This window comes from Phyllobates terribilis, unplaced genomic scaffold (genome assembly GCF_046119375.1).
Source record: "Phyllobates terribilis strain yellow unplaced genomic scaffold, ASM4611937v1 Scaffold_5__5_contigs__length_657084704, whole genome shotgun sequence".
NCBI classification, from domain to species: domain Eukaryota; kingdom Metazoa; phylum Chordata; class Amphibia; order Anura; family Dendrobatidae; genus Phyllobates; species Phyllobates terribilis.
This window is the reverse complement of record NW_027362765.1, coordinates 38354712-38415659: the sequence shown is the minus strand read 5'-3', so window position 1 is coordinate 38415659 and position 60948 is coordinate 38354712. Positions and strand designations below refer to the sequence as shown.

Sequence of the window (60948 nt, the reverse complement as noted above, 5' to 3'; positions counted from 1 at the left end):
CACACGCGGCTCCGCTCCGTACACATCGTACACGCGCGGCTCCGCTCCGTACACCTCGTACACACACGGCTCCGCTCCGTACACCTCGTACACTCGCGGCTCCGCTCCGTACACCTCGTACACGTGCGGCTCTGCTCCGTACACCTCTTACACACGCGGCTCCGCCCCGTACACCTCGTACACACGCGGCTCCGCTCCGTACACCTCGTACACACACGGCTCCGCTCCGTACACCTCGTACACGCGCGGCTCCGCTCCGTACACCTCGTACACACGCGGCTCCGCTCTGTACACCTCGTACACACGCGGCTCTGCTCCGTACACCTCGTACACACACGGCTCTGCTCCGTACACCTCGTACACACACGGCTCTGCTCCGTACACCTCGTACACACGCGGCTCCGCTCCGTACACCTCGTACACACGCGGCTCTGCTACATCCACACTGTAAACCCCTCCTGACCCCACACATAACCTTCACCTCATCCAGCACCATGACAACCAGCACAGCAGAGTCCTGCATCCACTGAGGCCCCTGATCATGTGACCCCTGACTCCTCCCCTCCTGTGACCTCATCACAGGTCCTGTGCGCACAGAACAGCCATATATGTGGTGGCGGCTCTGCAGGTGGAGGTATGTGGAGATCCCCCATTACTGGGCGCAGGGGGCATTAACCCCCTCAGTTCTGAGACTATTTTGATGCTTTTCTGTTTCCACTTTCTACGAATTACTATTTGTTTGCTCCTTTTCCTCTGATAGATACATACAACCCAACTATGGGAAACAGGAAACATATTTTGTTCACACAGTATAATGTTCCCACAGTACCGCCATCCCCCCACACAGTATAATGTTCCCCCAGTACCGCCATTCCCCCACACAGTATAATGTTCCCACAGTACTGCCATCCCCCCACACAGTATAATGTTCCCCCAGTACCGCCATCCCCCCACACAGTATAATGTTCCCACAGTACTGCCATCCCCCCACACAGTATAATGTTCCCACAGTACCGCCATCCCCCCACACAGTATAATGTTCCCACAGTACCGCCATCCCCCCACACAGTATAATGTTCCCTCAGTACCGCCATCCCCCCACACAGTATAATGTTCCCACAGTACCGCCATCCCCCACACACAGTATAATGTTCCCACAGTACTGCCATCCCCCCACACAGTATAATGTTCCTTCAGTACCGCCATCCTCCCACACAGTATAATGTTCCCACAGTACCGCCATCTCCCCATACACAGTATAATGTTCCCACAGTACCGCCATCCCCCCCCACACAGTATAATGTTCCCACAGTACCGCCATCCCCCCACACAGTATAATGTTCCCACAGTACCGCCATCTCCCCATACACAGTATAATGTTCCCAAGGTACCGCCATCCCCCCACACAGTATAATGTTCCCCCAGTACTGCCATCCCCCCACACAGTATAATGTTCCCCCAGTACTGCCATCCCCCCACACAGTATAATGTTCCCACAGTACCGCCATCCCCCCACACAGTATAATGTTCCCACAGTACCGCCATCCCCCCACACAGTATAATGTTCCCACAGTACAGCCACCCCCCCCCACACACAGTATAATGTTCCCACAGTACCGCCATCCCCCCACACACAGTATAATGTTCCCACAGTACCGCCATCCCCCCACACAGTATAATGTTCCCACAGTACCGCCATCCCCCCACACAGTATAATGTTCTCACAGTACCGCCATCCCCCCACACAGTATAATGTTCCCACAGTACCGCCATCCCCCCACACACAGTATAATGTTCCCACAGTACTGACATCCCCCCACACAGTAAAATATTCCCACAGTACCGCCATCCCCCACACACAGTATAATGTTCCCACAGTACCCCCATCCCCCCACACAGTATAATGTTCCCACAGTACTGCCACCCCCCCGTACACAGTATAATGTTCCCACAGTACCGCCATCCCCCACACACAGTATAATGTTCCCACAGTACCGCCATCCCCCCACACACAGTATAATGTTCCCACAGTACCGCCATCCCCCCCCACACAGTATAATGTTCCCACAGTACCGCCATCCCCCCACACACAGTAGAATGTTCCCACAGTACCGCCATCCCCCCACACACAGTAGAATGTTCCCCCAGTACCGCCATCCCCCTCACACAGTAGAATGTTCCCCCAGTACTGCCATCCCCCCACACACAGTAGAATGTTACCCCAGTACCGCCATCCCCCCATACACAGTATAATGTTCCCACAGTACTGCCATCCCCCCACACACAGTATAATGTTCCCCCAGTACTGCCATCCCCCCATACACAGTATAATGTTCCCACAGTACTGCCATCCCCCCACACACAGTATAATGTTCCCACAGTACCGCCACCCCCCTACACACAGTATAATGTTCCCACAGTGCCACCACCCCCCCCCCACACACCGTATAATGTTCCCACAGTACCGCCATCCCCCCCACACACAGTATAATGTTCCCACAGTGCCACCCCCCCCACACACAGTATAATGTTCCCACAGTACCGCCATCCCCCACACACAGTATGATGTTCCCACAGTACCGCCATCCCCCCACACAGTATAATGTTCCCACAGTACCGCCATCCCCCCACACAGTATAATGTTCTCACAGTACCGCCATCCCCCCACACACAGTGTTATGTTCCCCCAGTACCGCCATTCACTCCACACACAGTATAATACTACATGGCGCCCCCCCACAGTCTGGTACCACCCACCCCGCTGGCTAATAAATACTCAAGATATAAGAGATAATCACCACACGATAGCTGTATAGGATAATAGAGTATAAGAAAGTTATTATGGATGTAATATCACCAACACTGTGAAGGCAAATTGTTTTCCTTACAGTGATGTTTAGGCACATCAGGGGCTCTCCAAACGCGACATGATGCCCACTCTCGATTGTTGCCAATTTTGCGTTCAAAAAGTCAAGTGGTGCTCCTTCCTTCCGAGCTCTGCCGTGCGCCCAAACAGTAGTTTACCCCCACATATAGGGTATCTACTTACTCAGGAGAAATAGTGCAACAATTGTTGGGGTCCATTTTCTCCTGTTACCTTTGTGAAAATAAAACAATTGGGGTTAAAAGATAATTTTTGTGGAAAAAAATAGATTTTCTATTTTCACGGCTCTACATTATAAACTTCTGTGAAGCACCTGGGGGTTCAATATGCTCCCCACACATCTAGATAAGTTCCTTGAGGGGTCTAGTTTCCAAATTGGCATAACTTGTGGGGGATTTCCACTGTTTAGTCACATCAGGGCTCCTCAAACGCGACATGATGACTGCAGACTGCACTCCAAAAGGTCACTCCTACCCTTCCGAGCCCTGCCGTGCTCCAAAACAGTAGTTTTTTACCCACGTATCAGGTATCTACGTACTCAGGAGAAACGGCACAACAAATTTTCGGGTGCATTTTCTTCTGTTACCCTTGTAAAAAATAAAAAATTTGGGTCTAAAAAATAATTTTTGTGGAAAAAAATGTATTTTTTATTTTCACGTCTCTATGTTATAAGCTTCTGTGAAGCACCTGGGGTTCAAGGTGCTCCTCACACATCTAGATACATTCCTTGAGCGGTCACTTGTGGGTGGTTTCCACTGTTTAGGCACATAAGGGGCTCCCCAAATGCAACATTGTGTCCGGTCTCGATTCTAGACAATTTTGCGTTAGTCAAACAGTGCTCCTTCCCTTCCAAGCCTTGCCATGCGCCAACAATAGTTTTTCCCCAATTGTTTGGTATCGGCGTATTCCGGAAAAATTGCACAACAATTTTTGGGCTTCATTTTTTCCTGTTAACCTTCTGAAAACAAAATTGGGTCTAAAGTGAAAAAAAAGTTAAATGTTAATTTTTTCCTTCCACATTGCTTCAGTTTCATGCAGACCTCTCAGAGTCACTTCAACTGTTATGTGGTCCCTTAAAAAATTTTTTTGTTGGAAAAATTAAAAATCGCTGGTCAACTTTTAACCCTTTAACTTCCTAACCAAAAAAACGAATTCTGTTTAAAAAATTGCGCTGATGTGAAGTAGAAATGTGGGAAATGTTATTTATTAACTATTTTGTGTGACATATCTCTCTGATTTAAGGGCATAAAAATTAAAGGTTGAAAATTGCAAAATTTTCACCAAATTTACAATTTTTTTCACAAGTCATATCGAAGAAATGTTATCCCTGTCGTGAACTACAATATGTAACGAAAAAAAAGTCTCAGAATCAGTGCGATCCGTTGAAGCGTTCCAGAGTAATTACCTCAGAACGTGTCAGTGGTCAGAATTGTAAAGTATGTCCTGAGAACCATAGACAGAAAAAATACCCAATAAAAATTAACTTTTAATAATTATCCTTAAAAGTGTACTCTATAGTACAAGTGAGAAAAAAACTACACATATATCTCAAAAACAGGATACCATGTAAGGAGAATATAATATGAAATTAGCAATTAATTCAGACAAACTTACCCTGGATAGCACCTAATAAGATTGCTCTCCCTACCTAACAGCGCAGTGTTTTTCACCCTAAGGTTCAGATGGTGTCCCCGCTCCTCGGAGGCTGTCCCTCTCCTTTCCCTAGGTATCCCTACACAGTCAAAAGATGCCACACACATACATATAAATGGAAGAATTGTAGACTATTCATGTCATAATTGACATGCTCAATATAAAAAATTACAACAATACCATATCAGTGGGGAGTGGGCAAAAATAGATATAGTTGCACAAATAGAAGGTTTTTGATTTACAGTAGCCCACTAATATAAATAGATAGACATGTGTACCAGTCAGAGCAAGTCCGAAAAAAATATTAAGAATATTTTCATCCCCAATCAAACTAGGATTCAAGCAATGCCATAAATGATATCAATTAGTTGGCCTTTAGTACAATGACTAAATGTAGTCAATCCACAATACAAAATTTCCCAAAGCTATAATAGCAATATTCCAGACATCAATATTATGAGATTCCTCAGACTGGTGTAAAGTCATCCGCAAATAAGGTTATAATTAATCCCTTTGTCCCAACCCACTGGAATAGGTAAAAATGTGTACTAGTCAGACCAAATAAGAAATAGTAATACACTTATCTTAATCTCTAGTCCATCTGAGATTCACACAGTGCCTTGAGTGGTGTCCATTAGATGTCCTTTTTTATATACAGTACAGACCAAAAGTTTGCACACACCTTCTCATTTAAAGATTTGTCTGTATTTTCATGACTTTGAAAATTGTACATTCACACTGAAGGCATCAAAACTATGAATTAACACATGTGGAATTATATACTTAACAAAAAAGTGTGAAACAACTGAAAATATGTCTTATATTCTAGGTTCTTCAAAGTAGCCACCTTTTGCTTTGATGACTGCTTTGCACTCTCTTGGCATTCTCTTGATGAGCTTCAAGAGGTAGTCACCGGAAATGTTTTTCACTTCACAGGTGTGCCCTGTCAGGTTTAATAAGTAGTATTTCTTGCCTTATAAATGGGGTTGGGACCATCAGTTGTGTTGTGCAGAAGTCTGGTGGATACACAGCTGATAGTCCTACTGAATAGACTGTTAGCTGCTTTTTTCTTGCCATAATACAAATTCTAAGTAAAGAAAAACGAGTGGCCATCATTACTTTAAGAAATGAAGGTCAGTCAGACCGAAAAATTTGGCAAACTTTGAAAGTGTCCCCAAGTGCAGTTGCAAAAACCATCAAGAGCTACAAAGAAACTGGCTCACATGAAGACCGCCCCAGGAAAGGAAGACCAAGAGTCACCTCTGCTTCTGAGGATAAGTTAATCCGAGTCACCAGCCTCAGAAATCGCAGGTTAACAGCAGCTCAGATTAGAGACCAGGTCAATGCCACACAGAGTTCTAGCAGCAGACACATCTCTTCAACAACTGTTAAGAGGAGACTTTGTGCAGCAGGCCTTCATGGTAAAATAGCTGCTAGGAAACCACTGCTAAGGACAGGCAACAAGCAGAAGAGACTTGTTTGAGCTAAAGAACACAAGGAATGGACATTAGGCCAGTGGAAATCTGTGCTTTGGTCTGATGAGTCCAAATTTGAGATCTTTGGTTCCAACCACCGTGTCTTTGTGCGACGCAGAAAAGGTGAACGGATGGACTCTACATGCCTGGTTCCCACCGTGAAGCATGGAGGAGGAGGTGTGATGGTGTGGGGGTGCTTTGCTGGTGACACTGTTGGGGATTTATTCAAAATTGAAGGCATACTGAACCAGCATGGCTACCACAGCATCTTGCAGCGGAATGCTATTCCATCCGGTTTGCGTTTTGTTGGACCATCATTTATTTTTCAACAGGACAATGACCCAAAACACACCTCCAGGCTGTGTAAGGGCTATCTGACCAAGAAGGAGAGTGATGGGGTGCTACGCCAGATGACCTGGCCTCCACAGTCACCAGACCTGAACCCAATCGAGATGGTTTGGGGTGAGCTGGACCGCAGAGTGAAGGCAAAAGGGCCAACAAGTGCTAAGCATCTCTGGGAACTCCTTCAAGATTGTTGTAAGACCATTTCCGGTGACTACCTCTTGAAGCTCATCAAGAGAATGCCAAGAGTGTGCAAAGCAGTCATCAAAGCAAAAGGTGGCTACTTTGAAGAACCTAGAATATAAGACATATTTTCAGTTGTTTCACATTTTTTTGTTAAGTATATAATTCCACATGTGATAATTCATAGTTTTGATGCCTTCAGTGTGAATGTACTATTTTCATAGTCATGAAAATACAGAAAAATCTTTAAATGAGAAGGTGTGTCCAAACTTTTGGTCTGTACTGTACATAACTGAATATAGTCAATCCACAATTCAGAACTCCCCAAAATAGTAACAGCACTCCAGGCATAAATTTTCAAGGTCCCTCAAACTGGTGTAAAATCATCAGCAGTAAAGTTATTCCTTAGGATTAGTCCCTTCGTCCCTACGCGTTTCACCCCCTCCTCAATGTGGGGCTCATCAGGGGACAAGAAATATTAGAGGAGATGAGCCATAATAGATGCCCGCATAATAGCTCCTTGTATACCGGAGTCCAACCGCATGTTCAATGGTGGGATTCATCCCTATATATCTGTGGAATGCCATGTGCCACGAGATTAATTTCACCTGTGATCAATCCCAGCGTTACCCTGACTACGAGACGCAAGCTTTAAGAAACTAGCGTACCACCGTGTTTAACATCACTTCCGGTCCCAACGTAATACGTCATTTCCGATTGCGTAGCCCAGGGTATTAGCTAAGGGATCGTACGAAGAATGCGTGAGCAAAGTACGTATCCTCCTGCTTTTTACGTCACTTCCTGGAACCACCAGGTGGAACGCAGACTGCGTTTCACTATCTGCATGGAGGATACCGCTACTCTCAATTCAACGGGAACATGCAAGAGACAATCACTACCACAAAACAATAGACCCGGAAAATCACAAGATGAGCTGAATATTCCACCGTAATTAAAAAGATGTGCATCCATCCCCAAAGAAAATGGGGGGGGGGGGGAATAGGTAGCATATTATCCACTTATGTGTGAGTAACTATGCCAGTATTACAGTCCACCAGTATGGTGAATACACACACCGGGACTATCTGTAGATATATAAAAAAGGCTGATCAGGATTTTTATCCGTAAGGCTAATTGAAACAACAGTAAGGCTATACAAAGCTAGAAAAGCTTAACTGTTCATTAATACCCCCGGGATTCAGAGATTCGAGCCAGAAAATCCATCTGGACTCCCGCTGCAGAATTCTTTTATCCCATTCCCCCTGTCGCACTGAGGGACTCACCACTTCAATAGAACGAAATGTAATAGAATTTAAATCACCTCCATGGTGTGTATTGACGTGTTTTGCTAGAGGAGTATCTCGCTTGTTTCGGATGTCACCTAAGTGTTCACCAATACGTACTTTAAATTGTCTTCTGGTTTTTCCCACATAGTCTTTTGGGCAAGTGCACGTACATACATAGACGACACCTATTGTTTTACAATTAGCAAAATGTTTGTTCCTATAGGTGCGTCCAGTTACAGAGCTCACAAATGTATCTGAGATGGAGACATAACGACAATAAGTGCACTGTCCACATCTAAAAGTACCAGTAGACCTCCTATCCAACCAGGTCCCCTCCTTCTTGGGGGGCACAAAGTGACTATGTACTAGGTGATCTTTGACAGATCTGCCTCTCCTAAAGGTGACAGAGGGATAGTCTGCAATCCATTTGGAAACATCCGGATCTGTCCTCAAGATACCCCAATATTTTCTCAGGATTGTCATAATCCTAGGATGTTGATCATCATATGTTCCAATTAGCCTAGTAAGGGAGGTCTGTTCGGGCCTGGAGTGAGACACCAGTAATTTAGATCTATCCTGTTTAAAGGCATGATTAAATGCTCTATTGATCACCCTTGTTGGATAGTCCCGATCAGAAAAACGGTCCTTAAGGTCCCTAGCCTTATGAAAATAGTCAGAGGTAGAGGAGCAATTTCTCCTTAATCTTAAGAACTGGCCTTTAGGGATCCCTTGTTTCAAAGGAACCGGATGATAACTATCCCATTTTAATAGGCTATTTGCTGCTGATGGTTTTCTAAAGATAGATGATCTCAATGAGCCAGATTCATCAATTGATATTATAACATCCAAAAAGACAATCTTTTTACCTCCTATCTCATAAGTAAATTTAAGGCCCAAATCATTTTCATTGAGGCGCTGTATGAACCCAATGAAGGACTCCTCATCTCCAGTCCAGGGGACGAGGATGTCGTCAATGTATCGGCCCCAAAATTGAATGTGGGGGCCCCTGACGACATCCTCGTCCCCAAAAACTATGTTGTCCTCCCACCAGCCAAGGAGCAAATTAGCATAAGTGGGGGCACAGGGGCTCCCCATCGCTGTGCCCCTAAGCTGGTGGTAGAATCTCCCATGAAAAAGAAAAAAATTATGCGTAAGAACATAAGCAACCGAAGACTGAATTCCTTGTGTGGGATCAAGTGGTTTCCCCTTGTTTTCAAAAAGGACTCCACTGCCATCAGACCAGCCGTATGGTGGATACTAGAATACAATGCCTCTTAGCTGAACTTGAAAACGAGGGCACTCATGGATTGGGAGAGGGCCCTTTCTCGGATTTAAAACCTAAAAGTAGTAAAATGCCACCTGTAGGAGATATTGGTAGTATAGATATTTTTTCGTCGTTAGTCACGGAGGAAATCAGGAGAATAAATCCAAGGGCACATAGGGTGAACCCCAATTTTACATTTGATGAACGGAGAGCATTACAGGATTTGAGTGGTGACACTTCCCTTATCATAAAACCCTCCGATAAGGGAGGGAACATAGTGCTTCTAGATTGTGATCAATATGTTTCTATGTGTATGAATATTCTTTCAGATACCATGACATATCAGGTATTACAGGGTGATCCTACATCTGCTTTTATGAGGACCTTATCTGACATTCTGCAACAAGCTAGACAAAATAATCTGATTTCATTGAGTGAACTGAATTTTCTGCTTCCAAAATTTCCTGTGATTGCAACTTTTTATGCCCTTCCTAAGGTTCATAAGGGCTATCAACCATTGAAAGGGAGGCCAATAGTTTCAGGTGTGGATGCATTGAGTCAAAACTCAAGCATCTATCTTGATCAGATGCTTAGATCTTTTGTTACAGCTCTCCCATCCTATCTGAGAGACACAACAGATTTATTAACAAAATTGGATGACATTACAGTTGATCCTGGCACTATTTTGGTTTCCATAGACGTGGAGGCATTGTATTCTAGTATCCACCATACGGCTGGTGTGATGGCAGTGGAGTCCTTTTTGAAAACAAGGGGAAACCACTTGATCCCACACAAGGAATTCAGTCTTCGGTTGCTTGATTATGTTCTTACGCATAATTTTTTTCTTTTTCATGGGAGATTCTACCACCAGCTTAGGGGCACAGCGATGGGGAGCCCCTGTGCCCCCACTTATGCTAATTTGCTCCTTGGATGGTGGGAGGACAACATAGTCTTTGGGGACGAGGATGTCGTCGGGGGCCCCCACATTCAATTTTGGGGCCGATACATTGACGACATCCTCGTCCTCTGGACTGGAGATGAGGAGTCCTTGATTGGGTTCATACAGCGCCTCAATGAAAATGATTTGGGCCTTAAATTTACTTATGAGTTAGGAGGTAAAAAGATTGCCTTTTTGGATGTTATAATATCAATTGATGAATCTGGCTCATTGAGATCATCTATCTTTAGAAAACCATCAGCAGCAAATAGCCTATTAAAATGGGATAGTTATCATCCGGTTCCTTTGAAACAAGGGATCCCTAAAGGCCAGTTCTTAAGATTAAGGAGAAATTGCTCCTCTACCTCTGACTATTTTCATAAGGCTAGGGACCTTAAGGACCGTTTTTCTGATCGGGACTATCAAACAAGGGTGATCAATAGAGCATTTAATCATGCCTTTAAACAGGATAGATCTAAATTACTGGTCTCTCACTCCAGGCCCGAACAGACCTCCCTTACTAGGCTAATTGGAACATATGATGATCAACATCCTAGGATTATGACAATCCTGAGAAAATATTGGGGTATCTTGAGGACAGATCCGGATGTTTCCAAATGGATTGCAGACTATCCCTCTGTCACCTTTAGGAGAGGCAGATCTGTCAAAGATCACCTAGTACATAGTCACTTTGTGCCCCCCAAGAAGGAGGGGACCTGGTTGGATAGGAGGTCTACTGGTACTTTTAGATGTGGACAGTGCACTTATTGTCGTTATGTCTCCATCTCAGATACATTTGTGAGCTCTGTAACTGGACGCACCTATAGGAACAAACATTTTGCTAATTGTAAAACAATAGGTGTCGTCTATGTATGTACGTGCACTTGCCCAAAAGACTATGTGGGAAAAACCAGAAGACAATTTAAAGTACCTATTGGTGAACACTTAGGTGACATCCGAAACAAGCGAGATACTCCTCTAGCGAAACACGTCAATACACACCATGGAGGTGATTTAAATTCTATTACATTTCGTTCTATTGAAGTGGTGAGTCCCTCAGTGCGACAGGTGGAATGGGATAAAAGAATTCTGCAGCGGGAGTCCAGATGGATTTTCTGGCTCGAATCTCTGAATCCCGGGGGTATTAATGAACAGTTAAGCTTTTCTAGCTTTGTATAGCCTTACTGTTGTTTCAATTAGCCTTACGGATAAAAATCCTGATCAGCCTTTATTATATATCTACAGATAGTCCCGGTGTGTGTATTCACCATACTGGTGGACTGTAATACTGGCTTAGTTACTCACACATAAGTGGATAATATGCTACCTATTCCCCCCCCCCTTTTCTTTGGGGATGGATGCACATCTTTTTAATTATGGTGGAATATTCAGCTCATCTTGTGATTTTCCGGGTCTATTGTTTTGTGGTAGTGATTGTCTCTTGCATGTTCCCGTTGAATTGAGAGTAGCGGTATCCTCCATGCAGATAGTGAAACGCAGTCTGCGTTCCACCTGGTGGTTCCAGGAAGTGACGTAAAAAGCAGGAGGATACGTACTTTGCTTACGCATTCTTCGTACGATCCCTTAGCTAATACCCTGGGCTACGCAATCGGAAATGACGTATTACGTTGGGACCGGAAGTGATGTTAAACACGGTGGTACGCTAGTTTCTTAAAGCTTGCGTCTCGTAGTCAGGGTAACGCTGGGATTGATCACAGGTGAAATTAATCTCGTGGCACATGGCATTCCACAGATATATAGGGATGAATCCCACCATTGAACATGCGGTTGGACTCCGGTATACAAGGAGCTATTATGCGGGCATCTATTATGGCTCATCTCCTCTAATATTTCTTGTCCCCTGATGAGCCCCACATTGAGGAGAGGGTGAAACGCGTAGGGACGAAGGGACTAATCCTAAGGAATAACTTTACTGCTGATGATTTTACACCAGTTTGAGGGACCTTGAAAATTTATGCCTGGAGTGCTGTTACTATTTTGGGGAGTTCTGAATTGTGGATTGACTATATTCAGTTATGTATATAAAAAAGGACATCTAATGGACACCACTCAAGGCACTGTGTGAATCTCAGATGGACTAGAGATTAAGATAAGTGTATTACTATTTCTTATTTGGTCTGACTAGTACACATTTTTACCTATTCCAGTGGGTTGGGACAAAGGGATTAATTATAACCTTATTTGCGGATGACTTTACACCAGTCTGAGGAATCTCATAATATTGATGTCTGGAATATTGCTATTATAGCTTTGGGAAATTTTGTATTGTGGATTGACTACATTAGTCATTGTACTAAAGGCCAACTAATTGATATCATTTATGGCATTGCTTGAATCCTAGTTTGATTGGGGATGAAAATATTCTTAATATTTTTTTCGGACTTGCTCTGACTGGTACACATGTCTATCTATTTATATTAGTGGGCTACTGTAAATCAAAAACCTTCTATTTGTGCAACTATATCTATTTTTGCCCACTCCCCACTGATATGGTATTGTTGTAATTTTTTATATTGAGCATGTCAATTATGACATGAATAGTCTACAATTCTTCCATTTATATGTATGTATGTGGCATCTTTTGACTGTGTAGGGATACCTAGGGAAAGGAGAGGGACAGCCTCCGAGGAGCGGGGACACCATCTGAACCTTAGGGTGAAAAACACTGCGCTGTTAGGTAGGGAGAGCAATCTTATTAGGTGCTATCCAGGGTAAGTTTGTCTGAATTAATTGCTAATTTCATATTATATTCTCCTTACATGGTATCCTGTTTTTGAGATACAGTGCCTACAAGTAGTATTCAACCCCCTGCAGATTTAGCTGGTTGACACATGCGGAATTAACTTGGCATTGTGACATTTGTACTGTAGATCAGCCTGGAAGTGGGAAATGCACTGCAGCAAATATTGTTTTTTTTTTTTTTTTTTTTTTTTTTAAAAGTTAATTCAGAGTGTCATTTATTATTCAACCCCTCAAACCACAAGAATTCTGTTTGGTCCCCCTAAAGTATTAAGAAGTAGTTCAGGCACCAAGAATAATGAGCTTCACATGTGTGGATTAAAGATCTCTTTTGCCAGCCTTTTCTGACTATTTAAGACCCTCCCCAAACTTGTGAACAGCACTCAGACATGGTCAACATGGGAAAGACAAAGGAGCATTCCAAGGCCATCATAGACAAGATCGTGGAGGGTCACAAGGCTGGCAAGGGGTACAAAACCCTTTCCAAGGAGTTGGGCCTACCTGTCTCCACTGTTGGGAGCATCATCCGTAAGTGGAAGGCTTATGGAACTACTGTTAGCCTTCCACGGCCTGGACAGCCTTTGAAAGTGTCCTCCCGTGCCGAGGCCAGGCTTGTCCGAAGAGTCAAGGCTAACCCAAGGACTACAAGGAAGGAGCTCCGGGAAGATCTCATGGCAGTGGGGACATTGGTTTCAGTCAATACCATAAGTAACGTACTCCACCGCAATGGTCTCCGTTCCAGACGAGCCCGTAAGGTACCTTTACTTTCAAAGCGTCATGTCAAGGCTCGTCTACAGTTTGCTCATGATCACTTGGAGGACTCTGAGACAGACTGGTTCAAGGTTCTACGGTCTGATGAGACCAAGATCGAGATCTTTGGTGCCAACCACACACGTGACGTTTGGAGACTGGATGGCACTGCATACGACCCCAAGAATACCATCCCTACAGTCAAGCATGGTGGTGGCAGCATCATGCTGTGGGGCTGTTTCTCAGCCAAGGGGCCTGGCCATCTGGTCCGCATCCATGGGAAGATGGATAGCACGGCCTACCTGGAGATTTTGGCCAAGAACCTCCGCTCCTCCATCAAGGATCTTAAGATGGGTCGTAATTTCATCTTCCAACAAGACAACGACCCAAAGCACACAGCCAAGAAAACCAAGGCCTGGTTCAAGAGGGAAAAAGTCAAGGTGTTGGAGTGGCCTAGTCAGTCTCCTGACCTTAACCCAATTGAAAACTTGTGGAAGGAGCTCAAGAATAAAGTCCACATGAGACACCCAAAGAACCTAGATAACTTGGAGAAGATCTGCATGGAGGAGTGGGCCAAGATAACTCCACAGACCTGTGCCGGCCTGATCAGGTCTTATAAAAGACGATTATTAGCTGTAATTGCAAACAAGGGTTATTCCACAAAATATTAAACATAGGGGTTGAATAATAATTGACCCACACTTTTATGTTTAAAATTTAATAAAATTCAACTGAGCAACATAACTTTTTGGTTTGTAAGATTTATGCTTCTGTTCATAAAACCTACTCTCGTTTGCAGTTTGAAGGCTCTAACTTATTTGCATCTTATCAAACCAGCTAAATCTGCAGGGGGTTGAATACTACTTGTAGGCACTGTATATGTGTAGTTTTTTTCTCACTTGTACTATAGAGTACACTTTTAAGGATAATTATTAAAAGTAAATTTTTATTGGGTATTTTTTCTGTCTATGGTTCTCTGGTAAATATATATACCCTATTACCAATTTAGTTTGGTGAATATTTTTCTGGTTTTTCATTAAAGTATGTCCTGGTCATGAAGGTGAAAACAGACTTGGGTGGCAAAAAGGTTAATGGGACCCTAAACATAACATTTATCAAACATGCCTCTCTCTGGCTATAAACCTGCAAACTAAAGGGCAGGTAGGATCCAGTATTAATTAAAAACAGCTTTAGGCTGATGGAGGAGTGCTCAGTCAGAAATTGAGACAGTCACAACCTCCAGTAGTAAACTACAAAAAACTGGCCAGCACCTCCGAACAGAATAAAGCAAGTGTGAACAGGTGCAAGGTGTCATAACTGTATAATATGCAAACAAGCGAATACAGCAGCCTTTGTGAGCCCTGGTCACATAATATCTCTACAGCCAGTCAGCAGCTCAACCAGTGACCAAAATATCCAATGAATGGGACAAGCTGACTGGCACCAATTCAACTAATGTTCCAGTGTACATGATCCAAGAATAAAACATCTACCAATTATATCTCCTCATCTATTCCCCTTATTATCTCCAGTATTTGTGTTATTACACAGGATTTTTTATGATGTTACATCATCATCTTCTTCCCATTCAGGTCCCTACAATATCGGATCCTCCCACTGGAGATCTTCTGTATAACAGCATTTTCCTGATTGACCCTACAAGGATGGATAGGGACAGGGACAAGATGGCGGAGAGGATATTACACCTCACCCTAGAGATCCTCTTCCGGATTACTGGAGAGGTGAGAGATTCTGATGACGTCACATTACATCATTCTTATCTATGGGAATAACAGATGGACAGAACTGGAGAGGTGAGGACTCTGGAAATGTCTGTAGTGAGATTTATTAATGTGTCTCTCCATAACCAGGATTACACAGTAGTGAAGAAGACCTCTAGCGAGCGCTGTCAAGCCCCTGTGTCTGAGGGATGGGGAAGACCCCTGAGCCCAATCACAGGGCCTCCACCTCACCCTCTGATACATGAGGACATCAATGACCAAAAGATCCTAGAACTCGCCTACAAGATGATTGAGCTGCTGACTGGAGAGGTGACATTGCTGGGAATTCTGGGACATTATACAGTAACGCTATGAACGGATCAGGTGGATGACGGTATCATTGTATGTGTCAGGTTCCTATAAGATGTCAGGATGTCACCGTCTATTTCTCCATGGAGGAGTGGGAGTATTTAGAAGGACACAAAGATCTGTACCAGGATGTCATGATGGAGGTTCCCCAGGCCCTCACATCACCAGGTAATAGACAGGACTAAATACACAAGGCCTATAATTATCTGTATGTAAAGAATTAATTCAGTCCCCGTATGTGTTTCCTCCAGTTCTATCCAGTAAGAGGACAACACCAGAGAGATGTCCCCGTCCTCTTCTTCCTCAGGACTGTCAGCAAAAAAATGTCAGTGTTCCTCAGGATCATCAGGTAGATGGAGAGAAGGTGTCAAGAGCAGGGCTGTGGAGTCGATAAGCCAAACCACCAACTCCTCAATTTCCCTGACTTCCGACTCCACGACTCTGACTCCACAGCACTGATTCACTACTGAGGATGTACATAAAGTGCAGCACAGATCTTAGCTAAAAGCTTAAATCCTTAGATCAGGAACAGAATAGAAATTTATAGGACATTTCATAACTTTCCCAAATTCTTATGAAAACATTTACAGCACATACTGCATTATACTACTGTACCAATTTATTATACATTTTAGGAGTCTGAGTCGGTCCATCTTATACCAATTCCAACTCCGACTCCACAACTCTGACTCCACAGCCCTGGCATCACTTCTCTCCTATGATGTGTAGACGGCTGTGAAGGTCTTGTGCTCAGTCTTATCCACCAGTATTATATGTTTTATTCTTGTGTAATGAGAACGGTGGAGATGGCAGGATTAGAGCTGATCATAGATGTGACTTCTCCATCTGTCGGTAACTTTTACAATATTTGTTTCAGGATGAAGATCTGACCCATATTAATACTACAGAGACATATGTGAGGGGTGATGAGCTGTGTAAAGAGGAGATTCCTACAGATAATCGTCCAGGTGAGTAGTAACCACTAAATGCAGAGAAGTCACAGATTCTTTTGGCTGTGGTTGCTTTATCTTCTGTGTAATCCAGCCATATTACAATCATGTTGTCACCATTCTCCTGCTAAACCAAAATTGTACCCATTAATTTGGACATTGGAAGTCCTTCAGTTGGAGTGACACCTGTTTCGGCCAGAGCTTACAGCCCGGAGAATCCACCGTACTACCTAGAGTTAGAAGATGCTGACCCTTACCTTCCCAGATCTCTAAACTGCAAATCCAAGTGACAGCGTGCGTAGAATGTGCTGACAACATAGAAAATCATGTGAAGAAAAATATAATCCTTATAGTGGACCTTGCTTTTATGACAAGACACCAGTCCAAGTCCTTTATATTTATATGTTCAAATATAAACAATAGACACACAAACACAAGAAATATAATTATCATTTTTTTTCTCCTTCCTTTTTCTATTTAAACGCTTCCCCGTCACCTCCCATTCAGAAGAGAGAAAAGAAGAGAAAACCCTTCAATCAATAATTCTTGCCCATATTTTCTAAACTCTTTGCTTCTACTTTTCCCAGCTATTAATTTATTTTGATGTGTAACTTGGCGCAAGCTGTTGTTAGAAAAATATATATTTTATAAGTTGTCCAGTCATTAAACATTTTTCCCCTTGCAGATAACAACGGTGAAGTAATTAGATCCTTAGTAGGACAATCCATCTAGACTGCTATAAAAAAAATGAAATGACAAAACAATATTCAGCCTCTCAGCAACAAATGTGATAACTGGTTCTCAAACGTCCCTAATTTCCCGGCAGTCCCAATACATATGAGATAGATCTGCCGCCTCTGAGTTACACATGAGATATTAAGAATATTTAATATATCCGATCTTCTGTATAAAAGCCGGGGACGGTGCAACCTGTGAATAGCCATAGACTAGAACATTCTCTCATATCACGTAGAGAAGAACATTAGCAGAATTTACAATTATTTCCCATTGTTTAAGATAAATCCAAGATCTGATCCCAGAATTTATTCTCCTCTGAAAGTCGATTAATCAAATGTTTTTATAGGGAACTAATTCTGACTTTACAGATTTCACTTGACAATAAATAATCCATGAAAGGATTTGTTCCCCCAAAACGAAAAGCCGAAAGACTGAATAGAACGTCTTATCTGCAGATAAGGAAAGAAATCTGAATCTTCTAATCCTACTTGTATAACAAATCCCTCTTTTAATATCTGTGACAATAATTATTATCTTTTTTATCCAAAGTTCGGCACTGTAAGAAATGAGGGAGATTAGTATTATCCCACAGTGGACATATAGAGGCCGGGCAGCCCCCCATATGAGAATTTATAAATTCCTCACAAAATGTAGTTATCAAAAGAAGACAATAATTAATACATAAAGATCTGATATTTTTTCCTTCAAGAGCCTGAAAGATATTTTCTCTGTTAAGAATTCTACAAATGTCCATTATATAAGAACTTGTACTGGAGTGATCCATGGTTGAGTCTGAGAGGCCAGAAAATAAAAGTTCTTCATTTTCTGTTCAAATTTTCAACAATTGCAAAAATAAAAAGTATTAATGTTTTAATTTTATAAATATATATAATTTGTTTTAATTTAGTAAAATATGATAAATAATTTTAAACAGTTTGATATTTCTATTTGTAAACACTAGGGGGAGCAGCTTCCGAAATTTGCCATGAAAACCTAGTGTGGTGCTAGCTCACATTACAACTGCAGTAAATGTGGGCGGGGTCTGCTTACGTGTGTGACATCACTTCCCTCCTCCCCTTCTGGGCGTTTCCAAAAGGATAAGAAAGGATGAAATTTAGGATCACAGTGTGGAAACATTTTGTTGGTGACTGCAAAGTGATACTGACAAGTAGACGGTGTCACCGAGGCCGGCAGCACTGATTCTGTTAACTGGGGTTAGATACGTGAAGTGTATCACGTGCTGCGATTAGATACAGGGCTCAGTATAGTGTTTTACATGATGGCATTAGATATTGGGCTCAGCGGAATGTATCACACAGGATGGGATTAGATACGCAGCGGATGGAGTGGATGGAGCAGGGGGGGGTCACACATTACACCACTGCTCCCACTTCTCAGGCAGCTTTGGTGTAATGTGTGACCCCTGTGCCATCCACTTCTATTGGAGCAGTGATGTAATGTGTGACACCCTCCGTCCATTTCTATGGGAGCAGTGGCGTAATATGTGACACCACTCTGTCGGCTTTTATGGGAGCAGTGGTGTAGTGTGTGACACCGAACCGTCCACTTCTACGAGAGTAGTGGTTAATGTGAGACATTGTTCAGTCCATTTCTATGGGAGCTGTGGTGCAATGTGTGACTCCATACAGAATAATGGGGCCCATATAGTGTTTTATACAGTATAATGGGCCCATATAGTGCTCCATACAGTATAATGGGCCCCACATAGTACGCCACAGTATAATGGCCCCACATAGTCCTCCATACAGTATAATGGCCCCAGATAGATAGATATCCTGCAGATAAATATTTTCACAAGTCCCCTACATATAATAAACTTGCACCCTTTAGTGCCTTTCATGTGGGACTAAAGGGTGTTTACAAAAAAGCTAAAGAGATGAACTGGAATATAAGTTGGTGTGCATGAAGTGTGTAAGCTCATGTTCACATTGGCCACTAGACAGACAAAACCCAAGCTAAAAACATAATAAGCAAATACCTTGCAGTAAATTAACCACAGTAGTGCATGAAAATAATATAAGGTGCTTGTTAATATCATTTTGATTAAAAAAATGTAAAAGCCATCATACCACGTCACAGTGACCCTATTCGAGATGGTTCTAACCTCTAATATTAAAATCTTACCATTTGTCTCTTTAGATTTTATTGTTTCAGTCTGATTGCACCCTGCATATAAAGGTTTGGCCTACCTTTTCTTTGACCTGGACATTACATTCTTGTGGTTCACCATGGCTGTGTGTCTACTAGCCGGGTCTCAGTCCTATTCAGCCCTTTTCTACATGTATGTCATTTGACAAATGGTAAGGTTTTAATGTTAGAAGTTAGGACCGTCCCAAATAGGTTCACCGTGACGTGGTGGGATGGTTTTTGCATTTTTTTAAATCAAAATTATGTTAACTAAGTACCCTTTATTATTTTCTTGCACGACTGCTGTTTATTTACTGCCGGGTATGTGCTTATTATGTTTTTTATCTTTGTTTTTGTCACTAAAGGGTGTTTTGCCTGGTTTAACCTAACAAATAATTTAAAAAAATGATGTGGGATCCCCCTATTTTTGATAACCAGCAAAGGTAAAGCAGACAGCTGGGGGCTGATATTATCTATCCAGTTAGGTTTTACCATAAGAGGAGGCCTTATTAAAGTGTGAACATAAATCCTCTAAAACTAAATTTTATTAAGCAATATTAAAAACACCAAAAAAAACCTCTTGTGATAGAGAGGATCTATTCCCTTCACAATACCGTGACTGATAAACATGATAAAAAAAACCAGCGTCCCTACGGGATTTGAATAAGCCCAATCAGGCACCGATAGTACATAATACACTTAACTAGCCCTGGTAAAAGCCTGATCAGTTCCTGCCTAATATGTGGGTTGGCACCCTATGACAACGATTTTGGCGCCCCCATTCCTCTGCGGCTGTCCCTACCTTACCATGTTCCGCCCTATGATGGTGAGCTAGACACAGAAAAAGGTGACTGCCTATTCTAGTACATTGTAGTTACTGCACTTAGGTAACACATAAATAGATTAGTCCATGCATAATAGTAGAACTTATCTCATAAATCTGGGAACTGCCTCGACGCGTTTCCCCTTCCCATCGGTTCATCAGGAGGCCAGATAATGAAGCGTCCAGAAAGAGAACATTGATGCTTGATTCAGTAGTGCATAATAGAGTGTGTCAGGCTAGGTGACTGATTGGGCTTATTTAAATCCCGTAGGGACACTGTTTTTTTTATCATTGTTTTTTTTTCCAGTCACGGTATTGTGACGGGAATAGATCCTCTCTATCACAAAAGTTTTTTTTTGGTGTTTTTAATATTGCTTAATAAAATTTAGTTTTAGAGGGCTGATATTATCAGCCTGGGAAGGTCCCTGGTCCTTCCCAGCCTAAAACTACCAGCCCGCAGCCGCCCCAGAAGTGGCGTTTTTCCCTGCTCTTCCCGATTGCCCTGGTGCGGTGGCAATCGGGGTAATGGTAGTTGGGGTTGATGTCAGCTGACATCTAGCTCTGAGGTTAGTAATGAAGAGATTGTCTATCAGAGACCGCTTTACTAAACCAGTAATATAAAAAAACAAACAATACAGACAGAAAAATAATTTATTTGAAAAAACACTCTTTCCACACTTTCCCTGGTTCACCAATTTTATAAAAAGAAAAGCCATGCAGGTCCGACGAAGTCCAGGGACTCCACCGTAGTCAATAAATGGAAACCTGAAGAACATAAAATGAGAGAAATAAAGACAAGACACTCTCCCTTGTTCACCAATTTATTAGAAAACAAAGTTTCCATGCAGGTCCGATGTAGTCTATGGTGTTCCCACGACGATCCCCAAATTTGACGTCATGAGGCTATGGAACCTCGTTTAGAGAAAGAATCTCCGTAGGCTGTAGCAGCAGCCACTCTGGGTCCCACTGACCTCCGAGAAACTCAGTGGCTATTATGAGCAGTGACGTCAGTAACTACACCGCTCATCGGAGTCGCCAAGTCACACTAGCCCCATATAGTGCCCCACAGTATAATGAGCCCCATATAGTGCTCCACAGTATAATGACCCTATATAGTGCTCCATAAAGTATAATGGCCCCACATAGTGCTCCATACAGTATAATGGGCCCCATATAGTGCTTTATACAGTGTAATGGGCCCATATAGTGCTCCATACTGTATAATGGGCTACACATAGTGCTCCACATTATAATAGCCCCACATATTGCTCCACAGTATAATGGCCCCATAAAGTGCTGCACATTATAATAGCCCCACATAGTGCTCCACAGTATAATGCACCCCACATGGTGCTCCATGTTATAATGTGCCCCACATAGTGCTCCATACAGTATAATGCCCCACATAGTGCTCCATATTATAATGTGCCCCACACAGTGCTCCATACAGTATAATGTGCCCCACATAGTGCTCCATACAGTATAATGGCCCCATAAAGTGCTGCACATTATAATAGCCCCACATATTGCTCCACAGTATAATGGCCCCATAAAGTGCTGCACATTATAGTAGCCCCACATAGTGCTCCACAGTATAATGCACTCCACATGGTGCTCCATGTTATAACGTGCCCCACATAGAGCTCCATACAGTATAATGCTTCACAGTATAATGCCCCACATAGTGATTCACAGTATAATGGCCCCACATAGTGCTCCATATTATAATGTGCCCCACATAGTCCCCCATACAGTATAATGTGCCCCACATAGTGCTCCATACAGTATAATGGCCCCACATAGTGTTCCATACAGTATAATGACCCCACATAGTGCTTCACAGTATAATGGCCTCATGTAGTGCTCCATACAGTGCAATGTGCCCACATAGTGCTCCATACAGTATAATGGCCCCACATAGTGTTCCATACAGTATAATGACCCCACATAGTGCTCACAGTATAATGGCCTCATGTAGTGCTCCATACAGTGCAATGTGCCCACATAGTGCTCCATACAGTGCAATGTGCCCACATAGTGCTCCATACAGTATAATGGCCACACATAGTACTCCATACAGTATAATGCCCCACATAGTGCTCCATACAGTATAATGGTCTCATGTAGTGCTCCATACAGTACAATATGCCCACATAGTGCTCCATGCAGTATAATGACCCCACATAGTGCTCCATACAGTATAATGGCCTCATGTAGTGCTCCATACGGTACAATGTGCCCACATAGTGCTCCATACAGTATAATGGCCCCACATAGTGTTCCATACAGTATGACCCCACATAGTGCTTCACAGTATAATGGCCTCATGTAGTGCTCCATACGGTGCAATGTGCCCACATAGTGCTCCATACAGTGCAATGTGCCCACATAATGCTCCATACAGTATAATGGCCCTACATAGTGTTCCATACAGTATAATGACCCCACATACTGCTCCATACAGTATAATGGGCCCCATATAGTGCTTTATACAGTGTAATGGGCCCATATAGTCCTCCATACAGTATAATGGCCCCACATATTGCTCCACAGTATAATGGCCCCATAAAGTGCTGCACATTATAATAGCCCCACATGGTGCTCCATGTTATAATGTGCCCCACATAGTGCTCCATACAGTATAATTCCCCACATAGTGCTCCATACAGTACAATATGCCCACATAGTGCTCCATACAGTATAATGACCCCACATAGTGCTCCATACAGTATAATGACCTCATGTAGTGCTCCATACGGTACAATGTGCCCACATAGTGCTCCATACAGTATAATGGCCCCACATAGTGTTCCATACAGTATAATGACCCCACATAGTGCTTCACAGTATAATGGCCTCATGTAGTGCTCCATACGGTACAATGTGCCCACATAGTGCTCCATACAGTATAATGGCCCCACATAGTGTTCCATACAGTATAATGACCCCACATAGTGCTCACAGTATAATGGCCTCATGTAGTGCTCCATACAGTACAATGTGCCCACATAGTGCTCCATACAGTATAATGGCCACACATAGTGTTCCATACAGTATAATGGCCTCATGTGGTGCTCCATACAGTACAATGTGCCCACATAGTGCTCCATACAGTATAATGACCCCACATAGTGCTCCATACAGTATAATGGCCTCATGTAGTGCTCCATACGGTACAATGTGCCCACATAGTGCTCCACACAGTATAATGGCCCCACATAGTGTTCCATACAGTATAATGACCCCACATAGTGCTCACAGTATAATGGCCTCATGTAGTGCTCCATACAGTACAATGTGCCCACATAGTGCTCCATACAGTATAATGGCCCCACATAGTGTTTCATACAGTATAATGGCCCCATATAATACTCCACATTATAATGTGCCCCCCTCCCATAATGCTCCACAATATAATGGCTCCATATAGCACTCCATACAGTAAAATGTGCCCCACATAGTGCTCCATACATTATAATGGGTCCCCCATAATGCTCCACAGTAAAATGGCCGCACATAGTGCTCCATACAGTATAATGGCCGCACATAGTGCTCCATACAGTATAATGTGCCCTACATAGTGATCCACAGTATAATGGTCCAATATAGTGCTCCACAGTATATTGTGCCCCACATAATGCTCCATACAGTATAATGGCCCCATGTAGTGCTCCACAGTATAATGGCCCCATGTAGTGCTCCACAGTATAATGGCCCCATGTAGTGCTCCACAGTATAATGGCCCCATGTAGTGCTCCACAGTATAATGGCCCCATGTAGTGCTCCACAGTATAATGGCCCCATGTAGTGCTCCACAGTATAATGGCCCCATGTAGTGCTCCACTGTATAATGGCCCCATGTAGTGATCCACAGTATAATGGCCCCATGTAGTGATCCACAGTATAATGGCCCCATGTAGTGATCCACAGTATAATGGCCCCATGTAGTGCTCCACAGTATAATGGCCCCATGTAGTGCTCCACAGTATAATGGCCCCATGTAGTGCTCCACAGTACAATGGCCCCATGTAGTGCTCCACAGTACAATGGCCCCATGTAGTGCTCCACAGTACAATGGCCCCATGTAGTGCTCCACAGTACAATGGCCCCATGTAGTGCTCCACAGTACAATGGCCCCATGTAGTGCTCCACAGTATAATGGCCCCATGTAGTGCTCCACAGTATAATGGCCCCATGTAGTGCTCCACAGTATAATGGCCCCATGTAGTGCTCCACAGTATAATGGCCCCATGTAGTGCTCCACAGTATAATGGCCCCATGTAGTGCTCCACAGTATAGTGGCCCCATGTAGTGCTCCACAGTATAGTGGCCCCATGTAGTGCTCCACAGTATAATGTGCCCCATGTAGTGCTCCACAGTATAATGTGCCCCATGTAGTGCTCCACAGTATAATGTGCCCCATGTAGTGCTCCACAGTATAATGTGCCCCATGTAGTGCTCCACAGTATAATGTGCCCCATGTAGTGCTCCACAGTATAATGTGCCCCATGTAGTGCTCCACAGTATAATGTGCCCCATGTAGTGCTCCACAGTATAATGTGCCCCATGTAGTGCTCCACAGTATAATGGCCCCATGTAGTGCTTCACAGTATAATGTGCCCTTATATAGTTCTCCACAGTATAATGTTCCCTATATGGGCGCAGCGGTATAATGTGTAACACCGCTCCGTCCTCTTCCATGGGTGAAGTGGTGTAACATGTGACCCCACTCCATCCACACTATGGGAGCAGTGGTGTAATGTGTGATACCGCTCCGTCCGCACTATTGGAGCAGTGGTGTAATGTGTGATACCGCTCCGTCCATTTCCATGGCCGCAGCAGTGTAATGTGTGACCCCACTTTTATGGGAGCAGTGGTGTAATGTGTGACATTGCTCTATCCACTTCCAGGGCAGCAGTGGACACTTTTTCGTCCCTTCTAGGGAAGCAGCGGTGAAATATATGACACTGCTCTGTCCAGTCCACTTCCATGGGAGCAGTGTTGTAATGTGTGACCCGCTCCATCCACTTTCATGGGAGCAGCGGTGTAATGTGTGACCCCCGCTCCATCCACTTCTATTGGAGCAGTAGTGTAATGTGTGACCCGCTCTCTACTTTTATGGAAGCAGTAATGTAATGTGTGACACTGCTCCATCCACTTCCATTAGCACAGCAGTGTAATGTGACACCACTCCATTCACTTCCAGGGAGTTGCGGTGTAATGTGTGACACCGCTCCATCCACTTCCATGGGAGCAGCGGTGTAAAGTGATAGGCATTATATACACCTCTCTGGGGTATCACGCATGATGGCATTAGATACCCTTCTCTGCACAGCCCGTCATCATCATCACCACCCTTCTCCGCACAGCCCGTCATCATCATCACCACCCTTCTCCGCACAGCCCGTCCTCATCATCACCCTCCTTCTCCGCACAGCCCCTCATCATCATCACCCCCTTTCTCCGCACAGTCTCTCATCATCATCATCCCTTCTCCGCACAGCCCCTCATCAGCACCCCCTCATCATCATCACCCCCTTCTCTGCGCAGCTCCTCATCATCACCCCCTTTTCCGCACAGGCCTTCATCATCATACCCCCTTTTCTGTACAGCCCATCAGCATCATCACCCTCTTCTAAACACAGCCCTGTTCATCATCATTACCCCCAATAAGTAGCCCCACACAAGTAGCAGGATGCAATTCCCTGTGCAACCCTTCAACATGTAGCCCCATATAGTAACATCATGCATGTTTATTTGCCCCCAAAATACATCCTCAGACCACTCATCATCAGCCTCTTCTCTGCACAGCCCCTCATCATCACTTCCTTCTCTGCACAGCCCCTCATCATCACCCCCTTTCCCGTATAGCCCCTCATCATCACCCCCTCCTCCACATAGCCCCTCATCATCACCCCCTCCCCCGCACAGCCCCATATCATCATCACTCCTTTCTCCGCACAGCCCCTCATCATCACTCCCTCATCATCACCCTCTTTTCCGCACAGCCCCTCATCATCATCCCCCCTTTCTCCACACAGCCCCTCATCATCATCATCCCCTTCTCCACACAGCCCCTCATCATCATCCCCTTCTCCGCACAGACCCTCATCATCATCATCCCCTTCTCCCCACAGCCCCTCATCATCACCCCCTTTATCATCTTCACCTCCCCCAATTAGAAGCCCCATGCAAGTAGCAGCACCCAATTCCCTGTGCAACCCTCAACATGTAGCCCCAAATAGTAGCATCATGCATGTTTCTTTGCTCCCAAAATATATCCTCAGACCAATCACATTTAGTCCTATCTCCTCATTCCTATCTCCACACAGCTCCAATGTGCAGCCCCTTGTTCCTCTCAGGATTTCCCCACACTGCCTCATCTGATCACTGTCAGCCACAGTACACACTGCTTCCTGGTCTATTATTCCAGTATTTGGGAGTCAGAACGAACAAACAGGGTCAAACTCGTTTGTACTCTGAGGTCTAATGTTTGTCAGCTGGTTTTGTCTACATTACTTGAAATTTCTATGTATATTTTAGAAATGTTATACAAATATATTTTTAAGGCTATTTTATTCAAAAATAATAATCTTTATTCTTTGCAGATGACTGTACCCGGAGATCACAGGGACAAGTGACATCAGCAATTTCCAAATCAGATGACTTTGCTATCACACAAGATATAACTGAAGTGATATCTTTTAAACAGGTCGTATCTCCTGATTCATCACAGACTATTAAGAAAAATAAAAGTCACAAAAAAGGCATTCGAAATCAAACTGCTCTTTCAGCAAAGGAGCCATTATCAAGTGCAAAATATAGAAAATTTTATTCCCTCATAACGACTTTTGATACTAAAAAAAATCATGCAAAGGAGAAAAGATTTTCTTGTGCAGAGTGTGGGAAATATTTTAACCACAAATCAGAGCTTGTTAGACATGAGAGAGTTCACACAGGGGAGAAGCCATATTCATGTTCAGAATGTGGGAAATGTTATGCACAAACATCAAATCTTGTGAAACATCAGAGAACTCACACAGGGGACAAACCTTTTTCATGTTCAGAATGTGGGAAATGTTTTAATCAGACATCAGATTTAGTTGTACATCAAAGAACTCACACAGGGCAGAAACCTTTTACATGTTCAGAGTGTGGGAAATGTTTTGCAAAGAAATCAAACCTTGCTATACATCAGAGAACTCACACAGGAGAGAAGCCATATTCATGTTCAGAATGTGGGAAATGTTTTAATCAGAATTCACACTTAGTTGTCCATCAGAGAATTCACACAGGGCAGAAACCTTTTTCATGTTCAGAATGTGGGAAATGTTTTGCAGTTCATGCAAGTCTTGTTAAACATCAGAAACTTCACACAGGGGAGAAGCCATATTCATGTTTAGAATGCGGGAAATGTTTTAAACAGAAATCACTGTTAATTGTTCATCAACAAACTCACACTAGAATAAACCATATATTTTTACAAACTGTACAAGACATCACATAACAGAGACAGTCAAACTAACAACAAATAAGTAGATGAGAAAGAAAAGCAAGTTAGAACTTTTATTAGAATTAAAATATATGTAGTTCCTAATACACTAATCTCTTATCTAAATAGCATTATAACATTAGCATAACATTTTTCATATTGTTATATATTTATATATTCACTATATGGAGAAGAGTATTGCGACCCCCTCCACTGCCCCCCCACCAAAAAATAAATACCCAACATTTCCTCCTTTTTACTTAACTCCCAATCTTAGTGATCTGCCATTCACTACAGTTTCTTTAACTGGTTCAGGACCGCCCACTGTACATAAACGTCGGCGCTGCCTGGGCTCTGTGCAGCGCCGACGTTTAAAAACGGTGGGTGGTCCCACAGCGCTCAGGACCCCCAGGGTTCTGCAAGCGCTGCGGTTCCAGTGCCGAGCGATAGCTCTGACATGTGACATCATGGGGACCTGATTGGATCAGGACCCCATGATGTTAACCTGTTCCTATCTTCTAGATGCCGCGATCCATAGAGATCGCGGCATTTGAAAGATAGTGACAGTCGGTGATCGGGACCCCCACATACCTTAGCAGCGAGGAGATCCCGGTGCTGTAACCTCTGACATCATCGAGACCTGATTGGCTCAGGTCTCGATGATGTCAGCGTCACAACAGCCAATCAGAGAGATCACTAGGGAAGTTTGTTTTAGCAACAAACTTTCCCAGGCGATCTGCCTGATAAATACACTGTTTCCCCTCCGATCTCAGTGAGAGAGCAGAGGAGAAACAGTGTGACAAGAGCTGTGTCAGCCTTGCCACTGTGAAAGTAAAAAAAAAAAAAAGAAGAAAGTAAGGGTTAGGTTAGGGTTAGTCAGTCCTGTCAGGTCAGGTCAGTCAGTCAGTCCTGTCAGGTCAGGTCAGTCAGTCAGTCCTGTCAGGTCAGGTCAGTCAGTCAGTCCTGTCAGGTCAGGTCAGTCAGTCAGTCCTGTCAGGTCAGGTCAGTCAGTCCTGTCAGGTCAGGTCAGTCAGTCCTGTCAGGGCAGGTCAGGTCAGTCCTGTCAGGGCAGGTCAGGTCAGTCCTGTCAGGTCAGGTCAGTCAGTCCTGTCAGGTCAGGTCAGTCAGTCCTGTCAGGTCAGGTCAGTCAGTCAGTCCTGTCAGGTCAGGTCAGTCAGTCCTGTCAGGGCAGGTCAGGTCAGTCCTGTCAGGGCAGGTCAGGTCAGTCCTGTCAGGTCAGGTCAGTCAGTCCTGTCAGGTCAGGTCAGTCAGTCCTGTCAGGTCAGGTCAGTCAGTCAGTCCTGTCAGGTCAGGTCAGTCAGTCCTGTCAGGTCAGGTCAGTCAGTCCTGTCAGGTCAGGTCAGTCAGTCCTGTCAGGTCAGTCAGTCAGTCCTGTCAGGTCAGGTCAGTCAGTCAGTCCTGTCAGGTCAGGTCAGTCAGTCCTGTCAGGGCAGGTCAGGTCAGTCCTGTCAGGGCAGGTCAGGTCAGTCCTGTCAGGTCAGGTCAGTCAGTCCTGTCAGGTCAGGTCAGTCAGTCCTGTCAGGTCAGGTCAGTCAGTCAGTCCTGTCAGGTCAGGTCAGTCAGTCCTGTCAGGTCAGGTCAGTCAGTCCTGTCAGGTCAGGTCAGTCAGTCAGTCCTGTCAGGTCAGGTCAGTCAGTCCTGTCAGGTCAGTCAGTCAGTCCTGTCAGGTCAGGTCAGTCAGTCCTGTCAGGGCAGGTCAGGTCAGTCCTGTCAGGGCAGGTCAGGTCAGTCCTGTCAGGTCAGGTCAGTCAGTCCTGTCAGGTCAGGTCAGTCAGTCCTGTCAGGTCAGGTCAGTCAGTCCTGTCAGGTCAGTCAGTCCTGTCAGGTCAGGTCAGTCAGTCCTGTCAGGTCAGGTCAGTCAGTCCTGTCAGGTCAGGTCAGTCAGTCCTGTCAGGTCAGGTCAGTCAGTCCTGTCAGGTCAGGTCAGTCAGTCCTGTCAGGTCAGTCAGTCCTGTCAGGTCAGGTCAGTCAGTCCTGTCAGGTCAGGTCAGTCAGTCCTGTCAGGTCAGTCAGTCCTGTCAGGTCAGGTCAGTCAGTCCTGTCAGGTCAGGTCAGTCAGTCCTGTCAGGTCAGGTCAGTCAGTCCTGTCAGGTCAGGTCAGTCAGTCCTGTCAGGTCAGGTCAGTCAGTCCTGTCAGGTCAGGTCAGTCAGTCCTGTCAGGTCAGGTCAGTCAGTCCTGTCAGGTCAGTCAGTCCTGTCATGTCAAGTCAGTCAGTCCTGTCAGGTCAGTCAGTCAGTCAGTCAGTCCTGTCAGGTCAGGTCAGTCAGTCAGTCCTGTCAGGTCAGGTCAGTCAGTCAGTCCTGTCAGGTCAGGTCAGTCAGTCCTGTCAGGTCAGGTCAGTCAGTCCTGTCAGGTCAGGTCAGTCCTGTCAGGTCAGGTCAGTCAGTCAGTCCTGTCAGGTCAGGTCAGTCAGTCAGTCCTGTCAGGTCAGGTCAGTCAGTCCTGTCAGGTCAGGTCAGTCAGTCCTGTCAGGTCAGGTCAGTCAGTCCTGTCAGGTCAGGTCAGTCAGTCCTGTCAGGTCAGGTCAGTCAGTCCTGTCAGGTCAGGTCAGTCAGTCCTGTCAGGTCAGGTCAGTCAGTCCTGTCAGGTCAGTCCTGTCAGGTCAGGTCAGTCAGGTCAGGTCAGTCCTGTCCTGTCAGGTCAGTCAGTCCTGTCCTGTCAGGTCAGTCAGTCCTGTCCTGTCAGGTCAGTCAGTCCTGTCAGGTCAGGTCAGTCAGTCCTGTCAGGTCAGGTCAGTCAGTCAGTCCTGTCAGGTCAGGTCAGTCAGTCAGTCCTATCAGGTCAGGTCAGTCAGTCCTGTCAGGTCAGTCCTGTCAGGTCAGGTCAGTCAGGTCAGGTCAGTCCTGTCCTGTCAGGTCAGTCAGTCCTGTCCTGTCAGGTCAGTCAGTCCTGTCAGGTCAGTCAGTCAGTCCTGTCAGGTCAGGTCAGTCAGTCAGTCCTGTCAGGTCAGGTCAGTCAGTCAGTCCTATCAGGTCAGGTCAGGTCAGTCAGTCCTGTCAGATCAGTCAGTCCTGTCAGATCAGTCAGTCCTGTCAGGTCAGGTCAGTCAGTCAGTCCTGTCAGGGCAGGTCAGGTCAGTCCTGTCAGGTCAGGTCAGTCCTGTCAGGTCAGGTCAGGTCAGTCCTGTCAGGTCAGGTCAGTCAGTCCTGTCAGGTCAGGTCAGTCAGTCCTGTCAGGTCAGGTCAGTCAGTCCTGTCAGGTCAGGTCAGTCAGTCCTGTCAGGTCAGGTCAGTCAGTCCTGTCAGGTCAGGTCAGTCAGTCCTGTCAGGTCAGGTCAGTCAGTCCTGTCAGGTCAGTCAGTCCTGTCAGGTCAGGTCAGTCAGTCCTGTCAGGTCAGGTCAGTCAGTCCTGTCAGGTCAGGTCAGTCAGTCCTGTCAGGTCAGGTCAGTCAGTCCTGTCAGGTCAGGTCAGTCAGGTCAGGTCAGTCCTGTCCTGTCAGGTCAGGTCAGTCAGTCCTGTCAGGTCAGTCAGTCAGGTCAGGTCAGTCAGTCCTGTCCTGTCAGGTCAGTCAGTCCTGTCCTGTCAGGTCAGTCAGTCCTGTCAGGTCAGGTCAGTCAGTCCTGTCAGGTCAGGTCAGTCAGTCCTGTCAGGTCAGTCAGTCCTGTCATGTCAAGTCAGTCAGTCCTGTCAGGTCAGGTCAGTCAGTCAGTCCTGTCAGGTCAGGTCAGGTCAGTCAGTCAGTCCTGTCAGGTCAGGTCAGTCAGTCCTGTCCTGTCAGGTCAGGTCAGTCAGTCCTGTCAGGTCAGGTCAGGTCAGTCAGTCCTGTCAGATCAGTCAGTCCTGTCAGGTCAGGTCAGTCAGTCCGGTCAGGTCAGGTCAGTCAGTCCTGTCAGGTCAGGTCAGTCAGTCCTGTCAGGTCAGGTCAGGTCAGTCAGTCAGTCAGTCCTGTCAGGTCAGGTCAGGTCAGTCAGTCAGTCAGTCCTGTCAGGTCAGGTCAGGTCAGTCAGTCCTGTCAGGTCAGGTCAGGTCAGTCAGTCCTGTCAGGTCAGGTCAGTCAGTCCTGTCAGGTCAGGTCAGTCAGTCCTGTCAGGTCAGGTCAGTCAGTCAGTCCTGTCAGGTCAGGTCAGTCAGTCAGTCAGTCCTGTCAGGTCAGGTCAGGTCAGTCAGTCAGTCCTGTCAGGTCAGGTCAGTCAGTCCTGTCCTGTCAGGTCAGGTCAGTCAGTCCTGTCAGGTCAGGTCAGGTCAGTCAGTCCTGTCAGATCAGTCAGTCCTGTCAGGTCAGGTCAGTCAGTCCGGTCAGGTCAGGTCAGTCAGTCCTGTCAGGTCAGGTCAGTCAGTCCTGTCAGGTCAGGTCAGTCAGTCCTGTCAGGTCAGGTCAGGTCAGTCAGTCAGTCAGTCCTGTCAGGTCAGGTCAGGTCAGTCAGTCAGTCAGTCCTGTCAGGTCAGGTCAGGTCAGTCAGTCCTGTCAGGTCAGGTCAGGTCAGTCAGTCCTGTCAGGTCAGGTCAGTCAGTCCTGTCAGGTCAGGTCAGTCAGTCAGTCCTGTCAGGTCAGGTCAGTCAGTCAGTCAGTCCTGTCAGGTCAGGTCAGTCAGTCCTGTCGGGTCAGGTCAGTCAGTCCTGTCAGGTCAGGTCAGGTCAGTCAGTCCTGTCAGATCAGTCAGTCCTGTCAGGTCAGGTCAGTCAGTCCGGTCAGGTCAGGTCAGTCAGTCCTGTCAGGTCAGGTCAGTCAGTCCTGTCAGGTCAGGTCAGGTCAGTCAGTCAGTCAGTCCTGTCAGGTCAGGTCAGGTCAGTCAGTCAGTCAGTCCTGTCAGGTCAGGTCAGGTCAGTCAGTCCTGTCAGGTCAGGTCAGGTCAGTCAGTCCTGTCAGGTCAGGTCAGTCAGTCCTGTCAGGTCAGGTCAGTCAGTCCTGTCAGGTCAGGTCAGTCAGTCCTGTCAGGTCAGGTCAGTCAGTCAGTCCTGTCAGGTCAGGTCAGTCAGTCAGTCAGTCCTGTCAGGTCAGTCAGTCAGTCAGTCCTGTCAGGTCAGGTCAGTCAGTCCTGTCAGGTCAGGTCAGGTCAGTCAGTCCTGTCAGGTCAGGTCAGTCAGTCCTGTCAGGTCAGGTCAGGTCAGTCAGTCCTGTCAGGTCAGGTCAGTCAGTCCTGTCAGGTCAGGTCAGTCAGTCCTGTCAGGTCAGGTCAGTCAGTCCTGTCAGGTCAGTCAGTCAGTCCTGTCAGGTCAGGTCAGTCAGTCCTGTCAGGTCAGGTCAGTCAGTCCTGTCAGGTCAGGTCAGTCAGTCCTGTCAGGTCAGGTCAGTCAGTCAGTCAGTCCTGTCAGGTCAGGTCAGTCAGTCAGTCAGTCCTGTCAGGTCAGGTCAGTCAGTCAGTCCTGTCAGGTCAGGTCAGTCAGTCAGTCCTGTCAGGTCAGGTCAGTCAGTCAGTCCTGTCAGGTCAGGTCAGTCAGTCAGTCCTGTCAGGTCAGGTCAGTCAGTCAGTCCTGTCAGGTCAGGTCAGTCAGTCAGTCCTGTCAGGTCAGGTCAGTCAGTCAGTCCTGTCAGGTCAGGTCAGTCAGTCAGTCCTGTCAGGTCAGGTCAGTCAGTCAGTCCTGTCAGGTCAGGTCAGTCAGTCCTGTCAGGTCAGGTCAGTCAGTCCTGTCAGGTCAGGTCAGTCCAGTCAAAAAATATAAAAACAAATAAAATGGCCCGTCAGACTTATACCGCAGAGGAGGTGTATGCCCTGCTATGTTCTAACACTGATGACAGTGCAATCTCAGATGGAGATGTGGATTTTGAGGGCTTTAGTAGCGGCAACACTGAGAGCTCAGAAATGAGCAGTGATTCTGGTCCATCCTCAAGTCCAAGGACCAGTACAACAATAGGGGCAAATAGCGCTACTGGAGAAACGTCTCCAAATCAGGGAACACTGCCCAGTACAAGCGCTGTCCCTGCTACTAGTGAATTGGCGCATGCCAGTGTACAAGGGGCGTTGCCACATGATCTAGCATTTCCCAGATGGGAGGCTTCGGATTCGGCTGCTCCATTCAGCCCTGATTTCAACGCCATTCCTGGTATAAATGTGGAGGTGGAAGATTTTGGACCAATTCATTTTTTTTAATTTCTTTTTTACAGACAGCTTGCTAGAGCATATTGTCGTGCAAACAAATTTATATGCATCCCAATTCATAAGCCAGAATCCCCGATGTTACTATGCTAGGGCAAATTTATGGACACCAACTAATGTCCCGGAAATAAAAATTTTTTTAGGACTTACATTTGCCATGGGGCTAGTTAAAAAACCGAGCATTCGATCCTACTGGTCCAACCACCCTGTTCAAGCCACCCCTATGTTTTCAGTCATTCTGCCTAGGACCCGTTATGAAATGCTCATGCGGTTTTGGCATTTTAACGACAATAGTCAATGCCTGCCCAGAAATGCCCCAGAACATGACAGGTTATATAAAATTAGACCCATCATTGAAAATTTGTCAGAAAAATTCTTAAGGCTCTACACCCCAACACAAAATATTTCTATAGATGAGTCCCTTGTAAAATTCAAAGGAAGACTGCACCTCAAGCAATTTATCCCATCTAAAAGGGCAAGGTTTGGAATAAAGCTCTATAAAATGTGCGAAAGTTCAACCGGATACGCATCCGCTTTTCGCATATATGAGGGGAAAGATAGCCAACTAAACCCACCAGGATGCCCTACTTATCTGGGGACATCTGGAAAAATTGTTTGGGAGCTGATAAATCCATTTTTTCAAAAAGGCTACAATCTATATGTGGACAATTATTACACCAGCATACCCCTATTTAAAAGTCTGGTTGAACACAACATCGGAGCTTGTGGGACCATTCGTAAAAACCGTCAGGGGTTTCCACAACCATTGGTCAACTAAAAGTTCCAAAAGGGGCAGTCAGGGGCTGTACGCAACGGAGAGCTGCTTGCCCTGAAGTATAGGGATAAGAGGGATATTTTTGTCCTCAGCTTGATCCACACAGATGCCACAAGGGCCACTGTAGAACTAGGATCCACCACTCCGAAGCAAAAACGTGTGTCAGTCATTGACTACAACAAACACATGGGGGGTGTGGACCTTGCAGACCAGGTTCTACAGCCATACCAGGTATCAAGAAAGTCCTATACCTGGTATAAAAAGTTGGTTATTTATTTGTTTCAGGTGGCCACATACAATTCTTTTGTGTTGTACAAAAAAGCAGGAAATTCAGATCCTTTTCTTGATTATCAAGAACTGATAATTGAAAATCTTGTTTTTGAAAGTGTTAGCCCCGCTCATCCATTAGAATCTGAGGATGTGAAAAGACTCACTGAGCGACATTTTATTGCACTTATTCCAGCAACGGAAACGAGAAGGAACCCCCAGAAAAGCTGTTGTGTATGTACTAAGAGAGGAATGAGGCGTGATACCCGCTACTATTGCCCACAATGCCCATCATTGCCAACCTTATGCGTCACTGACTGCTTTAAAATCTTCCACACAGAACCACGTTTTTAAACTGTAAAAATGTATCCCATTTTGTCATTCAATCATTTAGTGAATGACACATTCAAGTAGAGCTCACTTAATTTCCAGGGGTGGATGGGGTTCTCCAGAATTTAAACCTTCCATTGCGTGCTTGTTTCTGGAAATCATCCATTGAGTTAAAATGGTCACTAAACCCATAGATGAATTCACAGAGAGGTGTCATTTCCAAAATGGGGTCACTTCAGGGGGGATTCTTTAGTTCTGGTACTTAGCGACTCTCAAAAGTGCCAGAACAGCAGAATCCCCCCTGAAGTGACCCCATTTTGGAAATGACACCTCTCTGGGAATTCATCTATGGGTTTAGTGACCATTTACCTATCTACTTATTTTCCCACCACTAGATTAATTTATACAGAGTAGTAGATTGTAAAATTCGGTCACTTGTTGGGGGTTTCCTCTGTTTAGGCACCTCAGGGGCTCTCCAAATGCAACATGGCGTCCGCTATCGATTCCAGCCAAATTTCCATTCCAAAAGTCAAATGGCGCTCCTTACCTTCCAAGCCATGCCGTGCGCCCAAACAGTGGTTTTGCACCACATATGGGATATCAGCGTGCTCAGGAGAAATTGCACAGCACATTTTGGAGTCCATTTTTTCCTGTTAACCTTGCGAAAATTAAAAAATATTGGGTCTAAGGTAATAAACGCAAGTGATATCGAAGAAATTTTACCACTATCACGAAGTACAATATGTCACGAAAAAAACAATCTTAGAATCAGGGGAATCCGTTGAAGCGTTCCAGAGTAATTACTTCATAAAGTGACAGTGGTCAGAATTGAAAAAATTGGCCCGGTCACGAAGGCAAAAACAGGCTCTGGCGCGAAGTGGTTAAAAGATTTGTCCACTACTTTCACATTGATGCCCTATCCAAAGGATAGGGCATCAATGTTTGATCGTCCGGGATCCCATACCCAGCACCCCCGCCGATTAGCTGTTAGCCGTCCCTGCAGCGGAGGCCGCTGGCTGGAAGTGCTTACCTGCAGAGCTTGGCCGTCAAGTTGTAGTGGCCGGCGTTTGTCACTGCACATCCGCCTCCTATTCAATTCAATGGGAGGCGGATGTGCAGTACCCCGCGGCGGCCACTACAGATGGACGGTAAAGCACCGTAGGTAAGCACTTCCGACCGGCGGCCTCCGCTGCCGGCACCGATAACAGCTGATCGGAGGTGGATGTGCAGTACCACGCGGCGGCCACTACAGATGGATGGTCAAGCACCGTAGGTAAGCACTTCCGACCCGCAGCCTCCACACCCGGCACCCCAGCCGATCAAACATTGATGCCCTATCCTACTTATAGGGAATCAATGTGAAAGTAGTGGACAACTCCTTTAAATCCACAATCTCCATGTTTGAACAAATGTCTTTAGTCTATGTAAAAAAGGCAGAGGTCACACTTGCATATGGCATCCGATGCGAGAGTATGGTGGCCTAGTGGTTAGCACTGCAGCCTTGCAGCGCTGGGGTCCTGGGTACAAATCCAACCAAGGAGAACATCTGCAAGGAGTTTGTATGTTCTCCCCGTGTTTGCGTGGGTTTCCTCCGAGTACTCCAGTTTCCTCCCACACTCCAAAGACATACTGATAGAGAATTTAGATTGTGAACCCCCAATGGGAACAGTGCCGATAATCTCTGTAAAGCGCTGTGGAATTAATGGCGCTATATAAGTGAGTAAAATAAATAAAATATGCTAATGACCCTCGGCTCCAGCTCTGCTGCGAGCGTCAGCCGAGTGTCAGGCTACTGTGCTCCGATTCTCTCGCATGAGGGAATCGCAGCACTGGTTTGGAGGAGACAGTAATTTCTCCATCTCCTCAATTGTCTTTGCGTATATCAGACTGCACTGGGATGACATCTGAGTGCAGTCCGTTGTTTCACACCCCCCCCATAGACTTGTATGAGTGAGTTTGAGCAGAGTCTCGCTGCCAATCGCGGCATGCTGCAATTGTTTTCTCATGCTGATAAAACATTGGATCGCACTTGGCCATGTTATATGCATGTGTGAGCGAGGCCTTACAGTAATAAACATGTTCATGTTGCAAGTTACTATATACATCTATGTTCCATTCCTTCTTTGTACAAACATATGGAGGGAACAGATTACCTTTTCTATTCCTCAATACACATATTATTGGGTTTAGGAGGATTTGATTTTAAATACTTTCTCATTCGTCTCGACAACCTGATCCCCCCCACCTCCCCCTCAAATTGTAAACTTTATAGCTTAACCTTAACATATGATGGTGTTAAATATTAAATCAAATGATTAATTTCCAGTCTCAACTCTGTATTGGGAACATTGTTTCACCCTAATGGAAGGTTTTGCTGACATTACATGTGTTATTTCTGTACACTTAGCTCAGGGTAGATGGTATCGCCATACATAGAAACAGGTGCTATGTGAGACATATATATATTATACCACGTGACACACAGAGGGGGGCCATTCTTCTCTTTCTCCACTCAGGGGGTCTGTGTTCAGGAGCTGACACTTGCTCTTGGCCCTGTAGCATTTTGGGCTTACACACACAGAGGCTGCCATGTGCTCCTGCTGGATCCGGATCTTGGATTTTCTCACTCATAGATAAGCAGGTGACACATGCTCCTATTCCCGCAACGTCTTGTGCCATGACACTGACAGATTCAAACTTCCATTCAGGATCCAGGGAAAAGATGGGTGCAGACAAACCTCAACTAATCTAACAGACTAAATCTGGACAAATGGACTATTTATTTGTAACCACTTCACATCTTTTGCTACCATAATTCTTTTTGATGGACAATCCAATAACCCAGTACATTTTTTTATAAGCATTATTGTGACATTTTCTTTGGAGTATCACATCTGGTAAGAAGTCCTGAATAAAATGTTTCTTACATGGAAAATGTATATTTAACAAATTGGTTAATCTGACACTTAAGACACACATTTGTTATTTCATCTTTGACAATACCTCTGGTGTTAACTAAATATTGTGTATATGTGAATTTTTGAAAAACAAAGTCTTTAGGACCAGATTTATTAAAGCGCACCTGTCAGCAGGATTGTGCTCAGTAAACTACATACTGTCAGGTGGGCTCCATTACACTGATTAAAATGATAGGTGCTCTGCTTACATATTCACCTGTATGCTCTTATATGACAGCGCACTGTGCCGTCACTGACCTGCCTCCTATTTTACATAATGCATCTAGTAGTGCGGGGCTAGGTAAAGTAGGAGGCAGAAAGGATGAGTGACCTGTTATAACAGCATATAGATGCATATGTAAGCAGAGCACAAGATAGAGCGCCCCCCACAGGCCGCCTCAGAGCACGGGCATATGATTATCTCTAAACTGAAAGTAAAGATTACACAAGAACCACAGGACAGATTTCATCAACCAAGGTATCATTTTAATCAATGTAACGGCACCCACCTGACAGTGTATGTAGTTTACTGAGCACAATCCTGCTGACAGGTGCGCTTTAAGACACGTTTCATACACCAGTCTTAATGAGGAAGGTGCAGCAATAAGATGTGTGAAATTCATTAAGAGATGCCAGTTAATGAATTTGGTGCATCCTATTAGTGGCGTGCACCTCACCAGAAACAGTACCCCAGATAGGCACCAGAGTAACATTTCTGGTGTAAGAAACAAGAAGCAATTGGATATATTTTATTCTTTTTTTCTAACAGAAATAACTATAAAATGCACCCATCTCCTCTCTCCCTTTTCACAATCCAAAATGTTGGGGTAAGATTATATCTACAGAGGTCTCATTTACTGGAAATTTTAGGGCTTCAGCAACATCACATAGCGCTATTCTTCTGTATAAAATATCTCCATAGTTCTCTGTACAATGACAAGGTCCTAATATTTAGGCAGTTTCTATTTTACTCAAACGTTGTGATTATGATTTATAACTCCAAAAAATAATTTATAATCTGGCAGCATGTGTATAAGATCAGCAGGTTCCGCTAAGCACTTCAGATCTTTGGCTTCTGGACGTATGCCGACCTTGTGGAGAAACAGAGGGGTCATTGATTTCCAATGGATAATATATTCTTGTGAGAATTCAGGTTGTTCCACACAGATGTATAGAAAGTGCGGCCTTCAACTCCTCCTAATTGTTTTATTTTAGACAATTTATGGATCAGCCAAACAGTAATCAGTCTGGACCTTTCTTCAGACATGTGAGATGTCCATAGCTACTAAATCTATGCGGTAACACGGACCCACAATATAATGATTTTTATTGTACACCAAAGCAAATAATAAATCTGAAAGATGTCACCACTAAAAGCCATTCCTGGTCCCTCTTAAATTTTGGTTTTGTGCTGTAAGATAACAGAGCCCCAGGACTGGAAGTGCCAGATCTGAATCATCCTTAGCTCTTTGTAGAACTTTTAATTTTAGAAAAAAAAATTAGTTCAGCTCGCCTGCTTAGTGCACGGTCAAAAGAGCTCAAAGCAGAAAGTCCAGGAAGAGACCAGCACTCGCTATGCCATGAAGCATAGAGGGAAACCATAAAAAGATAAGCCAACGCGTTTCTGATCTTTGTGGTCCTTAATCACTCATGGAGTTCTGCTGTGTGAACTGTTCTTGATTTTTTCTTCATTGGAATAAAAGCCATTTTTATGGATGAGGCGAGTGCTGGTCTCTTCCTGGATTTTCTACTTTTAGTTTTAGTCTCTGGTGACCTTTGTTCCAATCAGATCTGTGAAATACACATTTATACGGTGTCACCAACTGACAGGAGAGCAGAGGTGACCTCTTACCGCACAGCCTCTTTCTCTGCTTTCAGCAGCCTGTCTGCTCCGGCCTCTACTCCTCCATCTTCCTCCTCTCTCCACAGTCGTATATGAGCAGCGTCGTTATCTCCTCCCTCAGTAATGATACAATATGTTTTGTATTGACTTTACCTCTGAATTGTAGACCCATGATCAGTCCCAGGGGGGTAAAATAAAAGCGGATTTCTCTGATATATTACAAAGGTTCTTATCTTTGCTCGTACTATTCATTTGTGAAAAGAAATCTGATAGTTTAAAGGGGTATTCCCATCTCCAAGATCCCAATATGTAATAGGTGTAATAATAATATTAGCATAGCAAATATTTCCAATTAGAAATTTAGTATAGTTTTTCTGATTTGCTATGTCTCTTTCCTTATGTGCAGGAATTGCAGGACCTTAGGTGTCCATAGTTTCGACCACTAGCAACTAGCTGTCACTATATCAGTGATCGTAACCATGGATACCTAAGGTCCTACAATCCTTGCACATGAGGAATGAGACAGAGCGAATCAGAACAACTATACTACATTTCTAATTGGAGGTATTTGCTAATATTATTATTAAACTTACTATATATTGGGCTAGGATCTTGGAGATGGGAATATTTCCATCTTTTCTTTTTTCATATCCCAGAGTGCGCTCTAACACCAATGAGCCGCACCTCTTCATCTATCTATTCCACCGCCCAGAGGTGTATCTAGGTTTTCTGACACCCTTCAGTTTATAATTATAATTAAAGGGCTTGTCCAGGTTTGAAATGAAAGTCTATAGACACTCTAGGTGACTCCAGGCTTCTGACTTCTCACAGCGCATGCACTGCACACTTTTAGGATTCTCCCTTGCACAAGTATGCGATTTGTATACTTCTGGCCACATTCTGACTAGGCGTGTCCGGTCTCGCTCAATTCATTGTCATTAAGTGAGGCCACGCATGTCTAGTCAGCACGTGACCGCATGTATGTAAATCACTGGCATGAGAGGATCCTGACAGCGTGCAGTGCACACTGTGAGAAGTCAGCATCTCAACCCTTTTAATGTTCCTAACATAAATAAAAATATGAGAATTAGTCAGTATCACAAATAACATTTACATCCAGGTACCTGATAGATGACGTAGTCTCTGGAGTCATTCTCTTTTTTTCTCCATCTTGTCCAGATTCCATGATGACTTTTCTCATCCACAGTTCATCTTTGCAGACTTCAATCTTCTCAGGTCTTCTGTAGCACATCATGAGTCCTGACACGATGCCCTTAAAGATAGCAGTGTCATTATAATGCTCCTGAATAAAAATATCTGCCCTTTGCTGAGCCCCTGAATAAATAATTGCCCCTCACTATATTCCCTGCACAAAATATGACCCACACCCTGTCCCTCTTATGGTACATCCCCTCCACACTGCCCTCCTTTCCATACTGGGTCCCCTTTTCACAGTGTCCTCTCACACTGGGTCCCCCCTATAGAGCCCAGTCTCTATACCACCCCCTCACCACACTCCCCCTTCCTTGGCTTACGATACCTTCCTGGCTGTGCCCTTACACTGTCATCCCATGTTACCCCCACCCCCACCCACACACACTGCTCAGTCTTTATTTTGTGCCCACTCAGTTTTCTCCCCCCATACTGTCTCCTGGCACTACTCCCCTCAATATTCTCCTCACATGTTTCTCCTTCCCTCCTTGTACATTTACCCTCTCCATACTACCTCCTTACACATACCCCCACTCACCATACTGTGTCTGCACCTACTGTGTCTCCTTGCCCCCCAAACTTGTGTCCTCAAATCTTCCCCCCCCGTTACACTAAATCTCCCCTAGCCCCGTTACACTAAATCTCTCCCACACAGTAAATCTCCCCCAGCCATGTTACACTAAATCTCCGCCACACAGTAAATTCCCCACCACACAGGAAATCTTCCCCAGCCCCTTTACACTAAATCTCCATGCAGTAAATATCCCCATTCAGTGAATACTCCCCCACATACAGTATAAACCCCCCCCACACAGTATATAACCCCCTCCTAGTATATACCACCACACACAGTAAATACCCCCCCACACACAGAAAATCTCTCCCTTCGTTACATGTAATCTTCGGTGTCTTCAGCTCCAGCGTGGAGCACTTGCCACCGATGATCTTCGCGCTTCTGGGCGCCGGCGAGTGACGTCAGCAGCGGGATCACATGACCTGATTACACTGCTGACGTTGCTATTACCCTGCGGTCAGAGCTAAAATTATACTCGCATCTATAAGACGAGAGTACAATCACTGGACTCTGGGAGCCGGCTCACAGAACGGCCGACTCCCAGTCCTAGGGGCAGAATGCAGTCGCTGGATTGGACACTTCGAACCGCCCCCCTGCCGGCTGCGCCCAGGTCAAATGCCCCGGCTTATCTCCCCCAGATGTGCCTCTGCCACCGCCACTTCTCACCAATGACCGGGTCCCTCATAGAGGTAAGTGGCAGGGAGAATAAGTCTCCATTTCACATCACATTTTATTTTAATCCATTAAAAAAGTGAAAAAATATGCATACTATTCAAAAAGTTGAAGCGAATAATCTCCATAAAAAAACAAGGGAAATTGCGCAGCATCAAAAAGTCATCGTGGGCACACAGACTAAGGCACCCTTCACATGTCAGTATCTCCGGTACGTGTGGTGACAGTTTTCACATGCATTAGAGAGACTTACACACGTAGACCCATTCAAATGAATGGTTCTGTGCACATGTCATTGTGTGTCCACACGGACCGTGTTTCCATGTGCAAAACACATAGACAAGTCAGTTTTTTACTGACGACATGGTTCGCAATACGTCCAGCACACGTGCACACTGATGACACACGGATGACATCCGTGTGACACATACCAGTGTCTGGGAAAAGCAGTACAGTTAGCGCTGTTCCCAGGCGCCGGGTGCTGAATCCAAGTTGGAGTCATCACCAGCCGTCTGTGTGTAGTGCGTATTAACTACAACCCCTGGCAAAAATTATGGAATCACCGGGCTCGGAGGATGTTCATTGTTGTTTAGTGCTGTTGAAAAAAAGCAGATCACAGACATGGCACAAAACTAAAGTTATTTCAAATGGCAACTTCAGGGCTTTAAGAAACACTAAAAGAAATCAAGATTAAAAATGTGGTACTCAGTAAGGGTAATTTTTTTCAGACCAAGCAGAGGGAAAAAAATTATGGAATCACTCAATTCTGAGGAAAAAATTATGGAATCACCCTGTAAATTTTCATTTCCAAAACGAACACCTGCATCAAATTAGATCTGCTCATTAGTCTGCATCTAAAAAGGAGTGATCACACCTTGGAGAGCTGTTGCACCAAGTGGACTGACATGAATCATGGCTCCAACATGAGAGATGTCAATTAAAACAAAGGAGAGGATTATCAAACTCTTTAAAGAAGGTAAATCATCACGCAAAGTTGCAAAAGATGTTGGTTGTTCACAGTCAGTTGTATCTAAAATCTGGACCAAATACAAACAACATGGGAAGGTTGTTAAAGGCAAACATACTGGTAGACCAAGGAAGACCTCAAAGTGTCAAGACTGGAAACTTAAAGCAATATGTCTCCAAAACAGGAAATGTACAACAAAACAAATGAGGAACGAATGAGAGGAAACTGGAGTCAATGTCTGTGACCGAACTGTAAGAAACCGCCTAAAGGAAATGGGATTTACATACAGAAAAGCTAAACATAAGCCATCATTAACACCTAAACAGAAAAAAACAAGGTTACAATGGGCTAAGGAAAAGCAATCGTGGACTGTGGATGACTGGATGAAAGTCATATTCAGTGATGAATCGCGAATCTGCATTGGGCAAGGTGATGATGCTGGAACTTTTGTTTGGTGCCGTTCCAATGAGATTATTAAAGACTGCATGAAGAGAACATGCAAATTTCCACAGTCATTGATTATATGGGGCTGCATGTCAGTTAAAGGCACTGGGGAGATGGCTGTCATTACATCTTCAATAAATACCCAAAGTTTACATTGATATTTTGGACAGTTTTCTTATCCCATCAATTGAAAGGATGTTTGGGGATGATGACATTTTTCAAGATGATAATGCGTCCTGCCATAGAGCAAAAACTGTGAAAACATTCCTTGAAAGAAGACACGTAAGGTCAATGTGATGGCCTGCATATAGTCCGGATCTCAATCCAATTGAAAATCTTTGGTGGAAGCTGAAGAAAATGGTCCATGACAAGGCTCCAACCTGCAAAGCTGATCTGGCAACAGTAATCTGAGAAAGTTGGAGCCAGATTGATGAAGAGTACTGTTTGTCACTCATTAAGTCCATGCATCAGAGACTGCAAGCTGTTATTAAAGCCAGAGGTGGTGCAACAAAATACTAGTGATGTATTGGAGTGTTCTTTTATGTGTTTGTTTTTCATGATTCCATAATTTTTTCCCTCTGCTTGGTCTGAAAAAAATTACCCTTACTGAGTACCACATTTTTAATCTTGATATTTTTTTTAGTGTTTCTTAAAGCCTTAAAGTTGCCATTTGAAATTACTTTAGTTTTGTGCCATGTCTGTGATCTGCTTTTTTTCAACAACATTAAACAACTGAATGAACATCCTCTGAGCCCGGTGATGCCATAATTTTTGACAGGGGTTGTATGTAAATTAAAAAACGGCATGGGTTCCCCCTTATTTTTCCCAACCACCTGAGGAAAAGCAGACAGCTGGGGGCTAGTGTTAATATTCTGGGAAGAGGCCAATGGCCATAAAGGTTCCCAGCCTATTAATATCACATCACAGCTGTTTGCTTAGCCTTTACTAGTTATTAAAAAGAGGGGAGCCAAAAAAGAATGACGTGGGGTCCCTCCTATTTTTAATACCCAGCAAAGGCTAAACAGACAGTTGCGGGCTGATATTAATAGGCTGAGAAGGCTATGGCCCCCTCCTAGACTAATAACACCAGCCCTCAGCCACCCCAGAAATGGCGTATCCATTAGATGTCAATTCTGGCGCTTAGCCTCAGATCACACAGGTTATCGCAGTTCACAGGCCAGCTCACACAGACCTCACCATGGGAACCGCTGCCTGTGACCTATGGTAACCTTAATTACATCACCACTCGTCTCTGCAGCCGGAAATTTCTCAAGGTACTCTCACTGTTCCGGCTAGTGTTGTGCTGTGAGGTCACATTACTGATGTCACAGCTGAACATACCATCCGGATGTAGCAGATTTGGAGATAGGACCTCCTTATTATGGAACTACGATGGATGAGTGAGTATAACTTTGATTTCCATGGAAAAATGGCTACAAGAGGCTAGGTGAGTGTTTGTTTTTTTTCAATTAAAGGACTTTTATCAGTGTGTCTTTATTGCTTTTGATTACGGGGTTAGTAATGGGGGTGTCTGATAGACGCCTCTCCAATACTAACCCCTGGGCTTGATATCAGTGGACATAAAACAGCTGACATCAACCTGAAAACTAATACCCCACTTGTCAACACTCCCGGGCAAGTGGGAATAGCTGAGGCTAAGTGCCAGAATTGGCGCATCTAATGTATGCGCTATTTCTGGGGTTGCAGAGAGCTGGTGTTATTAGTCTGGGAAGGGGCCCATATCCATGGCCCCTTCCCAGACTATTAATATCAACCCACAGCTGTCGGTTTAGCCTTTGCTGGTTATTAAAAATAGGGGGGGCCCTATGTCATTTGTTTTGGAATCTATTTTTAATAACCAGTAAAGGCTAAGCAAACAGCTGTGAGCTGTTTTTAATATGCTGGGAACCTTTATGGCTATTTGCCACTTCCCAGAATATTAACACCAGCCCCCAGCTGTCTTCTTTCCCTCAACTGGTTAGGAAAAATAAGGGGGACTCGGCCGTTTTTTAATTTATTCATTTAATATGAGCTATACACAGAAGGCGGGTGCCGACTCCAACTCTTTGTCAGTGTCGCCGGGTCGCGCTGATTGCAGGGAAACTAGGCGGCGATGATGAGGGTTGGATTCAGCACCCTTCGGCTATGTGCCCACGATGCAGAAATGAAGCAGAAAATTTCTGCGGATTCACATGCGTATCCACATGCGTTAACGCATGTGTTTCCGCATGCGGACTGACAAGCACTTTCCAGGCGATAGCATCACTTGGAAAGTGCTTGACAACTAGGTCACACTGTATAAATCCATGCAAACGGCATGGATTTATACAGTGTGACCGTAAAAATAAAGCTATACTTACATCCGATGCCCCGCCGAGTGAGCTGTCGCGCTCCTTCCTGGTTCCTTCCTGGCTTGCCGGCATCTCGCGAGACAGCCTGCGGTCACATGACCGCGACGTCATCTCAGGTCCTGGAAGGAGAAGCGCTGCAGGGGCCGCCGGACAGGTGAATATAAACTTTATTTTTTATTTTATTCTTTTTTTTACAGGTACAATGGTACCCAGGTCTGGATGAGAGTCTTCTCTCCTCCAGACTTGGGTACCATCCGCACATTGAGACGCATGTTATCCGCTTGTACAAATGTACAGACACGGATTCTATGCGTCTCAATTCAAGTCAATGGCGGCGCTTCTGCAAAATTAATGAACATGCTGCGGATTTATGAGCGCTGCAGAAATGCTGCGGAAAAATCCGCATGTGCATTGACATTGCGGAATGCCATGGGGTGCGGATTAACATACGTTTCCGCTGCGGAAATTCCGCAGCGGAAACGCATCGTGTGCACGCAGCCTTCATCTGTGTATAGCGCATATTAAATAAATTAATTAATTAAAAAACGGCTTGGAGTCCCCCTTATTTTTCCCAGCCAGCTGAGAAAAACTGTACTGCTGCTCCCAGACGCCGGTATCACACTGATGGTGCACGCGGATGATACACACGGACACAGGTACTGTTTTTTTCAGTACCGGAAATATCAGGATGTGTGAAGGGGGCCTAAACGCGTATTCTGGCATTGCTCACTTCCACATCAGAGGTGAATGGTGGTGATGACGTTCCGCCTGCACACACCGGCCCACGCTGTGCACCATCAGGAGGTGTCATCACCGGCTCTTGGTCATTAGAATATGACGTCTGCATGATACCGGCCAATCGTGCAGGTGACATCATCGGAGCAGTCACCTCTGCAGCCAGAGCGGCGCCATTAACAATCTTCCTGAACAGATAATGAAAACTTTCATAGATGAAGAAGATAAAATAGGAGAAATTCTGGCCCCTCAATTTCCCCTCATAAATGAGTCATCTCCAAAAAAGAAAGATCCATTCTGGAAATTTACCGCTAAACTTATAAGACTATTAACGTCCTAAACATAACAGAACATTCAGCAATGTAATGCCGCCATATAGTAGAGGTCCGGTCACTGGGGATAATGACCTCAGTTGTGGGGTCTATTTATCTCCAGAGAAATCACACTGTGTAGAATATACAATATACACGTTGTACACAAGTGGCTCCGCTCCGCACACTTGCGGCTCTGCACTTCACATGTCATACACGGCTCCACTCCATACACACATAGCTAGGATCCGTACACCTCGTACACACGCGGCTCCGCTCCGTACACCTCGTACACACGCGGCTCCGCTCCGTACACCTCGTACACACGCGGCTCCGCTCCGTACACCTCGTACACACGCTGCTCCGCTCCGTACTCCTCGTACACACGCTGCTCCGCTCCAAACACCTCGTACACACGCTGCTCCGCTCCATACACCTCGTACACACGCTGCTCCGCTCCGTACTCCTCGTACACACGCTGCTCCGCTCCATACACCTCGTACACGCGCGGCTCCGCTCCGTACACCTCGTACACGCGCTGCTCCGCTCCGCACACATCGCGGCTCCGCTCCATACATTTCGTACACACGGGGCTCTGCTCCGTACACCTCGTACACACGCAGCATGGGCATAGAACTTGCGGATTCTCATTGGGGAGCAGGGGGTGCGGATTACCACGCGTTTTACAAGTGTTTCCGCTGCGGAAATTCCGCATCAAATACGCTTGTAAAACGCTACATGGGCACATATCTTAAGGTTGTGTGCCCACGATGCGTTTTTTAAGCGTTTCCGCAGGGGCAAAAACGCTGCAGAAACGCTTAAAAAACGCATGGTAGAAGGCCTGCCATGTTCCACAATGATAATCCGCATGTGCTGTGCACATGCTGCGGAAATTTCCGCTGCGGATTATCATTGCGGAAAAAAACACAGCACTACCAATTATTTTGCGGAAGCGCTGCGTTTCCGCCACCATTGACTTGCATTGGAACGCATGGATTCCGCTTCACTAGATAAGCACATGCGCATTACATGCGTTCTAATGTGCGGATGGTACCGAGGTCTAGAGGAGAGGAGACTCTCCTCCGGACCCGGGTACCATAGAAACTGTGAAAAAAAGAATAAAATAAAAAATAAAGATTATATTTAACTTCTAGCAGCCCCCTGTGTGCTCGTCCTTTCATGCTGGCAGCTAGCGATGGACTGAAGGACCTGCGCTGACGTTATAGTCATGTGACGGGTCACGCGATGCTGACGTCGGCAGGTCCTTCAGTGTACCGCGATCTGCCGGCAAGGGAGAATGGAGGGAAGCAGGACACCGGGGGCCATCAGAGGGTAAGTATATATTTATTTTTTACCATTCTTTCGGTCACAGTATATAAATCCATGCATTTTGCATGGATTTATATAGTGTGACCAAGTTGTCAAGCACTTTTCAAGTGATGATAAAATCGCTTGGAAAGCGCTTGTCAACCCACATGCGGAAATGCAAGTGAAGAACGCTTCACATCCGCATGTCCCTGGCAGGAAAACGCATGTACAATCCGCATGCGTTTTTTCTGCCAGGTAGATGCAGAAACGCTCAGGAAAATCCGGAGCATTTCTGCATCGTGGGCACATAGCCTTATTGTCTCCAGTAATTGTGTTATTATGTAAACTGACCCCGGCGGTAGTCGTGGGAGTGGTCCACCAATTCTACAACGGGGCCAGCTACAGGAAATTTTGTGTTGTAAGCAGGTGTGTGCGACATTGTACCTGAATGTGCTGCTTCCATCATCAGTTCCATTGCACCTTGTGCAGTCTCGCTCCCGTTAACCATTTCATTCAATAAGTGAGACCAGTCTTTAAAATGAATATCATAAGAAAAATGAACAGTTCATCAGCTCACCGTTGTACAAGATATACTGGCGCAGGGCATAGTGCATGGAGGGATCAAGCTTCCAAACCATGGATGAAATAATGGAAAAATCCAGCAACCGCAAAAAAATATATTTTATATATAAAACATCACATTTATTTACACTGCAGAAGCAGAATTATTAGGCAAGTTGTATTTTAGAGGATTATTTTTATTATTGATCAACAACTATGTTCTCAATCAACCCAAAAGACTCATACATATCCAAGCTTAATATTTTTGGAAGTTGGAGTGTTTTTTTTTTAGATTTGGCTATCTTAGGAGGATATCTGTTTGTGCAGGTAACTACTACTGTGCAGAATTATTAGGCAACTTAATAAAAACCAAACCTAATCCCATCTCACTTGTTTATTTTCACCAGGTAAACCAATAGCAGTGCACAAAATTTAGAAATAAACATTTCTGACATGCAAAAAAAAAAACCAAAAAAATTAGTGATCAATATAGGCACCTTTCTTAATGATGACACTCAACAGCCTTCCATCCATAGATTCTGTCAGTTGCTTGATCTGTTTTCGATCAACATTGCGTGCAGCAGCCACCACAGCCTCCCAGACACTGTTCCGAGAGGTGTACTGTTTTCCCTCCCTGTAGATCTCACATTTTATGATGGACCACAGGTTCTCTATGGGGTTCAGATCAGGTGAACAAGGGGGCCATGTCATTATTTTTTCTTCTTTTAGACCTTTACTGGCCAGCCACGCTGTGGAGTAGTTGGATGCATGTGATGGAGCATTGTCCTGCATGAAAATCATGTTTTTCTTGAACGATACCGACTTCTTCCAGTACCACTGCTTGAAGAAGTTGTCTTCCAGAAACTGGCAGTAGGTCTGGGAGTTGAGCTTCACTCCATCCTCAACCCGAAAAGGTCCCACAAGTTCATCTTTGATGATACCAGCCCATTCCAGTACCCCACCTCCACCTTGCTGGCTTCTGAGTTGGAGTGGAGCTCTCTGCCCTTTGCTGATCCAGCCAATCAGTCTTAAGATATTTCTTGGCCCATTCTTGATGTTTTATCTTATGTTTCTTGTTTATAGGTGGTCGTTTTTAAGCCTTCCTTACCTTGGCCATGTCCCTGAGTATCGCACACCTTGTGCTTTTTGAAACTCCAGTAACGTTGCAGCTCTGAAATATGGCAAAACTGGTGGTGAATGGCATCTTGGCAGCTTTACACTTGATTTTCCTCAATTAATGGGCAGTTATTTTGCGCCTTTTTTGGCCAAAACGCTTCTTGCGACCCTGTTGGCTATTTGCCATGAAACGCTTGATTGTTCAGTGATCACGCTTCAAAAGTTTGGAAATTTCAAGACTGCTGCATCCCTCTGCAAGACATCTCACAATTTTGGACTTTTCAGAGCCCGTCAAATCTCTCTTCTGACCCATTTTGCCAAAGGAAAGGAAGTTGCCTAATAATTAAGCACACCTTATATAGGGTGTTGATGTCATTAGTCAACACCAATCCTCATTACAGAGATGCACATCACCAGATTTACTTAATTGGTAGTTGGCTCTCAAGCCTATGCAGCTTGGAGTAGGACAACATGTATAAAAAGTATCATGTGATCAAAATACTCATTTGCCTAATAATTCTGCACACAGTGTAGATGCAGCTAAACAAAAAGAAAAAAATGAAGATGGTATAAAATAACATGGTGGACACCGGGTCTACTCGTTTCGAGACTTGCAGGCTCTTATTCTAGACTATATTATTTTCATTTTTTCTTTGTTTTTAGCCATAGCCGAATAAATGTGATGTTTTATATCTAAAATATATATTTTTTGCAATTTCTGGATTTTCTCACTATTGCTTAAAAACAATTTCAATTTTATATTAGACTAAACTGGTGAAAAGTGGGTTACCGGTTATACATTCCCAGAGTTACATTCTGCACTTTGTTCCCGTCAACAAGTATCCCAAGGGGCATGTGGAGATGTATGAATTTCCTGCCTTTTCTTAAGGGTAGGGTCATACGGGTCCACGTGTAAAGATATAATTCCGATACCCGGAGTCTTTAGCTATATTAGTCCCAGGGTCCACTCGTTAAGACTAAGCTCTCTGTTTACGTACTCACAGCAGGGCACTACCTATTTCTAAGGTCCTTCTTTTCCGCTGGACCATACTTTTCCCGGACTTGTAAGCTCTCCTTTCCTACAGGGGTCCCCACTTGCCTGAGATGGCCTGCCGCCTTTGTAACTAGCTTTTGGCCTCATCAATGTCATCTTAAACGTGTTCACCTGTGGTGAACACCTATTTAATAGGGATCCATTTAGGATCCAAAACATTGGCTCTCTTTGGTGAGTGGAGCCAACTCACCAAAAAGAGCCGAACTGCCCATCACTATCTTACATCTCTACAGCCTTCCCACTGGTTCTCTCTGTAGGGCCACCCACCCCCTCTTTCTGGGGACGGCCTTGAGCTTAACTCTCCAGGAACCTGACACACACTTCGGCCATAAGGATAAAATACACTCTTTATATAGTATAGGCAGAAATGTAATCACACAACAATTAACTTAACACAACATCTTGAGGAGGGCAGGTCTCCTGTCCACCCTCTCACAATTAAACTGGATACTTTATGATGTTATATCGACTTTATCTTCTTCTCATTCAGGTTCTTAGAATATCACACCCTCTAAGTGGAAATCGTTTATATAAGAGAATTATACTGATTTACCCATCAATAATGGATATGGACAGGAACAAGATGGTGGAGAGGCAGGGGCGTACATATGAATCATGGGGCCCCATAGCAGAAGTTCTAATTGGGCCCCCCACCCCCCAAAAAAATGTATATAATTGTCGGGGTCACCAAAGATCAGATCTCACAACTTTCCATCCTTTACACAGTAGTTTTCCTCCTGTTGTCGTCCTAGGTCCTTCTTTCATTGCCCCGTAAAGTTTGATGCCAATAAAAGTGCCCCCCAAACACAGTATGATACCCTCATGGTGCATTCCTCCACATGCATAGTATAATGACCCTACTGTACCCCACCTCAACTCCCAAGGCAAAGTATGGTGACCCCAACACAGTATGATCCCCCAACTGTGACCCCCTAGAGATAGAGAGGATGATAGGTAATAAAAGAGGGTGTTATACATAATAAAAGAGGAAACTATATAACTAAGGATGGCGCAATACATAAGTGCGTACACTATATACAGTAGTAAGGGTATGCTATACATAATACGGCTACATTCCTGCATCTGTGTGCAATGTCGGTGTGCTGCCCACTTTTACTGACGCATTGAGCATGTCCTATTCTCATCCTCAAAATCGGATCAGAACAGAACATTCTCTGACCCTCAATGATCTCATTCTCAGATCCGTGATTTTCATGGATGTGTGAATGGATCTATAAAACTCTACGAGTTTGAGGACCATCCCATAAAAAAATCTGGCAGCACACGTACAGTACAGACCAAAAGTCTGGACACACCTCATTTAAAGATTTTTCTGTATTTTTATGACTATGAAAATTGTACATTCACACTGAAGGCATCAAAACTATGAATTAACACATGTGGAATTATATACTTAACAAAAAAGTGTGAAACAACTGAAAATATGTCTTATATTCTAGGTTCTTCAAAGTAGCCACCTTTTGCTTTGATGACTGCTTTGCACACTTTAGGCATTCTCTTGATGAGCTTCAAGAGGTAGTCTAAATGAGAAGGTGTGTCCAAACTTTTGGTCTGTACTGTACATCTCACACAAATGTGAGAATGCAGCCTAAGGATTTTTACAGATAACATTATCACTCCAAGTCATACAGTGCAGATATAGAATAATATCTACATCCAGGCACTTACCGCTGATGTCTCATCTGATCAGAGTCGGTTTCTGCTGCTTCTTTTCCATCTGGTCAGACCTTCATGTCCACATCTCCCACCCAGGCTCGGATTGGCCAGGCGGGGTGACGGGAAATTTCCCAGTGGGCCCTAGGCCCCCTGCGAGAAGACAGCGGAGAATTTAAAAAAAGAAAAAGTGGTCGCGGGCCCTTTAAGGGCGCGCGCATGCACTCTCACCGCCGCGATGCCCAGGACAGTAACGGGAGGGGCCTGGGAGCAGGAGAGCCAAAGAGCAGAGCAGGGGCTGCGCTGCAGCGTCACACTTAGCAGACAGGGCCGCACGTCTTCTAAAAGTGACGTCACAGCGCGCCCTGCACTGCATTCTCCCACCTTAGGAGCGCGTCTGTACTGTACAGGTAGTGTAATATTTGTGTGTTTTTATGAATTTTAATGTATATGCTGCCTGCATGTGTGTGTATATGCATGCGTGTGTATATATGCCTGTCTGTGTGTATATTCCTGCATGTGTGTGTATATGCCTGCCTGCATGTGTGTACAGTGTGTGTGTATATGCCTGTGTGTGAACAGTGTGTGTGTATATGCCTGTGTGTGTACAGTGTGTATGTATATGCCTGCCTGCATGTGTGTGTACAGTCATGGCCAAAAGTTTTGAGAATGACACCAAAATTATATTTTCACATGATCTGCTGGCCTCTGGTTTTTATTAGTGTTTGTCTGATGTTTATATCACATACAGAAATATAATTGCAATCATATTATGAGTACCAATAGGTTATATTGACAGTTAGAATGAGTTAATGCAGCAAGTCAATATTTGCAGTGTTGCCCCTTCTTCTTCAAGACCTCTGTAATTCTCCCTGGCATGCTCTCAATCAACTTTTGGACCAAATCCTGACTGATAGCAGTCCATTCTTGCATAATCAATGCTTGCATTTTGCCAGAATTTGTTGGTTTTTGTTTGTCCACCCGTCTCTTGATGATTGACCAAAGTTCTCAATGGGATTAAGATCTGGGGAGTTTCCAGGCCATGGAACCAAAATCTCTATGTTTTGTTCCATGAGCCATTTAGTTATCACCTTTGCTTTATGGCAAGGTGCTCCATTATGCTGGAAAACGCATTGTTGGGCGCCAAACTGCTCTTGGACGGTTGGGAGAAGTTGCTCTTGGAGGACATTCTGGTACCATTCTTTATTCATGGCTGTGTTTTTAGGCAAGACTGTGAGTGAGCCGATTCCCTTGGCTGAGTAGCAACCCCACACATGAATGGTTTCAGGATGCTTTACAGTTGGCATGAGACAAGACTGGTGGTAGTGCTCACCTCTTCTTCTTCGAATAAGCTGTTTTCCAGATGTCCCAAACAATCGAAAAGGGGATTCATCCGAGAAAATCACTTTGCCCCAGTCCTCAGCAGTCCACTCCCTGTACCTTTTGCAGAATATCAGTCGGTCCCTGATGTTTTTTCTGGAGAGAAGTGGCTTCTTTGCTGCCCTCCTTGAAACCAGCCCTTGCTCAAAGAGTCTCCGCCTCACAGTGCGTGCAGAAGCACTCACATCAGCCTGCTGCCATTCCTGAGCAAGCTCGGCACTGCTGGTAGTCCGATCCCGCAGCTGAAACAGTTTTAAGATACGGTCCTGGCGCTTGCTGGTCTTTCTTGGGCGCCCTGGAGCCTTTTTGACAACAATGGAAGCTCTCTCTTGAAGTTCTTGATGATGCGATAGATTGTTGACTGAGGTGCAATCTTTGTAGCTGCGATACTCTTCCCTGTTAGGCCATTTTTGTGCAGTGCAATGATGGCTGCACGTGTTTCTTTAGAGATAACCATGGTTAACTGAAGAGAAACAATGATACCAAGAACCAGCCTCCTTTTAAAGTGTCCAGTGATGTCATTCTTACTTAATCATGACTGATTGATCGCCAGCCCTGTCCTCATCAACACCCACACCTGTGTTAATGGATCAATCACTAAAATGATGTTAGCTGCTCCTTTTAAGGCAGGACTGCAATGATGTTGAAATGTGTTTTGGGGGTTAAACTTCATTTTCTGGGCAAATATTGACTTTGCAAGTACAGTAATTGCTGTTAAGCTGATCACTCTTTGACATTCAGGAGTATATGCAAATTGCCATTACAAAAAATGAAGCAGTAAACTTTGGAAAAATTACTATTTGTCTCATTCTCAATACTTTTGGCCATGACTGTATATGCCTGCCTGCATGTGTTTGTGTGTGTGTGTGTGTGTGTGTGTATATGCCTGCATGTGTGTGTGTATATGCCTGCATGTGTGTGTGTATATGCCTGCATGTGTGTACAGTGTATGTATATATACCTGCATATGTGTGTGTGTAGTGTGTATATGCCTGCATGCGTGTGTGTATTTGAGTGCCTGCATGTCTACGTGTGTATATGTGTCTTCACACTTGTGTGTGTGTGCTTCCCTGCGTGTCTGCATTTTTGTGTGTGATTGTCTGAGTGTGTCTGTGCATGACTGCGAGTGCATTTCTGTGTGTGCTTGCCTGCGTGTGTACGTGTTCCCATTTCTGTGAGTATGTGTATCTGCGTGTGTATATTAGGGCTCTTTCACATGTCCTGATATTTACGGGACTGGAGATATCCGTGTCCACCTGTGTCGTCCGTGTGACACATACCAGCGCTTGGGAGTCAGTGTACAGTTAGCGCTGTTCCCAAGAGCCGGGTGCTGAGCGCTGCCCTCATCCTAGATCCCTGCCGATGCTGCGATCAGCAGCAGCAGGGTCAATGATGAGAGTAGTAGTCTACTCCCGCCGTGTCCAACTGTAAAAATAGGAATAAAATAAAAAAAATCCTTATACTCACCTCTCCTAAGTGTCAGCTGCTGTAATCCATGCGAGCGCTCACGCCGAGGAGAATGACTCCTGCAGCAAGCGGGCCCTGGAGCTGCGCTCAGTGATTCACAGGGCACCGCTTGTTGAGCGCAGCTCCGGGGTCTCATCATTGACCCTGCTGCTGATTGCAGCATCGGCAGGGATCTATGATGAGGGCAGCGTTCAGCACCCGGTGCTTGGGAAGAGCGCTAACTGTCATCAGTGTGCGGGACGTTTTGCGGGAGGTGCAGCAGGTAAAAAATAGATATGTCAGCGTGTTTTGCCCACAGACACCACATGATCTGTGGAAAGTGGAAAGACACTGACATGTGCACATTCATTTGAATGGGTCTACGTGTACCAATGTCTCTGGTACATGTGGAAACTGTCACCGCACATACTGAGGTGTGAAGGAGCCTTTAGTATGTGTCTGTGCGCTCTTGTTTTCGTGTGTGTAAGCGCGCTTCTGCATGTCTGTGTGCTCTTCCGAAGATTCATTATATTTGGGGAGAGATGGGTGAGAAATTTTAGGAGACAGAATGGGGAGATGTGTGAAGAAAGAGTATGGTGAACTAGTGGAGGGGTGGGAATGGGTGCGGGAACAGAATGGGGATGTATGAGGAAACAGTACGGAGAGTGGGGGAATAGTGTGAGGAGACAGTATGGAGAGAGAAAAGTGTGAGGTGACACAGCACAGAGACTAGGTAGTGTGGGGGAAGGTATAGAGATGCTGCAGTATAGGGGAAACTGCGAGGGCACAGAAAGGAGGGAACAGTATGTTGAGGAGGGGGGAGTGTGATGAAGGGGCACAGTATAGAGACTGGGCAGTATAGGGGGGACACAGTGTGAGAGGACAGTGTGAAGAGGGGGCCCCAGTATGGTAAGGAGAGGACAGTGTGGAGAGCAGGTACCATAAGAGGGGTAGAGTGTATGTCATGTTTTGTACAGGGAACATTGTAATAGTTAGGTTTATTCAGATGCTCAGTGTAGATATTTTTATTCAGGAGCATTATAATGACACTGCTATCTTTAAGGGCATCGTGTGGGGATGAGCTGCAGAAGACCGGAGAAGATGGAAGCCTGCAGAGACGGCTGTGGATGAGAAAAGTCATCATGGTGTCTGGACGAGAGGAAGAAAAGAAAGAGAACGACTCTAATCAGAGAAGACGTCTCAGGTAAGATACCTGGATGTAAATGTTCATTTGTGATACTGCCTGTGTCTCATCAGTTCTGTGGTTCCTGTATGGTCCGCAATCTGATGATGACTGATAACAACTCCCAGTATCTCTATTGTTAATTACATACTAGGAGTTGTAGGTTTATGCGATATAAAGATATATGGGTCTGACCTGACATTACAATTGATGGTGGTTCAGATGATGTATTCATGTACTGATGTGTTTGTGCGTGTCTGCGTGTTTGTGCGCATCTGCGTGTTTGTGCGCGTCTGCGTGTTTGTGCGCGTCTGCGTGTTTGTGCGTGTCTGCGTGTTTGTGCGCGTCTGCGTATCTGGAATAATATGTATTTTTGTAACTGGGCATTGTGGTGTGTAATAACATTCATATGCTTGAGGCACCTTTACTAAATCTATTAGGTCTCTTTTGTAACGGGTCTGGGAGGCGGAACCTCTGAGCAACTATACAAGGGGGCGGTCCTTGTAAGGAAGCGGGTGGCTCCCAGGGAAGACGGGCAGGTAGTCACGGCAAGTGACAGGGACAGTCTCTGGGTAGAAGGGCAGGTAGTCACGGCAAGTGACAGGGACAGTCTCTGGGTAGAAGGGCAGGTAGTCACGGCAAGTGACAGGGACAGTCTCTGGGTAGAAGGACGGGTACTAACGGCAAGTGACAGGGACAGTCTCTGGGTAGAAGGACAGCAGGCAGGTGACTGGTGAGCGCTCCCAGGTGAGCGGGCGAGAGTCTCTGGACAGGCAGGTGGTCACGGCAAGTGACGGCAGAGCCTCCAGGTAGGCTAGCAGGCAGGTAGCAGGTGAGCGCTCCTAGGTGAGCAGGCAAGAGTCTCTGGACAGGCAGGTGGTCACGGCAAGTGACGGCGGAGCCTCCAGGTAGGCTAGCAGGCAGGTAGCAGATGAGCGCTCCCAGGTGAGCAGGCAGGCTGGTCCATAGACAGACTGACAGGAGTCGGAAGGCAGACCGTCGGACCGCAGGCTTGCAAGCAGGTAAATGGATATCAGGCAGGTATCAAGCAGGAATCTGGCAGGTGACTGGCAGGTAACAGGCAGGAATCTGGCAGGTAACAGGCAGGAATCTGGCAGGTAACAGGCAGGAATCTGGCAGGTGACTGGCAGGTAACAAGCAGGAATCTGGCAGGTGACTGGCAGGAATCTGGCAGGTGACTGGCAGGTAACAAGCAGGAATCTGGCAGGTGACTGGCAGGTGACTGGCAGGTAACAGGCAGGAATCTGGCAGGTGACTGGCAGGTAACTGGTAACGGGACCTGAGGGCTGAAGCAGAGTGAAGGCTTTGCAACAACATTGCTCGGGCACCTCCATTTTGGAGGAGGTGCCTTATATATGGTGAAGTCCTCCGGCCATTGGCCGGGGACTCCTTAGGACGGCGCGCGCGGCCCCTTTAAGAGAGGGGGAGCGCGCGCGCCTTAAGCACCGTGGCCGGGAAGCAGCGCGTGCTGCCAGCAGAGCGGGAGGAAGACGCCGGGCACAGAGCGGAGAGGTAAGGGGAACAGCGTCCCTGCCTAGCAGGAGGCAGGGACGCCGACGCTACAGTACCTCCCCCTTTAGGCCCCCCCTTTTTTAGGCCAGAGAGAAATTTATCAATAATGAGCGGGGCATGGATGTTCTCCCGGGGCTCCCACGTTCTCTCCTCAGGACCAAACCCCTTCCAATCTACCAGAAAAAAGGTTTTTCCTCTTACCCTTTTGGTGGCCAGAATGTTCTCTACCTCAAACTCGTTCTCAGCGGAAACCGGAGCAGGAGGCGTACCTGTAGACTTGGAAAAAGAGTTAAGTACCACGGGTTTGAGGAGAGATACATGGAAGGAGTTAGGGATCCGTAAGTTGGCCGGGAGTTTTAATTTATAGGCCACCGGGTTGATCTGTTTGATAACTTCCAGTGGGCCGATAAACCGAGGCCCTAACTTGTAGGAAGGAATCTTGAGCCGGACATATTTGGACGAGAGCCAGACTTTATCTCCAGGACGGAATTGTGGAGGATCCAGGCGTTTCTTGTCAGCGTGTTTTTTCATCCGCTCGGACGACTGAAGGAGTGCGGATCGGGTACTCTCCCAAATGGAGGAGAATTCGCTAACGAGAGATTCCGCAGCCGGATTGTCCACCGAGGTGGAGACGGGAAATGGGATCCGAGGATGCTGACCGAAGACTACAAAAAACGGGGATTTGGAGGAGGATTCGCTCTCGTGATTATTGTAAGAGAACTCGGCCCATGGTAGGAGATCCACCCAGTCCGAATGGTGGGCATTAACGAAGTGCCGGAGGTAACTGGTCAGGTTCTGATTGATCCGCTCCACTTGACCATTGGACTGTGGATGGTAAGCGGAGGAGAAGTCCAGAGTGACGTCAAGCAACTTACATGTGGCTCTCCAGAAGCGTGAGGTGAACTGAACCCCACGATCTGACATGATGTGGCGGGGCAGGCCATGGAGACGGAAGATGTGGCGGCTAAAGTCTTTAGCCAGTTCGGGTGCAGACGGGAGACCCGGCAGGGAAATGAAGTGCGCCATCTTGGAGAAGCGATCAGCGACCACCCAAATGACCGTACAACCGGCAGAGACAGGAAGATCCGTTATAAAGTCCATAGCAATATGCTGCCACGGGGCAGCAGGTACTGGAAGAGGAAGAAGGCGACCGGCTGGCAGGTGTCTCGGAACTTTGTTGCGGGCGCAGGACACACAGGCAGAAACAAAGTCTATTACATCCTTGTGCAGGGTAGGCCACCAGTGATGCCGGGTAATGAGCTGGAGGGTCTTTTTCTGACCGGCGTGGCCAGCTAGCTTAGACGAGTGACCCCAGTGTAGGACCTTCTTCCGATCAGGTACAGTTACGAACGTCTTACCGGGAGGGAGATGATTTAGATTCACGGGAGCCACTTGCATTACTCTGGCGGGATCAATGATGTGCTTAGGTTCCTCCTCTAGATCAGATACCAGGAAGGATCGGGACAAGGCGTCAGCTTTGATGTTTTTGTCTGCTGGGCGAAAATGAAGAACAAAATCAAAGCGGGCAAAAAACAAGGACCACGGGGCTTGGCGCGGGTTAAGTCTCTGGGCGCTCTGAAGGTAAGCCAAGTTCTTGTGGTCCGTGTAAATTATTACCGGGTGAAGAGCCCCCTCGAGCAGGTAATGCCACTCCTCCAGTGCCAGCTTAATGGCTAACAATTCTCGGTCTCCAATAAAATAGTTGCGCTCAGAAGAGGAGAAGAGTTTGGAGAAAAAAACGCAGGTTACCATTCTTCCGGAAGATGACTTTTGGGTAAGTACCGCCCCGGCTCCGGAGGAGGAAGCGTCAACTTCTAGGAAGAATTGTTTGTTGCCGTCCGGACGATGCAGCACCGGGGCGGAGGAGAAGGCCTGTTTTAAGGAAAGAAAGGCCTCCTCAGCTTCGGGCGGCCATCTTCTGGGATTAGTACCCTTACGGGTGAGCGCAGAGATAGGGGCAGTCCGGGAAGAGAAGTGCGGTATGAAGAGGCGGTAATAGTTGGCGAAGCCCAGGAACCGCTGAATAGCCTTCAACCCCTCTGGTCGGGGCCACTTCTGGATGGCAGACAGTTTCTCAGGATCCATTTGTAGGCCGGTCTGAGAGATTATGTAGCCCAGAAATGGAAGAGAGGTCTGCTCAAAGATGCACTTCTCATATTTAGCGTAGAGGTGGATCTGCCTGAGCCTGAGCAGGACCTGACGAACATCCCTCCGGTGAGTAGGAAGGTCCGGAGAGAAGACCAAGATGTCGTCCAGGTACACCACCACGCAGGAGTAGAGAAGGTCACGGAAGATGTCATTGACCAACTCTTGAAAGACGTCAGGAGCGTTACAGAGACCGAAGGGCATTACAAGGTACTCATAGTGGCCGTCCCGGGTGTTGAATGCCGTCTTCCACTTATCCCCCTGACGGATACGGACCA

The 60948-nt window shown here is 45.4% G+C and overlaps 1 protein-coding gene across 1 annotated transcript; it reads left to right on the top strand.

Moving 5' to 3' along the window:
* The first annotated feature begins 581 nt into the window (after nucleotides 1-581).
* On the top strand, nucleotides 582-28764 carry LOC141270669 (oocyte zinc finger protein XlCOF8.4-like). Its single transcript, XM_073680765.1, has 7 exons — nucleotides 582-634; nucleotides 15127-15276; nucleotides 15406-15585; nucleotides 15669-15792; nucleotides 15876-15973; nucleotides 16502-16592; nucleotides 26892-28764. Exons 2-7 carry the CDS (start codon nucleotides 15199-15201, stop codon nucleotides 27788-27790), a joined length of 1470 nt encoding a protein of 489 aa, XP_073536866.1. The 5' UTR covers nucleotides 582-634; nucleotides 15127-15198; the 3' UTR covers nucleotides 27791-28764.
* Nucleotides 28765-60948: the final 32184 nt, after the last annotated feature.

Bases quoted from the DNA above. Each gene is read 5' to 3' on its own strand.
- LOC141270669 (XM_073680765.1), top strand. From the start codon at position 15,199: ATGGATAGGGACAGGGACAAGATGGCGGAGAGGATATTACACCTCACC. The intron at 15,793-15,875 runs GTAATAGACAGG...TGTTTCCTCCAG, and splicing joins CCAGGCCCTCACATCACCAG to TTCTATCCAGTAAGAGGACA. The intron at 15,974-16,501 runs GTAGATGGAGAG...TATTTGTTTCAG, and splicing joins GTGTTCCTCAGGATCATCAG to GATGAAGATCTGACCCATAT.